Here is a 72089-nt window from a genome sequence, read left to right on the forward strand (position 1 = left end):
CCGTTTTCGATATTTTAAAAGGTTTGTAGGCCAAAACATGATTCACGTCTCTTTGACAGAGTGGGCGAGTCCAAAAAGTCGCAACCCTACCTGAATCTCCCACAACTCCCCTCGTAAGCTTGCAGGTCACCCGCGGTTATGAGTCATAAACCAAATATTTTAATGATATTCGGGTCATTTGCGGGCGGGTCAGTTAAAATTAAATATATATTTTCTACAAATAGGCCTACTTAAAATATCACGAAAAGGCTAGCATCAATACAGTAAAGCATCAATACAGTAAGTCAACAGTAAAGAAGCTGAAGACGCGAGTTAAAATAATAGACACCCCTTCAGGAAAAGCGATATAGGCTATGGGAAATATTGGGAAAAGTTCTTAAAGAAGATGACAGTAGTACAAGCAGGCCCGGGGTGGGGAATCGGGAGAATCGGGAGAATTCCCGGTGGGCCGCTTCACTTTTGGGCCGGTCGAGGAAAAAAGTATTGACATTTGTCACGTTAGTCTAACTTCTCAAAAAGTAGGCTACACATTCCGCATTGATTGCATGGCACCGTTGCCTCTGCATGGGTTGTAGCCTACCGTGTGAGGGAGTTCTCCCCTCCCAAAAAGAGTTGGTTGGGTCCATATAGCCCGTCTTTTCCAAAAACTTTTCTCAGATACGGATAGCCGGGCCGGCCCTACAGTAGCCATAAGCGTCAGGAAGGATGGATGGTAGAAAGAGGACAGGAGGGACTGAAACGGCCAGGTAGATGCTGCTAAATGTGCCAAGCTTCTAGATTAGGCCTACAGACAAAAGTGGCAACTGGTAAAGAGAGATAGCCTATAGGCAATGATTATTAGCAGTTATTGGCCTAATATTGGACGTTTGTAGCGTTGTCAAGCTATTTGCAAGCAACATATTACATTTCTTAAAATATTAGCCTTTTGTATCCGATTCATAGACTTTGCAGTATGCAAATATTAATAACAAAACTGAAGTTTGATCAAATTGTAGCCTCTGAGCAGCAGATCAACCAGTCGACCACTGAAAATGATGAGCCCGAAATTAGTGAAAGAGCAAAATAGTTATGCTACATGATGAACCTATATGCCTTGTTTGCTTAGAAGAGGGTGTAGTAAAGAAGTAGGCTAAATCACCAAACAACAATATAGCCTACCCATGCAAAAACATGTAGCCTAAACATTAGTTCAATATGCCTCTTTGTGGAAGCGTGGGATAGGCTACATTTCAAAGGCTTTCTTTCTTTCTGTCTGTTTTAACTTGTGGAATAGTGGAATATTTGTTGTAAACTTCTCAGTTGAAGTGAATTATTATATAACCTTTACACATTTGTTGAACCATGGTACTAATAAAAACTACAGGATAGTAAGAGCTGAAATGTTGCTTCATTTATCCAATTTCCACCACTATGGAAAACGTGGGCCGGTCTTGGGCCTGAAACTCCCGGGCTTATCCTAGTGTCCAAATCTTATCCTAGTGTTCTAATCCTTGGTGGTTGCGTGCGTGCTTGCGCTCTTATTCTCATTCTCTCTCCTGCGCAAACATTATGTCCTGCATGCCTACTGCGTGTAGTTCTACTGCATAAAGTTTCGCAAATAAATTAGTTTGTTTTACAGAAATGGACTACTGCATGCAGGCTATAACCAAAAGCACACATTTTGTAAATAAGCGGGTCGGATCGCGGGTCGGGTATAATTTTGTCCTAATTAATATTCGCGGTCCGAGTTGCGGTCGGGTTTATTAAAATATCGGGCGACCGCGGGCCGCTTGTGACCAACCCGCGCAACACTGGTTTGTAGCCCTGTGTGTGTGTATGTGTGCTTATGACATTTGCTGGCCGTTTTAACCTTGTAAACGTCATTTTTCGACCAGTTTTATTTGATTCACGTAGGGGGGAGGGCCTAGGAGAATTTTTTTGAGCCGGGGGGAGGCCCCTGGAAAAAAAAATTTGACCAGGGGGGAGGGCCAGGCAGAACATTTTTAACCCGATCGTCTGGCGACCGGCCCTCCCCCCCCGCTAAATATCGTACAGTCCCTTAGGGGGTAGTGGTGTGAGCGCTCATTCTTGTATGTGCGCATCTGTGTAAGTTAAACAGTCACCACTGGAGAACGTAGCAGCAACAAACAACGTAGCCTTTTTAAAACAACGAACGAAGCGGACTCTTGCTGTCCATGAAAAGATACTGGCTAGATCTTGTTCGGCATGTTTATGTTAGGCTAATGAACATATTGCATTCTATACAGCTTGATTATAGTCTGTCTCCAGTTTTCCTCAATTTGACTAATTAAGAAGCGATAATATATTTGACCGGCATATCATCAAAATGTCCGGAAAACGAAACCTCTGCCGGTCACTTTGACCGGCACCATTTTTTTCTAGCGGAAACTCTGGGCTGCAATCAGGCACATGGTCAGACAAGTTTAAGGAGCGCTTGATTTGTTTTGTAGCAGAGCGTTCTATGGGTTGCCAGGTTGGTTCTATGGATAGAGCACGCATTTTTAATATCGCTCGATCACGCAAATTTGATCGTGGGAAGCCAAAATCGTAATCGTGATTAAAATTCGATTAATTGTGCAGCCCTAGTTATTAGGTTGGCATTGTCTGTAGGCTAGGCCTACTTCCTTTTTTAAATTTATACAGGCAACTATTGGAGTGCTATGATACCCAGATATATGTCCTTGCATTATGCTTGAAATTTCCATCCACACAAAGCTGTTTTTATACTGCACTTAAATATCTATAGTTCCTTACACATTTATTGAAAGTGCCTGGTTTGTGGTTGATTGGCTTGTTGTATTGCATTAGGTACTAGCGCTATCCAGTTCCTTTCTCCAAATGTAACCATACGTAGCCTATTAGTATTTTAAATTGACATATATTTTGTTTGTGCTATTGATGTGTGTGCGTGTTTGGGGTGGGGGGGGGTGTGGATTTTAGTGCCCTACTCCGCCCCTGCTGCAAACATCACCTCATCATCCGCTAGCTGCCTGTTCCCTAAATACATTGTATAAAACGTGGTCTCTGTGTACAGCCCAGGGTCCAGAAACTGTAACAAAATGACCTTGGTCCAGCCTGGACTGTAAAAACATAACAAACTGTTCCAGCCAATCACCTACGAGATCGATGTTTAAGAAAGTTTCAATTGCACGGAAGGGAGGGGGAGGGAGTAGCGAGCTAGCGCTCTGTTTTGTTTGAACGTCATCAGAAGTGACGTTATCCAACATCGCTTAGAGCACATTTAAACATGTATCTTTAAAACAGCTGCATCATCGTGGGTAAATTTAGCCTAATATTTTGAATATAATTTTGTAGAGTTGATTCATAGGGCTATATTTTGGCGACCTAAAACATAGGGTCCAATGAGTAACGGTAGTGTGGAACTGTTGGCTTCAAGTTCAATAGTATGGTAGTATGACTATACAGTAGCTAGTAGGCTAATACTATATCGCTAAGTGCTTTGTAGGCCTAAATTAAAATAAATATCGAAGATAATTCACCACTGCAACCTGAAATTTAATTCATCTGATCTGAAGGTATAAAAAGCTCAGCCTCTAACACTATGTTACGGACTGTGATACAAATAATATAACAAAACAAACCCTGTTCTGTAAGAATTGCCAGATAAACAATAAAAAAGTCAAATGTGAAATGAGAAACCAACCTCACTGACCCATTCTCTCTTGGGAGAAGAGCAGCATGATGAAGGCTATATGAACATGATCATTCAACATCATCAATTAGGATAGAGCAGGAGTTTTGTAGATTTATCTCTGAATTGGATATTCGATAAGACCAGGTATTTCACACCATAATTTAAATAACTATAGATGAAAACTTTGTATTTATTATTTCTCAAAGGAAAACAAAAAATGTAAAAATATGCTTTAAAATGTGAAAGTATGAATACATATGTTAATAACCAGTTTTGTATTTCTCTGACAGGTCTATATTGTACGCTTGCATTGGATATTTGAACAATGTTGAATGTAACTTTCACATTAGAAGCATACAAGAGAATACATAACCAAAGATTAATTTTTGCTGCTATTTTGACTTTATTGTACCCTGTCATTATATTTGCTAACCTTTTAATAATTTATGTAATAAGTATGGAGAGATCTTTACATAAACCTATGTATATACTTATTTGTAATTTAGCCTGTATTAACCTGTATGGTGGTTCTAGTCTAGCACCTTTTGTTGTAGCAAATATTATCACAGGAACATTTCAGATATCCTGGATTGGCTGTTTAGTCCAAATATTTTCTTTTAATACCTATGGAGGATGTGAAATCATGAATTTAATGATGATGGCTTATGATCGATACATTTCCATATGCTTCCCTCTAACCTATGAGAAATTAATGTCCCCTTTAAATGTCATGATATGCATAATTTTAATTTGGTTAATTCCATTTAGTCGAGCTGCCATTACCCTCTCAATCACTGCAAGTCTACAAATATGTGGGAATGTAATTGAAAAGATTTATTGTGACAACTACTCTGTTGTGAAACTGGCATGTTCAGACACTACAAGCAACAACATATATAGTACAATTGTGACATTTTATTCTGTGTTACTGCCATTTTTTATCATCATTTATTCGTATATACGAATCATTTTCATATGTCTTCAGCTGACAAGAAAAGGGCGAACTAAATTAATGAATACATGCATGCCACACATTGTATCAATAACCAGCTTTTTTATTGGATGTGCATTTGAACTGTTTCAGAGTAGATTTGACTTGACTCACGTTCCATACACAGTCAGAGTCATACTGTCTCTCTATTTCTTAATACTTTCTCCCATATTAAATCCAGTGATTTATGGAGCCAAGACAGAAAAGATAAACGAAACAATAAAGACAAAAATATCAAATGTCAGATTATTTTTTATCAAGCATAGTACATGATCAGGGTACATTTTATATAGTCTGTCCTTATCACATACATTTTTATTATTATTATTGAAGAGATACACATCAACATCTACAGTATGATTAAGGTATCAGATTAGGTCAGTTTGAACAAATATGTTGTCTTAATTCAAACAATCACTAAACAGTAACCACAAATATAAGAGCTCAGAGTGCATGGTTATTATACATGAATCGTACTAAAGAAAAAGTGATTTTAAAAATCCTGATTGTTTCCAATTATGTTCTGCTTTCAGCAAATGAGTGAATGGGGCACTGAATACATATTGTAAACTGTACACTTGCTTTCGTTATTCGCTTCATCTTGCTGTATTGCTATGATCATTTGGAAAAGATTGCTGCTTTGGTATGGGACATGGAAAGTATGCACACTAGAGGTATTTTCAAAGGTGGGCCTTGCCTTTCCCACTATAGGCAGAATGTCTGAAAATTTGATTTTTTTAAAGTGCTGAAGGCAAATTGCGTTAATTTAATCATAGTACAATATGAAGGGTATTGAGGGGTGCTGATTTAAAATCTGTCAGAAGCTTGAATTTGTGTTCCGTAAATCATTTGTTTTTGTTTTAGATGTTTGTTTAGGTTCATTGGCCTGAATTAATGATCCAATCATGACCCACTTTTAGTCTCTTGGCAGAGATTGACAGATTTTCATTGAAAATGTTCAGGTTTTTCTTGGAGTTCATGACAGCATGCACATTAAAGGAAAATTCCGGTTTTTAGCACTTTAAGGCCCTTTTCTGGTTTGTTTTGGATGAACACCGACATTTTGACGATTGGTCCTGTCTCGACTTTTCTGACTCGTTTTGAATCGCCTTTGACTTCTCAGGGTGGCTGGCAATGGGCATACTGTAGTAGGCTACTCAAACATGTCCTAAAACAACCCTTAACGTTCGTTTTCAAAATTGTGCAACTCACCGAGTGGTTAGTGGTGTTCGTTGATTATTAAAAGCAAATATATCGGCGCAATGTATGATTTCCAGCCGTCTTATTTGCTATTGTGGAACTATTCACAACCGCGCTCAATATTTGAACCTGAAGCATAGACGGTGGCGCAGCTATCAACGTGCAATGAGTCTTCCAACAGAAATCAATGGGATTTTACAAAATGCCAAATAAAACACGACAGAAACTGTATTTCGCTACGCTACTTGTTTTGGAACATCAACGAACACCACTAACCACTCGGTGAGTCTGAAAAGTCAAGACAGGACCAAACGTCAAAATTTCGGTGTCCACCACTCTAGTTCATCCAAAACAAACCAGAAAAGGGCCTTAAAGTGCTAAAAACCGGAATTTTCCTTTAACCACTAAATTGTATGCTATGCAGACTCACCATTTGTACGTGACATGAGCCTCGTCCACGACAACGGCTACAAGGTTTTGTTGATAAATCGGTGTTTTTAGCATGTGATCCAAGTTTCCCGGCCTCTCTAACCTGGTCTTCCATAAGGGCGACAAGGGGGCACACAACAACAGCCACACCATTCGTTGTTTTCAATTGTTTTTTGCTTAAAAAATACGTCAATGAATTTAAGGATTTCTCTGTAGTCACGAATTTGATCGTGTTGGTATGAATATATGTTGTAGTATGTGATTCCTACGTAAAATTATTGAGATAGATTAAAGCTGCAGTTGGCAAGATTTTTTTTTATCATATTCACTATGATCCGACAGAACAACATAAATCAGCCGGTTTTAGGAAAAAACCTGCACTTCTACCTCGACCTAGAGCCTGTTATTTGTTTTGCAAAATTCCACAGCTCCCGGTTCTTCTGGTCCAATCAGAGCAGGGCTGTGTGAGATCTGACTGCACTGATCACAGTCTAGTGCAGTCTGTGGGGTATACTACGAAGCACGTTAGACATATCTAGGCTATGTAGACATATCGAGGCTTGACAAAGCCTTGACTCAGGGGTATACGTTAAGTGATACTACGATTGCAGTTATGTGATATATTTGTCAAACTAGGCTTTCAGCTGAGATCTGTGCGCGTTCTCGGTGTTGGGATGACTTTGGCCAATCGTGTAACGTGGAGACGCACAAGACCGCCTCTATTTAAAAACAATTACTTCCGCATTCATGAGCGATAGCTTAGTCTACACTGCGGTCATTTTTTGTGTCTAACCTTTAAAGGAGAAGTTCGGTGTGAAATTGACCTTAGCTGTACTGAAAGATGTTGCCGAGTACTTACATGTGTCCAATAGGCACCTTCGCTCACCCCCTAGCATTCCGAATTACGCCGTTTTTAGCCAAGTAGCTGTGGGGGGCATAGCGTAGCCTATGCAGCTAAATCACTATTTTTACACAATTAAAAGGGTTCCAAGACCCTCAGAAGTCTACCAATGCAGTGTGGAGTTACTTGGAACCTTTTTAATGGTGTAAAAATAGCGATTTAGTTGCATAGGCTACGCTATGCCCCCACAGCTACTCGGCTAAAAACGGCGTAATTTGGAATGCTAGGGGGTGAGCGAAGGTGCCTATTGGACACATGTGAGTACTCGGCAACATCTTTCAGTACAGCTAAGGTCAATTTCACACCGAACTTCTCCTTTAACATCAAATAAATCAATTGTCATCAGTTGTGGTATGGTATGCACGTCCATAGTGGGATATTTGCACGCACAGCACTATTAAAGTGCATTCGAGATCCAAAATGTTAGTAGAGGCGGAGCTCCACCTGTAAGATATATGACAGAATCCTACACGTGAGCTAACTTCGTTTTTAAGACAATTGATTGGTCAGTGTGCGGTAGATTACACGATTTGAGCTATAACTTAGCACAGTGGTCCCCAAACTTTTTCTTCCGAGGGCCAGGTCACTATGCCTGGCTCTAAGAGAGGGCCAGAGACTCGGAGTATATCAGTAATCATAAATAGCGTAGTGCTGTGAAAAACAACAGTCTACCTTAGTTGAATATTCCATTACATTTAATGCATCTACTGCAATTTAAACAACCTGGTCTCACAGGAATCCGTGAAATAGCCACGGACGCTTAACTCAAAATCCGTGGTGGATCCACGAAATCACTGAAATTTCCGTGAAACTCACACGGTTTTCGCTCCAATGCAAGTTAATGACACTCATACCGTGGTTATTTCACGGATCCCCGTTTCAACAACTGAGTGCAGATTTCGCTCAACGGACGTTGTTATCTCATTGGGAAACACACTTTTGATACATTAAGTTAGTTTTTTTTTTTATGTCTATGTAATGTTAGCCTGTCAGGCTATATATAGAAGTTAGTTAGTTATTAACAATTCATTGATAAACTTTTAGAATACTTTGAACACTGATGCAGTCAGTATAGGCCTCTTACATTGTTTGCAGGTAGGCCTACATTTAATTCCGTTTTCGATGGTAAACGTGAAACAGCGCCAAAACAACCACCAGTGGACAAAACGAGTATTACACGTGTACTGTTAAGACTCGCCATAGAGAATGAATGGGGGAAATTACGGAGGTTATAGTTTGACGATGTCGTACTCCGGTGCGAGCCAGATGCTATACACAGACATGTTTTGGGGGGCCACCCAAAATGAGGTGGCGGGCCGTAGTTTGGGGACCACTGACTTAGCACATAACCTCCTCCCGACCAGGTTTGGTTGACAGCATAAGATGCCATGGTGATATAGCGACACTAAAACAGATCCACTTTTGTGTCACAGCATAGCCTGGCTTTGAGCGCAACATACTTCACTAAACCACTAATCGAGATTCATAGTACACCCCACTGGTGCAGGATGTGGGTTGGGCCAGACTACGTGCAAGACCGAAATCAAATTTTGAGCGGAAGTACGTAGGATGGTAAAGACCAGGCTAAATAATGCCACAAATTGGCATGAAATTGCTTGTTAAAGTCACAAAAAGAAATGTTCAACTTGACAACCACCCTAGAACTTTACCTACAGTGGGCATCGCTTTCAAATGGGCACTTCAGTCGCGCATTACGAGGCGTGAAGCTGCGTGAAGCTTTAGTACCACTTTCAGCCACTGTGCGTCGCTCTGCCACTGTACATCGCTCTGCCTGCCTCCCCTTCTGAAAAAGCTCGATTTACCTCGATTTAGGCTACTTGGGTATGGCTTAAGGCCTGACTACACGGTGGTAACAAAAATCAAAATCTGCTGTCTACATTATTGTCAGTGTTGGGTTAACGCCACTACGCAAATCAAAACAGTGGTGTGATAATTGAGCCATTAGAGAAATAACTGTTCAGAATTAATCTGTAGCCTTGGGTAGGCTTCTGTGACGTTTTTAACAGGCTACGCTATAGAGGCTTAGACAACTATGACCCACGTTTTGGTTTCGTAAATTAATTTGCCCTACTTCTTGACTGCAATGTAGTCAATTGACTGCTTGACATGTCATTTTTATTTTTCTGTACAATAAACAAATACATCTGCTTTATGCCGCAGAATTACATTCATATTTGGAACTTACATAGTTCAATGCATCGTTAGGGACCGTTCGTTATTTATAAACGGGGTCACCGGAGGAAAATAGGGGAGGGTCATGTCTTTTTATTCTTTGTTGAGGGGAGGGTCACCTAACTTTTTTTTGTCTAGGAGGGAGGGTCACCCATCTTTTGTATTAATGAAAACAGCAAAAAATCAAAGTGGCTTGTTTGATTGTTGATTTCTGTCGCCATATAACGTTCTCTTTCGTCCCATAGCTCTGTCAACATTGAACAATGAAAATGAGGGAGATTTCCCGGGTTTCTCACGCAAAATACGGAAAATGTCAACATTCGTCCCCATTAACGTTGGAAGGGTTGGAGCAACAAAGTAGCCTACTTTATTCACGCCTAACAGCCTATATCCATTTGGTCAACTTTATCCAGCCCTAAAAAAGCTAAATTTAACTTTGGTTTACTTGTAGTTTACCATGTAGCCTAACTTTAAACAGTGTGCATGCTTAACACAAAGCATACTTGTGCTTCATTCATCCACACATCCAGCTCCTAACGTTTTGACAAGCATTTCTACCAATTGACCTTGTTCCTGCCCATCTCTAGCTTTGCTGTCTCCATCCTTTCTGTTTTTGTTGTTTGCAAAAAAATATATAGTATTTATTGGTAACCAGCAACAAGTGCAATTTGTTAATCGCTGTCATTCTCTCTCCTGCCAACAAAAATGTGTTAGGCCTACGTTCCAAGTAGCAGTGCGTAATTCTGCTTCATAAAGTTGAACAAATACATTTGGTCATATAAATAGCCAGTTTATGGTCTACAGTGTAGTTGGTAAGTTATGGTAGGCCAACTTGGAGTGAATATACAGGGGGAATTCTTTGTCTAGCTGAGTAGCCTGGCAGGTGCGCATAGGCATAGCCTACGGCCGAACACCGCAAGCGCTAATGAATCTTGCTCTCACGACAACCACGTCGTTAACTTAAATAGGCCTAGGTTAACATCACTCTGAGTTCGCATTCAAGCAAGCAAAACGATGATTTGAATACATCTGTTTCACTGGAAGGGCAAGGGGTAACAACAGGACAACACAGAGACAGGCCAGAATGCAGGACTAATGTTATGAGTATTACAGTAATATGGGATATTCTACGGGAAAATATTAAAACGGCAAGACAGCAGGGAAACGTTAAAATGATAAGCTCCCAAATTGACGCTCGTCTGAGAAATTGAGTTTTGGATAATGTTCAGCTTCGGCAGCTTTACAATGACTGAGGAAGCCTAGAGACGAGTCCATAGCAACAAGTTCATGTGTTGAATTTGTTATTACCCAGTGTGCTTTGTTGAATGGTCTCAATGCTTTATTGTTTTATTTCATGTGAATACTTACTAGAGGAGTAACTTTTCAAGTAGGCTAATGCAGTTGCAGGAAGTGTGCATTTAGTTTCCATGCTTATTGTGTTTCCACAACAATGTTAGGGAGTAAATCTACTGAAATGGCCACCATCTTGGTGAAGTGTGATGTGTAAGATCAGAAAGCAGAGGTTGATTTTAGGACGGTAGCATATGTTGATGTGTTCTCATAGCGCGTAAGAGCGTGGGTGGAAGACATCGACGATTGGCCGGGGAGGGTCATGTCATTTTTGAAAATGCTGCTGAAGGGTCGTTGAAAATTATATTGCAGGCAGGGGAGGGTCATGCAACTTTTGATCGAAGCACTCAAAATTCCTCCGGTGATCCCGTTTATAAATAACGAACGGTCCCTAACCGTTTTACGGGGCGAATTCTCCGTTTGCGTCTAAATGAAAGGCTCAAACGTAGGGAAATGTCTTAGTTTATAAAAATACACATGCTCGTGTAAACGGGGTCTAAATCTTTTGAAGTTCTAGTCCTCAATTTTTTACTGCCAGACTGGAAAACTGATCAGCCTGTAACTGTGGTCACATTGTACAGACCCCCTGGCCCCTACACTGAATTCTTAGAGGAATTTTCTGATTTCCTTTCCACTTTAACTATCCAAAGAGAAAAAAATACTTATATTGGGTGATTTTAATATTCATATGGATAATGTGAACGATTCTCACAATTGCATTTCAATCCCTAATTGACCATGTTGGGTTCTGCCAAAATGTGAATTCATAAACATAGAGCAGTTAACAATCTTGCCACAACACCCGACCTTAACTGACCACCATCTAATTACTTTTACAATGACATTACAACATGCCGTACCTAATTTAGCTGAATACTACAGCCGCGGCTTATCTGAAAAAACTAATGCAGACTTTCTAGAAAAAATTTCGCTTACGCTTGCCCCATTCCGGACTCCTGTGGTAGGCCTATCAGAAGGCCCATTCCTTAATCCAGCCGAGGTCGACTTGTTAACTGATAATGTGATGAACTCATTATGCTCAACCCTTGATTCAGTAGCACCACTCAAAAAGAGAATGAGAAAACAAGTAAGGCGTGCTCCATGGTATACCACACAGACAAAAACACTCAAACAAACAGCGCATAAACTTGAACAAAAATGGCGTACCACTAAATTGGAAGTTTTTCGCCAAGCATGGAAAGATAGCCTTATCACCTACAAAAAAGCACTCAACGAAGCCAAGTCAACCTACTATTCCTCGCTGATCGAAGAAAACAAAAACAATACAAAATTTCTCTTTACCACAATCTCCCGCCTGACGAAGAGCCACACCGAAGTAACCGAATCTATCCCTATTTGCCTAAACAGTAATGACTTCATGAACTTTTTCAATGACAAAATTGAAACAATTAGAGATAAGATTAATATCCAATCAGTCTCACCAAATATTCATACTCCATTGCTGAACGGTAGCGAAAACATCATTGAATCACAGATGAGACGAACAACGTTGAATTCATTTACACCTATTGACATATTAGACCTCACTTCCACAATCTCTTAATCAAAATCTACAACTAGTCTACTAGATCCTATTCCTACCTATCTTCTGAAGACTGCTCTCCCTTTCTTGGATAATGCTTTGCTCCAGATTATAAATAACTCACTGCTATCAGGGCATGTACCACAGTCGTTTAAGTTATCTGTCATTAAGCCATCCCTCAAAAAACCTACCCTTGACCCTAACAACCTGGTCAACTATAGGCCTATATCTAATCTCCCTTTTTTGTCAAAAATACTAGAAAAAATAGTGTTGAAACAAATTGGTACCTTCTTGCATATGAATAAAATCCAAGAATTATATCAGTCTGGTTTCAGAGCTCACCACAGTACTGAATCAGCCTTAGTTAAAGTTTTTAATGACCTCCTCATCGCTGCCGATAATGGACATATATCAATATTGGTCCTCCTGGACCTCAGTGCTGCCTTTGACACCATAGACCATAACATACTACTTCACAGGCTTGAACATTCGATAGGCATTAAAGACTCAGCACTCGCTTGGTTTAGATCATACCTTTCTAACCGCAGACAATTTGTACAGGTTCACAATAAACTGTCTACCCAGACTATGGTAAAATATGGGGTGCCTCAAGGCTCAGTACTAGGGCCCCTGTTATTCTCTCTCTATATGCTTCCTCTAGGCTCAGAAATTAGGAAACATGGCATTAAATTTCATTCTTATGCAGACGATACACAACTATACCTTTCCATAAAACCTGACGAATTGACTCCGTTAGCCAAAATTGACACATGTATACGAGACATAAAGACATGGATGACAAATAATTTCCTGCTTTTGAACTCCGATAAATCAGAAGTCATGGTTTTAGGTCCTAAAAAGATGAAGGATATCCTATCCTCATCACAGGCTACATTTACTGATCTTCGACTATCCTCATCCACATGTGTTAAAAATCTAGGAGTTACAATTGACCAAGACCTATCACTAAGTAATCACATAAAACAGATTACCAAAGCTTCATTTTATCATTTAAGGAACATTTCAAAGATTTATCCTTACCAGACGCTGAGAAATTAATCCATGCTTTTGTCACCTCAAGGATTGATTATTGCAATGCTCTATACGCTGGCTGCAATAACGCCTGTCTAAAGAGCTTACAGCTTATACAAAATGCAGCTGCTTGCACACTCACTAGAACTAAAAAATATGAACATATTTCCCCTATCCTGGCATCTCTACACTGGCTGCCTGTTAGAAGTCACATTGACTTCAAAATATTACTTCTAACATACAAAGCCATTAATGGCCAGGCACCAGAATATATTAAAGATCTCCTAGTCCCATATAACCCACCCAGACCGCTATGATCACAGAATACTGGCCTTCTTGTAATTCCAAGAATCTCAAAAACTACAGTAGGAGGCAGAGCTTTCAGCTATCACGCACCCCTCCTCTGGAATAATCTCCCTACCTCAATTCGACTAGCAGACACCCTCCCTATTTTTAAGTCTAGACTTAAAATATACCTCTTTACTGCCTCCCATAGTTAGGTATGGTGCGTGGAAATTCACCCACCTCAGGGTGTTTTGGAATGGACCACCTTGCTGAGTCGCGCGTGCGATGGGGGTCACTGACCATACCTGCGCTGGTGTCGACTACCCCTCACCATGCCTTAGTTATGCTGCTATAGCATAGTGCGGTCATGGACTTTTCATGTGTCACGCCGTACAACCCCCCCCCCCTCTCTCTCTCAACTCTCCCTCTCTTGCCTATTCTCACCATGGTATACTGTAACAATATATAGTACTACTGATTACTTATTGACATTAACCATCTTGATTTTCAGTAATACTAAACTACTGTTTTACCGCCGACCACAAATGTCAGTGTCCCTTTGCCTTTCATGGGTGACAATTCCCCCGTCACCGTCCGCAGGTGGACCGCACTAATGTCACTGTAGAGCCGGTGTCAACCAGCGCCACACACGTTACTCCCTCCACAGTGACTGGAATGTGGCAGAAGTCCCCAATTGAAGTCCGGCCCACTACCGCAACCGCCCTCGGGCCAGCCGCGCCTGAGGGTGTATGTGGGGGCTTGTGGTTCGTGGTCCGCGTTGCCCCCTCTATGCGGACCCGGGGTCGTTTCCCTGGTGCCTGGGTGCTTTTGGGCATGAGCGTACCAGGTGACCGGGTTTTCCACAGCCCCAGCACAGTCTAATAGTGCGGTCCGGGCGCTGCTGAGTACCCAGGGAGGCTGCCCGCACTAGCTCTGTCAGTTCCGCTGCCCATGTTAGTGTTTGCGGAACTTCTGCTGCTGCTCTAACCTGGGGGCTGTTGTGTTCCTGTGTGGGCATTGTGATGTAGGCGCGGGCCGTCTCTCTCTCCGACGCCCTCTCTAACGCCTCCTGCAGGGACTGTGGGTGTGACAGCTGCACCTCCACACGCAGTTCGGGTGGTGAGAGGGCTTGCATGAACCGGTCGCGGGCTAGCTCGCTTTGTACCGCCGGGGGCATGCTGCTATATGCTCTGCGGGTAAGGCTCTCAATGTCATTGGCTAATTGCCCTGTCTTCTGTATCTGTTATTTAGTTCATTGCGGAGGAGCCCCGCTCCTGTAAAGTTCCCGAACCGTCGCTGGAGAGCCCCCACCAGTGCGCCGTAGCTCCCCCTGTCACCCACGTCTAACAGCAGCAAGCATGCTAAAGCCTCATCCATAAGGCACATCGCCAATTGTAACGCTTTAGTCTCTTGCGACCAGTTCTGTGATTTAGCAAGCAGTTCGAATTGCGTATGAAAAGCTTCCCAGCTCACCTTCCCGCTGTATTTTGGAGTTTTCACAGAGCTAGCCGCTACCGCTGTTATTGTCAGTAGGAGTTAAGTCTTATAGAGACGAATGACCCATTAGACCAGCCTCAGACGAGTCCAGGAAGTGACGTCAATTCCAGAAATAAGTACATAATTTACTTTACTCTTTATGGAGAATGCAGTGGGAAAAAACGTGTTTTCTTTTACAGTTCATGGAAAAAATAGTCACATTAGGTAGAATCTTTTTATTATTATTCGTAATTCACATGTATTTATTAAATAATCGATCGCGACTGACTGTCCACGTGATCTGCCAGTCAGCTGGGAGGAGCTCGTGACTCACGCATAGGGACTCACGGCAGCGCGAAATGTTGGTTTATTTAAATGTTGGTATCGTTTAGATGTCCTTCCTATTCATTAACATGAACATGATGACTGGCTAAATAAATGACTACGATGTTTAATAAACCATTGTAGGCATACAAGTTATCATTATATCACATCAATTAGTTTTCTGTAGGCTAGGCTAATGTGACATGCTTTACACTAGGCTACAGCATAAAAATAGGCTCAATAGGCTATCAACACGTTTGCAGTATCACTGTTGCAGAAATCACATACAAGAAAGCATCCTCTTGATTGTTTGTACATTTTTACATATTCTAACATAAGGAAGCAGCATGAGGAAACTTGTCGTTTTTCTGCCTTATTTTCTAACTACTTTTACGAGTCTGCAGTATCACCGAGTACAGCTGTTACAAGAGGGTCTGGCGTCCCTTTGTTATGACGCAACTTCCTGCGACGGTCATTCGTCGGAAAATGACTTAACTCCCTCTCGTTATTGTGGACTGGGCGCCGCCATTGTTGTTTACATCTGAGCTTCCCGCGCCGGAGGTGACGTTAGTGTCTGCGTCCCCCTCCAGCTTTGGCTTGCAGGTCGCAAAGCGTGCACGCCCTCGTCCATCGAAGCCAGTCTCAATTGTCGACACTTGAAGCAGTTTTAATTATTAGCTGCCTACAGGCCTACAGGCTACAGAATTATCCTTTGGCTTGCACCAGATATAATATAGCCCTGGCAAAGCATAGTTTACCGTCACTGAACAGCCTACCAAATGTGCATGACCCTTTATCAATAGGACATGTCTTTCATTAAAGAGTATAACTAAAAATGCCATTTTTAAGGTGATAAGCTATGTAGACTAAATACTTTGCATGGGAAGCGAACCTGTGAACACGCAAGAATATCCTTTCCCATGCTGTCTCGCTAAGCGTTACACCATCACAGAATGTAAATGACACAGAGTAGCGAGATTTCTAGAACCACACGCATATCAAGTGAAGATATTTTAAGTCGCATAATCTTCATAAATTCTTTGGAGCTAGTGAATGTGTAAATCCATGATTGGTGACACTGTCGGAAAAAAAACATTTCTACTTCTATTTTTGAAGTTGAAAGTTAACCTTCTACGGACCAGGTTAGTTCTGTGGCATAAATTCCCATAGTTACCAAGCTGGGATTCACGTTAACCTCACTAATGGAACGGAACTCACTAAAATTAGCGAGACTTATCGAAATAAGCCAGGTTTGGCCTTTAGCGAGGTTGATGGAATACCCCCCTGGTTATCCTTTGTGAAAAAATAAACAAAGGTGGAATACCGAGCAATATCCTTTGTACACTGGGTTGCCCTTTCCGCGGGGAGACCACGGAACAGTTACTAAGCAATGTAACATACCACTTTTTTTTAAATATTCCCTTGGAACCTGACAAGCTCAGATAATATAAGAATAGCTGCATAGCTTCTTTGGTTAAGAAAAATCATGGGGATGCTAAGCATCTCAAGGTAAAAGTGTTTTACTTATATTCCTTTATCTGTTTTCCTTAAGTAGTGAGCAATGTCAAACATATCAATCATTTTGATTGCTTACAAGGGAATATATGGCCATCGATTCATATTTGTTGGACTGTTGACCTTACTGTATCCTATTATGATTGTTTCTAATGCCGTTTTGATATATACAATATATAGTGAGAGGAGTTTACATAAACCTTTGTACATATTAATTTGTAATTTAGCATGCATAAATTTATATGGGGGCTCTGGATTAACACCTTTTGTACTTGTTAACATTGTTTCTGGCAATTTTCATATATCAAAAAGTGCATGTCTTATTCAGACATTTTCTGTTATGACATTTGGGGGCTGTGAGATCATGAACTTGATGGTTATGGCTTATGACAGGTATATTTCCATATGTTTTCCTTTGCATTATGAAAAAATAATGTCCTCCTCAAAAGTCATGAAACTGATTGCTTTGATTTGGCTGTTGCCATTTATAAGAACTGGAATTTCTATTATGATAAATGCAAATTTGAAGATGTGTGGAAGGATAATTGAAAAAGTTTATTGTGATAACTATTCTATGGTTAAATTAGCATGTTCTGGTATCAGAGAAGTGAATATATATGGTTCAACAGTTACATTCTTTTCCGTGGTCCCACCACTATTAATCATACTGTATTCTTATATAAAGATTCTAATGATCTGTTCAAAGTTAACACAAAGTGGGCAAGCTAAAGCAGTGAATACTTGCATTCCACACCTTGTTGCAATTGCAAACTTCTTTATTGGCTGTTCCTTTGAAGTTTACCAAAGTAGATTTGATATGAACCACATCCCATATACTCTTCGTGTAGTCTTATCATTATATTTTCTGATTCTTTCACCTGTTTTCAATCCCATTCTCTATGGAGTAAGAACACAAAAGATAAAAGTAATTTTGACTCAAAAATTAATGTGTAGACTCAAGGTATAACCCAGAATAAAATACAACAATGTAATTCATGGGAATTGTGGCTGCAACTATTCAGTTTCCCTTTTTGGATCATCTCCTCTTTCTCTCTATTCTCTCTCTCTCTCTCTCTCTCAATATCTGTATATGACAATACACCAAATTCAATAAAACAATGTGTACACAACAAATTGAAAATAAATTACCTAAATTTGGCATGCAGAAAGAGACTAAATTATCACATTTTGCATGTTCAAATCACATGATCAGGTTGGACCTGACATTCCAAAAGCATTCTCAGACTTCCACGAAAGAAACACTTGACTAGAACAGTGTTTTTCAACCACTGTGCCGGGGCACACTAGTGTGCCGTGAGAGATCATCAGGTGTGCCGCAGAAAATTACCCAAATATCACTCACTGGTCCAGAAAAGCAACTGTTGCATCAAAGAATTTATAACCACATGCTCTCATTGATTGTATGATTGCACTATTTGTGGTATGCAGGCATTGTACAACGGGGGCCCCATATCCAGTATTCACAGAATCATCACATATCCCGTTCATAACAACAATTAAATTAGATATAGTCACCTACAAATGAAACAGAGGGCGCTTGTTTTATTGAGCAGGTCTTGCATAGAAGCCATAATAAGGCCATATCTGTGTATTATTTGAAATTTTAGGCTATGGTATGTTTATTTTTTTCTTCACACAGGATGTTAGTGTGCCGTGGGACATTTTAAGTGTCAAAAGTGTGCCGTGGCACAAAAAAGGTTGAAAAACACTGGACCAGAAGGCCTAAACGTGATAAACAATGTATCTGGGAAATATTATGGGAAACTACAAATTAAGTAGATTCCATAAAATGTTTTAAAGACGATTAATGTTTTAAATATGTTATCTGGCAATTACGCCGCTCCGTCCGGCATCTTTGGTCTTGTGTGTCATTTGTTATTTTGTAAATTTGTTTGTCTATGTCTTGGTGTCGCGGGTACGCTGGTGACTATGCCACTCTGTCCGGCATCTTTTGTCTTATGTATCAATGTCTGTGCGTGTGAAATGCGCTATAAAAATAAAACTGACTTGACTTGACTAAAGATGGCCGCCCACAACAGTGGCAGAGCACACACAGTGACATATATGAAAGCACAGTTCACACAATAAAAGGTAAACTTGTCACAATTGCAATGTAAAAACAAGTGCACTGTAACAAATTAGATCCAGGTTAAACAGTGAGGGCGCTTGTGTGCAGTAATGGAGTAGACATACTTTTTTGGGATGAATTGAACAATGTGAACTAATTCTGTTAAAAAATGTTTAAACTGTTTGGAACTCTGTCTTTCACCGCCTCAGTCTTTATTAATGTCATCTAATCAGAACAAGTGTGCACAATCTGCACCATAAAACTGGCTTAAAGAGGCGATCTAGCAGGATATTAAATACAACCTGAAACTAAAACACAGACCAGGCCTTTATTTGAGACCGGCCCTTATTTATCTAAACCTTTAGCAACACCGGGTGTGTAAAAGAGACAGACGTCTATTTGGGACTAGGCTTTTATTTTAAGTTTTGTGGTAGTGTGGTGAGGGTCCCTACAGACAAAGCGAAGTAGTAGTAGTAGTAGTATTAAGTAGTAGTAGTAGTAGTATTAAGTAGTAGTAGTAGTATTATCTTTGAAAGTGTAGAGAGGTTATAACAAGACCTGTTTCGGAAGGAAGCAAATTGGCTGACTTTGTGGAGGGTTTGTGATATTGTGGGGGTCACTGGTAGCCTAAGTAATGGGTTAACTTACTGAGTATTTTAAGGTCAACATCTCAAGAGTAGCCTACAATAAAAATGTCAGGCACATTAAGTCACTTTTTTACTGAAAATTGCGAACTGCAACAAATTCTTTGAGAGTTAAATACCATAAGGAATGAGCATGTATAGGCTATGCAACTCCTGTGTCTACTAGTTGCAAAGAAATCGTTTTGGCTTTGTCTAGCTTTCATTTGGTGATTGCTGATAAAAAAGACACTTTCAACAAGTTGTTTTGCTCTGCTTTTAACCCTCTGACAGCAATTTGAATTGCACTTGAACCGCACAGCATTGTGGGGCGATTTCTAACGTTCATCCCCTGCCTCCCACCCCTGACAAAGTTTTCAAATCCAGTAACTTCAACTATTACTTTTCTGCTTGTGTGAGCTGTCCAAACTCTGCCATCATCATATCCAAGGTAAGAATTACAGTACTTCTGCATATGCCAATTGAAAACGCGAATTTATTATAAATATATTGGTTACAAGTTTAATGTTAACCAAAACCGAACTAAGTCATGTTAGAACTAGCTAGCAATTAGCTAACGTTAGCGAGCTAAGAATCGCTAACGTTGACGGAGTTAATGTTAACTTTTCCAATTGCTAACTTCACCATTATGTTGGATATCTGGAATGGTAGTTAATATCATATCCAAAAATACATCTGTGTAAGATGTCATTGTGAATGTAGTTTTAGTTTGAATGAAATATCAGGCGCAAGTAAGTTAACTGTTATTTAAAGTGTCTCCATGCAGGCTAATATCAACTTAGCTTCTACAGACACAGATGAGAGTTGTTAACGTTAGATAATTTCCATGAGACATAGGCCTAGGTCAGGGGTGGGCAACTAATTTCCCCAAGGGGCCACATGACAAACTGGGACTGTTGAGGAGGACTCAAGTCTGAACTCAATTCTGTTCAATTCTATTCTGTTCTTGTATAACATTAAGTAAATCATATGGTTTTGTTTACTAGTCGTAAGAACAGATGAAAATGTGAGGGAGACAAAGGAAAAACAGCAATATTTAATCTATGTCCAGTATTTAATCCTCATTCTCCAAAATGATTTTTTGACATTGACATTTTTTTTTCAGTTTTCAAAGACTGATATAAAAAAGTACTACAATATCTATATAATTAGGCTAGGTCATGAAAATGTGAAGGAGTCAGTACAACCGATAGGCCTGTGCCACCATTTCATCAACACTTAGCAATATTTCATCATTAAATCATTACCATCATTAAATTAACTCTATGCAGAATTAGACTACGAAAATGTGGAGCAGACAATAGTAGGCTGTCATTAGTTAATCAACATGCACAAAGAAAACTATTTTAAAAATGTAGGCTATTTTTTTGCTTTAACTTTATGCACATAACTGTGATTGGTCAACTCTGCAACCTGTGGGTAGTAGCATCATACTAGTTCGCTAACATAAGCTTTGCAAATAAACTCAGACATATTTTGGTTACAATTACGGGGTTATCCGATTGTAAACTGTATATCTGCCAGTAACGTTTTGAAATGAACACTTCGTATCGCCAACGAGCAGCAGTAGGAGTTCCAGTTGTTCTAACAACCTTTGCGGTGGTGAGCGACGCAGACATAAGAGACACAAAACTTTGAAAGGTTTACGCAGACGTAAAGGCAACTCCATTGTGTCGAAGCATAAATTCTGTTCACCAGCACATCAGTGAGGGTGTTTACGTCGTATGCATCCACGCACAAATGTATGGGCGTACAAATAGCAGTCGCTTTCAAAATAAAAACAAGGATATTGATTTGCATGCATTATCTCTATTCTACACTCTAAAAAATGCTGGGTTATTTTCTCAACCCAAACACTGAGTTGAAACTGTTGGGTCATTGTGTGGGGTTGTTTTTACTCATGTTGGGTTATTTTCTGTAACCCAGGTTGTTGGGTTGATAGTTTAGGACAGCGCCCCTCCTCCCCCCCACCTGATGTGAGCACACTACCCAACACCAGGGTAACTTTAACACAGCTGCATAGTTATTTGAGAGTTCGGGGGAAATCGTTATTCTTTCAACCGTCCATGCAGTCCAGCAGCTGTCAACATGCAGTGGAAATCAGGCGATTTTGGAAGGTATGTATCTGCTTTTTTATTATTATTATTCAGACTATTATTCATTTTAAAAGTACACCCAGAGATACCCTTCGTCAGGGCCTGAAGTTAAATTTTTTGGCCACCAGCCACTGTGGCAGGTGAATTTTGAAATCCACCTGCCACAGTGGTTTTTTACCAGCCAAAATTATTTTGTGCCCAAAATAAAGGTGAACGACTCAGAAAATGCATAAGAAAGGTTCTTGATCTTGTACAGAATACACATTACAGTATTCAAGTAAAAGTAAAAAAGTACTTTGTTAATAAATTACTCAAGTAGGCCTAACAAGTTACTTTTTTGTAGGCCTACATTTTTATATTTTTGATGGACTTTTAAAGGGATACAAAAGTATCCTTTATGCCTATTTGCTTTTCTCCTCCTCTGTAGGCTAATCATATAGTCAAACATATTTTAAAAGCCCAATTCAAATATATTTTATTTAATATACTTTGTCATAGCCAGAATAAACATTACGTGGCTATGTATATGAAAAGCAGTCTTCCAATACATTGCAGCTGATTCTTCTGCTTTGCATTGCTAGAAGTCTGGTTATAACTTCACCATACAGACAATGTAACCTAAAAACAATGGCTATATTATGGGTAGACCTAATATTTAGGCTATAATCCACTCGGGTAGAGCGACAGAGCAGGCTTTCTGTTTTCTCAGCCGACCGTCTCATGTCATGTCCTGCAACATTGAGGCTACATAAATTAATGCTAGGCTTTTTCTAACTTGTATGCTCGATTTCCAGTGCATTTGCTTTGCTTGTAAATTAAGTTGTAGGCCTACTTTCCTTGTCCAATGTGATTGTTGAACGATGTTGGCCAGAAATTAATATACGGTATGTGGAAGTTTCCGTGTCATGCCATACCTCTAGTCTCGTTGGCACTCTGGCAGCCTCACCAGAAGATGCAGCAACTGGCAGGACGTCATTCGTTAACTGTAAGCTATGCGTTAGCTATAACGTTATAGAACATCTACTTCTGTGTAGTAGGCTACATAGGCCAGCCATCACTATTATAATCGCGGGGAAACGTAGCAATGCTTTCTGAAGATCCCACGCCATTGTGTACCGGGGGAGAGGTGCTCTTTTCTTTCTTGAGATACTTTCTCCAATAATAAACTTGTTCTCGTAACGAAAGGCAATAGACCTCTCCAGAATAAGTCCCGCCTCCGTAACTTCCGTATCCATCCAACTTCCGGGCGTGGATTGTCTATGGGGAATAACATGGCGTTTCGAAATATCATACCGGTAAAACATCTGTAGGTAGCGAAGTTGAAAAAGCCGGTGGGCAGATTGGCCTACACACTTCTGCCATATAGTTTCCACTGGATTTTTTGATTGTCGGTGCCGTTTAAGTAGTATACTATAGACTATACAACTCAAACGGCACCGAAAATCAAAAAATCCAGTGGAAACTAGATGGCAGAAGTGTGTAGGCCAATCTGCCCAGCAGCTTTTTCTACTTTGTCACCTACAGAGTTTGACAGGTACGATCTTTCAAAACGCCATGTTATTTCCCATAGACAATCCACGCCCGGAAGTTGGATGGATACGGAAGTTAGGAGGCGGGATATATTCTGGAGAGGTCTATTGAAAATGTAGCGGAGTAAAGAGTACATTTCCTACGGCAATCCCGACAGTGCATCTCCTTGCTCAGTGTTGTGTTGTCTTATTGGCTACCCGCCAACGTGGCAGGTAGATTGACAGTTTCACCCGCCAATCACAAAAGTTACCCGCATTTGGCGTGTGGGCGGGTGCCAATTTCATGCCCTGCCCTTCGTGATATGAATGGATATTCTACCTGCCAATTTCGTTCAGCCTAAGCAGGTTAAGAAATGTGTCATTCAAGCCAGCTAACGTTAGCTAACATTAACTTACAATTACTGCTCCTGTTAATGTTAAATCTACACAAAGAAAGACTCAAACATAGTTCTGTGTTCACTGGGTATGAACTGCTGAACAGAAACAAAACAAACTTTTACAACGAACTAAAATTAGCATACCAACGGCTGGCTAGGTTAACGTTAGCAGACGGTTGGTATGCTAACGTTAATTAAATGCTTCGTGGTAGTGCAGCATGTGTGTCAGCTAATGTATACAGTTGAAGTAGTCTCTTCACACGTATGGTAATCATCATGCCAAACAACATATTAATTCATTCAGGGTAGCTTCATATTATAGTCATGTAACTTACTGGGTGGTTTTTGGTGGTAACAATAACGTTACAGACAACTTGAATTTAACTAACTGAATGTGTTAACATGAGCTAGCTAACGGTAGAACTATCACTGCCACTAACGTTAATATTACTGAACGTATGTTTGTCAGTCTGCTGTTAAACAACTCCATGAGGTGGTCATGGTTTCCGAGTGTGTTGCGCTAATATTGTGTCTCCAGATTTTTAATGTTTGTCAACATCATTCACTGATCATGGTTCGTGAAAGTCTTGATATAAAGTTCAGTCAATAGCAGTGATTAATTTACTCTTTTTCTTTCTTTGATTGACAGGGCTGACCCCCAAATGGACCGTGGAATCTTGCTGTCTTCATGGATGTAACTTATCACATGCTGATGCTGCTTTTAGAGTAGGCTATCCATTCAAAAATAAAGTAAACTGTCAAATAAATAATTATGTCGAACTGTTTTATTTCATTGCATGGCTATTTGTTGCCCATTTTCTCTCAATGCAACCCAAATACTGGGTTTAGAAAACCCGACAACTGGTTATTTTAACTAGCAGTTCTGTTGATATAACCCAGTGGTTTGGGTTGAATCTATACCCAATATACTGTGTGAATTTTACTCAACATTTATATCGTTATAACCCAGCACATTGCTTACCTTTACCCAGTCTATTGTGCCAATTTAACTAACGTTGTGTTGATATAACCCAGCGTTTTGGGTTAGAATCATACCCAATCTGCTGGGTTTAATAATGTACCCAGACCATTGGGTTAGGATAACTCAATGTGGTGTTGGTCCAATAGTTAACCAGCGGCTGGGTTATATTTGGGTTATTTTTAACCCAACATTTTTTAGAGTGTAGGCTCTTGACTATTGTTCTTTCACGGACCTTACGCGGGCCGGTCAGGGAAAGCCCACGGGCCGGATGTGGCCCGCGCGCCGTATGTTGCCCATGTATGGCCTAGGTCAGGGGTCGGGAACCTATGGCTCGCGAGCCACATGTGGCTCTTTTGGGAACTGCATCTGGCTCTCGGACAAACCTGCCATTTGTTTACTCAATAAGTCATGAATAATTTTGGTACTGTATTAAATTAAAAATGGACCTACTGAAATCAAAATGTTAAAATAGTGTTCGAAATATAATATATGTTCACGTAGTTTAATCCATCCCATGTCTGTTCTCTACCGCTGAAATTCACGGTTACGTTGATGTAGCCTACTGTACAGATATGAAAAACATGTTTTTTTATTGGACAATGCTGTTCCGAGATAACATTCCACCCGCTGATGCTTTACTTAAAAATCAGCTAGCTAACGGTTGTATCCAAAACAAAGAAAATGGCGAAGAGAAAAAAAGATGAACGAGAACACTTTAATTGTTATTGTTGATGTGTGCGCTTGCTGTAGGCTAGATAAGGAAAATGTCAAAAAGGAAACGTCAGTGACCACAGCTTGCGAGCGCGAACACAAGCGGGCTGAAATGGGAAAGTTTCCATCCGAAGACTGATTCTGAAAACGCGAAATGAACTGCCCGTTATATATTGCACACTGCAACGAGTTAGTATTGCTGTGTTAAACCTGTTCGGTTCCACTTGCATATGAGAAATCTTTCTCACATAGGAAAAATATAAAGACAAACCTGCGCTCACGTTTAAGGGCAATTCCGCGCAAAACTGTCACATCCATAACGCCAACACAATGCCATGTTGGCGTTATGGATATATGACAGTTTTGCGTGGAGTTGCCCTTAAATGATGACAGCCTCAATTCTTGCATGAAACTTCACCTCACTGAATATGAGCCAGCCAGACTCCAAGGCCATCACCAAATCTAATCTCTGGTACAGTAGGCACAATGTTCAATTTCGCCAATGACATGTCATGTCATGAAAATTGAGTGTTGTGTTGTTAACTATGAGGTTACTTTGCATACCAAAAGAACACTGGGAAAATAGGGGGTGGTGTTTAGCCTACATGGGAAGCCTAAGGCCTATACTTCTGTCATTCCACTTTACATTTCAAGTTACTTGCACATTACTTTTAAAACTAGTAGAACATGTATTTAAAAATCCTCTGTTGAATGAAAGTAAATGTACGTTAAATATCTAAACTTTTTCTTGTAACCGTCTTTATGTGGCTCTTCTGAGATTAAAAAAAAAAAAAAATTGGTAAAAGTGGCTCTCCAGGCAAAAAAGGTTCCCGACCCCTGGCCTAGGTAGACAACATTATTTACATTTAATATGCATGTAGTGTTGATATTTAAATACAAAAGAGGACCAGTAAAACAAATGAATGTAGTAGTGGATGCGAATGGGGGCAATTATACATTTGGGGAATTGGGGGTATGATACACTTTAGGTTGTGAAGTAGTGTTTGGCTTCATGTTCTTCATTTCATAGCCCTTATTTGCCCCTTGTTTGATGTACCTGACTTGCGCCTCAGTAGTATTGCTTCAGTGATGGTCTTTTTGTGTTCTGTGTGTTTTGCAACTTATTGCATTGCATGTAAATGCAATGGACTATTATCGCTGTTCTTCTTAATATTATTCTTCTTCTTCCGACCGAATTTGACGTCTAAAGGCTCTGAAACCACTGAACCGTTTGACGTCATTCAAACACTCCTACAAAGGTCTTGTAACGGAGATTTGTCCTATGTCTTTTCACATTTGTGAACTTTATACTTTTTGAGATATTTACGATAAAAGAGCTAAAAATTCTCATAGAGTTAACATTGACCGCTGTGGCGGCAAAATTGCACTAGAAAATGCAATTCCAGGGAATTACCATTGCATGTAAATGCAAAAAAGCTGCTGTGTATAACATTATATTACTTACAGTATGATTATTCAGATTACATAGTCTTACCGTATTCTTGAAAACAACTTACTTGGTTAGATGTTAGCTTAGAGTATACGTTAGACCGGCACATCCGGGAACTTGACTCGTGACAAACGTTCCCGCCCCTTTCGGGGGGAAAACAAACAACCCCTCTCATTAACTCCAACGCAAATTAGGGTCAATAAACGTAATTCGTACAGAAATCGCAGGAGTAGATAATAACAAAAAATACCACAAATCAATTTGACCACTCAATACATAACCACTTTGCCGGTCGTTGACCGTGAAAGATACCTACAAAAGCGTAATTCAATTAATATAAAAAACATGTCCCTTCAGTCTCCCGAGTACGAAATGGTGCAACAACCCCGCTCAGTCAGTCATACCCGGACATTTACTCGTAGCCTCTCTCATCGAGTCTCCAGGTAAGTAACTAAATTGTTTTCCTGTATTTTTGCCTTCATATTTGAATTTTAATGTAGTGTAGTTGACTCACAGGCTCAGATGTAAAGTATGTTAGTTAGATAATTCCGAGATATGATAATTTCTGTCATAGCCGTTAAGTGTTAGCCTAGATTTCTGTTTTCTTTGGTCTGATTCATTTTTGGTGTAACGTTAGTTGTTTGTCTTTTGAAGACTAATGAACGATATTATAATTTCATAAAGATTTAATAACTAGGCAAATATTTATTTGCCAGCAAAGCTGTAGCCTAACCCACCTGCAACTTTTCGGCATGTCTACCGGTTCACTTTGGCTTGTTCTGAGGGAATGTTTTCCCCTCAAAAGGGGCATGGCGCAAACAACCTGCTCTGTGTGACGCGGGTCCGGTTGTAAGTATATGACAAGTCAGTAAAAATAAATTGTCAATTCAATATTGATCAACATTCTTTGTTTTAATACTGCAGAATGATACTCAGAATACACTAATGAACACTTACCAATGTAAGCTTGAAGTAAAAATCACAGTTGTGTATATATATAAAGAACTTGATAATGCCAATCATATTATCCTAAGACAGATCTATTTATCAGTGGTAAAACTGAACTGGCAGCAACAGCTAGAGGCCTCAGTTAATGGTATTAGGTCAAATTTGATGGTGATATATACACTGAAGAATAAAAGTCAGCCCTTCAGATGATCAGTTTTAGACAGAACTTAGGTTAAAATCTTGTTTTTCACACAGCACAGCTCAGGTCTAAAAAGAGAGATCTAACAGCACAGCTATGTTTTACAGTTGTTACAGCACAGGTATGATTCAGAGGTATGAATGATTCACAAGTATACAAGTTACAATGTCTCAGTAGATCTCGGATAAGTTTCAGTATGGTTAAATGGTATGTGCACAGATATGTTGAGATATGGTCACATGTTTGTAAGAATGTATGTTAGTAGGTATGTTGCTAGCAACATTGTCAGAGATGTATGGTTGACAGGTGTGCACACAGACAGGGACATACGTAATGTCATACACGGTCATCACCACTGGTCTGGTCTGGAACCTAAAAGACAAAAGCAAACAAGTTTAACAGTTATACAAAAACAATACAAGGAATGTCTGCAATTGTACAACTGTTCAATACAACTCATTTATTTAAGTGAAGTTGTTACATTACATTAGGCTGACACATTTTTAACCTAACGACTAACATCGTAAACAGTTTAAGCTTTAAACAATTCTCTCAACAATTCTAGGACAATAAAATAGGTAGAATATAATCCAATTGTTGTACCATCAAGCTACTGGTAGTTAAGCTTAAATACTAGCCTATAGTATTAAATTGCAAACAAAGCAGAATTCTGTGTTTTATTGTTTTCAGTTTAAGGATAGTTGATAGCTAATCATATTTTTTTACATATAAAACGTTAACAGCTTAGAAAACTTTGCAGGCAATGGGTTTGTTGTTGCTGTTGATAATCATATGAGTAAGGACGGATCATTCTGATACTAAGCATCTTGATAACCAACTGCTATAACTTGAACAGCATGCTAGGTCTGTCAGCCACATTTTTTCCTACAGATTACAATGTACTACAACTGGAAAGCTTGATTCTCGGGCCAGGCTACACTTTAATTTATAGACCAGAAATGAGTAGGCCAAGTAAACATTGTAGCCTATGTTGACAACACAAACATTATAGCTCAACTTATGTAGTGTGTTTTAACAAGACTTTAGTCGTATGGTCCATTTCCTAACAGTAGCCTATTCATGGCTTTCATAAGGTCCCTTTCCACAGGAGTATTAATAAAGCACCAATGCATTCATAATCTAGGTGCTTGATTGTGTACACCTGTGGAAAGGGACCTGATGAAACCCATCAATAGACGAACTATAGCATACCGTGATAGTGTTTACTTAGGCTACGTAAGAATAAGGAGCGTAGAATGAAAACGTAGCCTGGCCTATTTGATACACAAACAAGCGGTGTACAACGTTAAACATTTGTTAAAATAAAAACAGGAGCATATTTGCTAGCTTTAACTAAAATGTGAAAGGTAGAAGCTATAACGTTATGACCATCAACAAGTAGCTAACGTTATTCATGCCATGAATGAAACCCATGATGGGTTTCATCAGGTCCCTTCACACAGTAGGCTAGCCTAGCTACAATCAAGCACCATTCTGCCGAAAGTGACCTGATAGAACCAGAGCCTAGTATCTATATGCCTAACGTTACTTCTCTAGTTTACGTTAACGTTGTAGTTAAAACGCTGATGGTTAGTAGGCCTATGAACTAATGCACTAATTAGTGCATTACGTTTGCTTGTCGTTCGCTATCGAAACCTACAGCTAATCGGTCACTGTAAAGTTGACGACATATTAACGTTGATTAACAGTGGGTTTCTTTACATAATACATATCAACGTAGCAAGGTTCTAACGTCAACTATTTCACTAACGTTACCTAACGTTATAACGTTAGTTTAGTTATTTGTGACCCATCATTTCATACATATAACGATAACGTTACATAATGTTTGACGACATAAATGACTCAAATACCAAAAAACCGGAACACTTACCTTGTCTCTAATTAGAGAAATGTGCCTCTGAAGGTTTACGAGCCAATAAAGTGACCACGGCAGGCGAAGACGTCCAGAAGATTCACAGCTCCAGCGGTAGCTCGCGTTCAGCTGTTAATTATTTTCAGCTGCAGATCACGTCATAATGCTTAAAGTTGCCGCCATGGAGGTCAATGTTAAGTCAATGGGAATTTATTGCTCTTTTATCGTAAATATCTCAAAAAGTATAAAGTTTACAAATGTAAAAATGACATTGTACAATTGTCCGTTACAAGACCTTTGTATGAGTGTTTGAATGACGTCAAACGGTTCAGTGGTTTTAGTGTCATTAAACGTCGAATTTGGTCGGAAGAAGAATAATAACTAGAAAAGCATTTCCTGAAGGAAATACAATGCATGAAAATGCAAAAATATGATGTAAAATATCATACAGAGTAAAAACAAACTATATTGGTTGCTAAGTAGATGAGGTTTAATATAGTTGGAATGACTGAACAGTTCAATAGGTGGATAGTTTAAATGGTTAAATTATTTAGGTAGATAGTTGACGATAACTAACAGTTGGAATGGCTCTAATGTTTGCTAGTAGTTATGCTAACTATGTTAACAAAGATAATAATGTTAACCAAGTTACTATGCTAACTAGCATGCTAACAATGTTAAAATGCTAACTATGCTAACCATGTGACTTAGCTAACTTAGCTAATCATTTTTAGTAGTTTTGCTAAAAATGCTAACTAGCATGTTAGCTTTTTAACATGCTAGCATGTTAACTATGCTAACCATGTTACTTAGCTAACTTAGCTAATCATTTTTAGTGGTTTTGCTAAAAATGCTAACTAGCATGCTAACTATGCTAACCATGTTACTTAGCTAACTTAGCTAATCATTTTTAGTAGTTTTGCTAAAAATGCTAACTAGCATGTTAACATGCTAGCATGCTAACTATGCTAACCGTGTGACTTAGCGAACTTAGCTGATCATTTTTAGCAGTTTTGCTAAAAATGTTAACTAGCATGTTAACATGCTAGCATGCTAACTATGCTAACCATGTGACTTAGCTAATCATTTTTAGCAGTTTTGCTAAAAATGCTAACTAGCATGCTAACATGCTAGCATGCTAACTATGCTAACCATGTGACTTAGCTAACTTAACTAATCGTTTTTAAAAGTTTTATTAAAAATGCTAACTAACATGCTAACATGCTAGCATGCTAACTATGCTACCCATGTGACTTAGCTAACTTAGCTAATCATTTTTAGCAGTTTTGCTAAAATGCTAACTAGCATGCTAACTAGCATGCTAGCATGCTAACTATGCTAACCAAGTTACTTAGCTAACTTAACTAATCGTTTTTAGAAGTTTTATTAAAAATGCTAACTAGCATGCTAACTATGCTAACCAAGTTACTTAGCTAACTTAGCTAACTAGCTACAGTGGGTAGGAGTCATAGTTGATGGCAAGTAACAGTTACAATGGCTGAACAGTTAAAAAGTTCAGTAGTTTAAAGGGTTAAATTGTTTAACAGTGAAATATTGTAGTGAGGACTTTTATTTTGAAACAGTTTTTGGCAGAGGAAGCAGTTGAACAGGATGTGTAGTCTTAATAGGGCCAGTTTGTATGCTTTAAGCCTGAGACTGGCGGTTGATGCAGGTGGCCCGAACACCTGCCATAGGATTCTAATTGCTTAACGGCCGTATTGTGATGTCATAATCATAATGTTAAGTCAATGGGGAATTTTTTATTAGTTTTTAATTAATAGTTTAAAAAGTATAAAAGTTACAATGATGAAAAATACATTGCCCGGGAGTCCTAAGTAAGATCTATGCGACAAACTTTGAATGAAGTTTCTACGTTAAACGGTTGAAGCTGCATTAAGTGCGTTAGAAGAAGAAGAAGAAAAAGAACTAGAAAAGCATTTCCTGAAGGAAATACAGTGCATGAAAATGCAAAACATATGATGTAAAATATCATACAGAGTAAAAACAAACTATATTGGTTGCTAGGTAGATGAGGTTTAATATAGTTGGAATGACTGAACAGTTAAATAGGTGGATAGTTTATATAGTTAAATGATTTGCTTGGTAGATAAGGTTTAAAGTAGTTGGAATAATTGAACGGTTAAATAGGTGGATAATTTAAATGGTTAAATTATATAGGTAGATAATTGACGATAACTGACAGTTGGAATGGCTATAATGTTTGCTAGCAGTTATGCTTACTATGTTATCAAAGATAATAATGTTAACCAAGTTACTTAAGTTAGTTAACTTAGCTAATGTTTTCATTTTTAGTAGTCATGCTAACTAGCATGTTAGCAATGCTAACATGCTAACTATATTAACCATGTGACTTAGTTAACCTAGCTAATCATTTTTAGTAGGTATGCTAACTATGCTAACTAGCATGCTAGCATGCTAACTATGTTAACCATGTTACTTAGCTAACTTAGCTAATCATTTTTAGCAGTTATGGTAACTATGCTAGCTAGCATGCTAGCATGCTAACTATGCTAACTATGCTAACCATGTTACTTAGCTAACTTAGCTAAACAATTTTAGCAGTTATGCTAACTATGCTAGCTAGCATGCTAACATGTTAGCATGCTAACTATGCTAACCATCTGACTTAGCTAACTTAGCTAATCATTTTTAGCAGTTTTGCTAAAAATGCTAACTAGCATGATAACATGCTAGCATGCTAACTATATTAACCATGCTAACTAGCTACAGTGGGTAGAAGTCATAGTTGATGACAAGTAACAGTTACAATGGCTGAACAGTTAAAAAGTTCAGTAGTTTAAAGGGTTAAATTGTTTAACAGTGAAATATTGTAGTGAGGACTTTTATTTTGAAACAGTTTTTGGCAGAGGAAGCAGTTGAACAGGATGTGTAGTCTTAATAGGGCCAGTTTGTATGCTTAAAGCCTGAGACTGGCAGTTGATCCAGGTGGCCCGAACACCTGCCATAGGATTCTAATTGCTATGATGTCATAAAGGGCAATGTTAAGTCAATGGGGAAATTTTGATAGTTTTTAATTAATAGTTTAAAAAGTATAAAAGTTACAAAGATGAAAAATACATAGCACTCTTATCCTAAGTAAGACCTACGTAACAAAGTTTGAAAGAAGTTTCTACGTTAAACGGTTGAAGCTGCATTAAATGCGTTAGAAGAAGAAGAATAAGAAGAAGAAGCCTAGGAAGAACAGTACAGTGCATTTTCATGCACTGTAATAAGAAGCCTAGGAAGAACAGTACAGTGCATTTACATGCAATGCAATAAGAAGATGACTTGGAAGAACAGTACAGTGCATTTTCATGCACTGTAAAAAGCCTAGGAAGAACAGTACAGTGCATTTTCATGCACTGTAATAATACTAGAAAATGTAATTCCAGGGAATTACCATTGCATGTACAGTGGGCATCGCTTTCAAATGGCCACTTCAGTCGCGCATTACGAGGCGTGAAGCTGCGTGAAGCTTTAGTACCACTTTCAGCCACTGTGCGTCGCTCTGCCACTGTACATCGCTCTGTCAGTAGCCTGACTGCCGCCCCTTCTGAAAAAGCAGGAGGCTACCAAACATAATTGTTACCGAGAGGAATCCCAGCCTACGAATTCAATAACAAAATAAATCATGCATAATTAAACATTACCTCGATTAAGGCTACTTCGGTATGGCTTAAGGCTTGACTACACGGTGGTAGCGAAAATCGAAATCTGCTATGTTATTGTCAGTGTTGGGGGCAATGCAACTATGCAAATCAAAACAGTGTCTTAATTTGCCCTACTTCTTGACTGCAATGTAGTCAATTGACTGCTTGACATGTCATTTTTATTTTTCTGTTTCTGTACAATAAACAAATACATCTGCTTTATGCCGCAGAATTACATTCATATTTGGCTGACTGCAGACGCGCCACTTCCCTCCCGATATTCCAAGATTAAGATAGTAGCCTATACAAAAAGCATACTATCATAAAAATTCGTTAAAACGAATAGCTATTTGCAATTTGACAAAACACTGGTCCTCATTTTGCGAATGCGAGGACGATATGAGCCTGTTGCATTTAGTTAGATGTCCGAGTCACGCATGTTTGAAAACCACTGGCTCGTAAACACAATAATTTAACACACGACAGTTGGATAGCCTACTTCATCATGTCCCCATGCCTACATTTTTGTGAGTAGCATAGAGATCGTTAAAAACAATAAAGTAGCCTATGTCTCTCCGTTTGGGACATCGAAAACTTATTGCCTATTTTTAATAGGGTAGACTACCGTCGGAGATGCTGACTGGCAAAGGCCTCGGGATAACACGTTATCTCCACTATCATCAGTCATGCCCCTTGATCAAAGTGGGGAATTAAATAAAAGTTTGAGAACCACTGGGTTAACAAGTTACCTGCAGTCCAGAGCAATATTCTGATGATCGGCGATGATATCGGCAAATGTTTGTTTTCCAAAGTAAGAATTTCACTTGACCATGCACCTTCGACAATGAATAGCTCATTACACTTGTTACTGTTAAACGTAGGCCTAACTGGTATCATTACAAACATTATTCTGTGTCCTAAAACTGGCATATTGTATGGCATTGTGTCATGTAAATTCGTTGCAAAATCTAGAGAAATGTGTGAGGTGGTCAGCGGGGTACAATTGAGACACACATTGGATTGTGTTATTACTTGAACATTTTACACATATCCACAGCTGTGGTAGGCCTATCAGGGGCAGGAGGATTACTGTTAGCGCAGGCTTTATATAAAATTCTTCAACAGAAGGCCTCGAATGCAGGCTTGCCCTGTGGTTTACGCAGCCTACAGTAAATAACAGACCGCCACAATGTGCGGTATGATGCTTTTTTACGAGCAAGATGTTTTTGGTGCCCTACGCACACTGCATGTTCTTAAATAACAATGATCATCAGTCATATTCGACCATTAATTTGTGTAAATGGGCAAGCGTGACCACCTTGATTGGCTGATGATTGTAACGCGGGCATGATTCCAAACACCTCCCTTACGATAATGAGTGACAGGTGACAGGTCTCAGAATGCGTGCGCTACACAAGGACGGGAGATGATGAATAACTGGGGCCGTAGGCTATTCACAAAGGCTTTTATCTTACCACTAGGAGTAGGCTACTCCTAAATCGCACTAAAAGATTTTAGCTTGGAGTTTTCTCTTAAAAGTTATTCACAAAGCCTTTCAGACAACTCCTAAACTAGGAGTGATGGTGCATTCAGAGCACCTCGGAATGACAAGGACCGACCCCATGGCTACTTTGTTTTTCCGACAGCAAGTGTTCAAGTGCTTTGCCATCGAATGTGTGACAAACACGGATGCCACAACAAAGGTTAAAACATACACTCACTAATCCTAAACAAACAACTGTATTTGCTTAAAATATAGTGTAAGATGCTCGTGAAAGAAAGATATGCAGCTTTTCAAGTGATAAAAAGGGCAAATTCCCAAGTTCACATTAAAACTGTTGGACATGAAAGGCCACATGGACTACAAACGAACTACAACGTAATGACAAAAGTGATGACGAGCCCCTAACTGGGCAACTCTGTTAGCAAAATCTAGCCCCAGTTTCCGACCTCTGACTCACACATTACGTGACGTAAATGACGCGGAATGATGATGTTTTCACTCGGAGAAAGGTTTTTACGAAGCCCATGAACGCATTAGTCTTCCTTGCTATAGATGACGTCATTACTCATGCACGAGCTTGACTGAAGTGACCACCTTGATTGGCTGACGATTGTAACGCGGGAATGATTCCAAACACCTCCCTTCCGATGATGAGTGACAGGTGACAGGTCGGAGAATGCTTGCGCTATACAAGTAGTGAGAAGGACGGAAGATGATTAATAACTGAATAAAAATGCCTAGCCTAAATTAATAAAGAGTAAGGCAAAACAAATAGCCTAGTAGCCTAATGAAACATAGGCCTATGGATTGATGCAGTACCTTTGCAACATTATTAAATTAATCTGTCACCGTATGCCTAGGCTACATTTGCAAAGAGAACATTTTAATTTGATTCTCAATGAAATGTTACATTTAATTTACATGTTAACAATGAGTAGTTTTGGTTGTTGTTGGTGGCGTTATTGCATTCCTTTTATGAATTCAAAATTGTTCCCTCGCGATTGGAAGCTCCTGTTGCCGCATAGCGCATTTCAAAACATCGCAGTGTAAAATGCCACAAAAAGCTGTTTATGAATAGATCTTAGTGAGTTAGGAGTCCTCTCGACTTCTTTTAAGCTGTCCCAGACTTTTAGGTGCTACTTTTAGGTCTAAAATGCTTCGTGAATTACTTTTTGTGAAAAAAATTAGGAGTCCTAAAGTTAGGAGTGACACGCCCATTATTCGCCAGTTAGGAGCTACTTTTAGCCTTAAAATTCTTTGTGAATACGGCCCCTGAATAAAAAGGCCTAGCCTAAATGAATCAAGAATAAGGCAAAACAAATAGCCTAGTAGCCTAATGAAACATACGGATTGATGTAGTATCTTTGTAACATTATTAAATTATTCTGTTACTATGCCTACGTTTGCAAAAGATAACATTTTAATTTGATGCACAATAATGTTACATTTAATTTACATTTTGACAATGATTAGCCTAGTTTTGGTTGTTGTTGGTGGCGTTATTGCATGTTAGTTATGCCTACAATGCAAAATTGCTTCCTCACTATTGAAAGCTGCATTAGGATTTCAAAACACAGCAAAATGCCGCAGGTTTGTGAATAGCTCTGTGAGTTCTTTTAAGCTGTCAGAGGTGGGAAGGTGTGATTTGTTGGGGGCAGGGCCGAATTAACTGGTCACAAATGTCTGATGGCTCCCCTTCCCCCCCAGCCAACGTGAATCGGGTGGTCAGTTAATAGGCTGAAGATTTTTCCTGCCATCTAAGGCAGCGGTCCCCAAACACCGGGCCGCGGCTGTTACATTCCTAACCGGGCTGTAGCCTACGACATGAGTTTAAAAAAATGCATGCAAACTAAACTCAATTTAATTCGCAATAATGTCACGTTTTTACATGGCATAGGCCTATATGCAGTTGTTTGATTGCACACATGTCTGTCCCGCCTTCAACACTTTACATATTGCCTTCAGCGCTGCGCAGCCTCAGGTCAGCTCACTTCACTTGATCAGTTCTTGGCGAACGGTAGTGTCACACGAAGTTAGCTAAACTGCTAGAATGAGCATCAAAAAACAAGCATCTTTAGCAGACACTGGCCAGGGTGTTTAAGTTGCGAGAGCCGCTGCAGAGATTTCTTACAGAAAAAAAGTCACCGTTAGCTGCACATTTTAGTGATGAGGACTGGGTGTCAAAACTCGCTTACCTATGTGGCATATTCGGGTTGCTTAAAGACCTCAACCTGTCACTCCAGGGGAGAATGACGACTGTCTTTAAACTGGCAGATAAAGTCGCTGCATTTAAAACCAAGCTTGATTTGTGGGGGCGAATGGGGACGGGGTGTATTTAATATGTTCCAAACAGTAGCCTAGTGGGGGTTTTGGGAGAGACTGAGGCAGGGCCCTTTCTCTTGCAGCTGGTGCGCGATTACCTTGTTGCGCTTTCAAATGAGTTTGAGCGTTAGGCTACTTCCCATCCTCCAAAGATCCACGGCAAACCAATGAGTGGGTCCGCAACCCATTTGTCAATATCCCGAATAGTCCTAAAATGTCAGCGCAGGAGGAAGAGCAGTTGATCGAAATTGCAAATGACGGTGGTCTTAAGAGTGTGTATGAGGAAACCTCTCTGGCGGGTTTTTGGATCAAAACCAAAGCAGAATATCCCGAGATAGCCGTAAAAGCGCTGGAAACGTTGCTACCATTTCCCACCACGTATCTATGCGAGGCCGGGTTTTCTGCAATGACTGCAACTAAAACCAAATTGCGCAATCGACTGGACATTTCAAACACACTGAGGGTGTCACTGTCTTGTTGCAGGGAAACAAGCACAGGGCTCCCACTGATTATATTCATAATGCACGTTTAGTTCCCATGTTTTGTTCCCATATTTTGTTAAGCATGTTCACACTTGATAGATGTAGCTTCAAGTTGTTCAATTTTCATAGTTCATATTGTTAAATTTTCACTTCTTCAAGTTCACGTTTTTCATGTTTTTAAGAGTTCGTTACCTTCACTGTTCATACATAACTGGAGCTAGTTCTTTCAAGTAATGCATGCACAACACATATGGAACATATGTCTCACGGCAGTCACTGACAGTAGCCTAGAATAAATGCATGGGGAAAAACACTTCCCCATGACAGACATCGTAAAACACTGAAAGTTAATATTTTGTCACTAGCAACATATCGGAACTCCCCCTATTACCGTCGGTCCCGTATTTCCACCGTCTTGCGTGTATGTGTCACTTATATCCATTTCTATACAAACCAAGACAGCGGACTCCTAAAGAGACGCAACCACCCACACCATAGGTGTATCTAAATTAGCTATGTACCAAAAATGACATTTTACCGTGACTCAAAGAGCTGTAGGCTAAACAGTGTTGTAAGGCTGCGTGTACACAACCGCTTGGAGCTCCAGTGGAATTTTAATTTCACGACAAGAATTCTCGGTCTAACCGTCCATGTGCCGTTACCAAACCAGATTTTGTTCAAATCTACACACCTATGGCTACTGAAAAATGTAAGGTTAATTTAGCAAATGTTATTTTGAAGTGTTAAAAAACATCGTTGTTTTAGAATTTCTGAACAAAAGTGGTGATAATTGGGGGTGTTACGATACATCTGTCCTTTGTCAAATGTGTTATGTTCCAAGTAGCCTATGCGTAATTCTGCTGCATAAAGTTGTATGTTTATGACATTCAAGCAAGGAAAACGATGATTTGAAGACATCTGTTTCGTTGGAAGGGCAAGGGGTAGCAACAGGGCAACACAGAGACAGGCCCGATGGCAGGGTTGTTATGAGAGTATTAAAATCTGGGATAGCCTATTCTACGGCAAGACAGCGGGGGAAAGTTAAAATACGTGATAAACATGGAAAAAGTTGGCATGCATTGTTTCGGTCCCCATGCACAGGGATTATTTGTCATATTATTAATCACATTAATTGATTATTTGTGAAATTGCAAACAGGCGCAACACATTTGAAAAGGAAGGACTGGTAGCATGCAAGCTCACGAAAGATTGATTTAAGAACGTTATCACAGTGTGTGGCTGTGGCGCAAAGCAGCGCGGGCGGAAGACATGCGACAATGAGGGTCATGTCTTTTTTAACAATTCTGTCGGAGGGTCATTGAACAATTTCTAGCAGGCAAGGGAGGGTCATGCAACTTTTGACTGAAGCACTCAAAATTCATCCGGTGGCCCCTTCAATAACTAACGAACAGTCCCTAGATTGCTGCTGGGCTATGTCTTGGTTCATGTCCGTTCACAACTCATTGCCGTCAAACGCGTAGCCTATCTCGCGGTTGCATCCATTACAAACAAACATGCAATGTGAACGTCTGGGATTGGGAAGAGCACTAAAAAATGCTCTACTGAATAAGCACGAAGTCAAACCTTTAAATGAAAAACACTCTTTAATAATCAAAAAAATAAACCGCTAATGAAGTAAACTTGTGACCTTAAAAAATCGTTTATCGCCTGTAACTCAGTGATAACAGGACGTAACAGGAAGGCATTTGGCTGAGCAACAGAGGTTAATATGCTCTATATTTTGTCCAAATGATGTCTGTCTATAATCGTTGCACTCGGAGAAAACCAGAATGTTTAATTTGTCCTGCGTTTTTTCTACGGCTGCAAATGGGCTGCAAACGGGATTCACTCGCAGTTAGGCTAGGGCAGGGCAGGCATATTTCTGGCTATTAAATTATTTCTAAACCAGTCTGCTAAAGTCTGTAGTGAAGTCTGTGTAGGGTTTTCCAGGCTCCATTTCTTTTTACGAGACACCCTACTCACTTGAGCCATCTACCGGTTGTTTGGGTTGTTGCAGCGTCTCACTGGGAAAATACAAATTAAAGTCGCGTGATACCGCGTGATCCCACGCGCGGACCGCGAGTGAAGCTGGCCAAGTCGAAGCACTGCCCACTGTAAATGCAAAAAAACTGCTGTGTATAACATTACTTACAGTATGATTTAGATTACATAGACTTACAGTATTCTTGAAAACCACTTACTTGGTTAGATGTTAGAGTATATGACAGTCAGTACAAATAAATTGTCAATTCAATATTGATCAACATTCTTTGTTTTAATACAGTACTGCAGAAACAGCAGAATGATACTCAGAACTCACTAATGAGCACTTAACAAGCAATGCAAGCTTGAAGGCAAAAAATCAAAGTTGTTGAAACCCATTTTAAAGTTAACCAATAATGATAAGGGAGAAACCAGATGTCTACTGAATTTGCATTCTTACAGAACTTGATGATGCCAATATTATCCTAAGACAGATCTATTTATCAATTTTAATTCTGAACTGGCAGCAACAGCTAAAGGCCTCAGTTAATGATAGGTCAAATTTGATGGTGATATATACTGAAGAATAAAAGAGTCAGCCCTTCAGATGATCAGTTTTAGACAGAACTTAGGTTAGAATCTTAATTTTCACACTGCTCAGGTCTTAAAGAGGTCTAACAGCACAGCTAAGTTTCACAGATGTTACAGCACAGGTATGATTCAAAGGTATGAATGGTTGACAAATATGATTCACAAGTATACAAGTTCCGTATAGTTAGTATAGTCCTCACACAACAATATAGTTTTCAGAATGTCTCAGTGTAGATCTCCGATAAGTCTCAGTATGGTTAAATGGTATGTGCACAGATATGTTGAGATAGTCACGTTTGTAAGAATGTATGTTAGTAGGTATGTTGCTAGCAACATTGTCAGAGATTGGTTGACAGGTGTGCACACAGACAGGCACACACGTAATGTCATACACGGTCATCACCACTGGTCTGGTCTGGAACCTAAAAGACAAAAGCAAACAAGTTTAACAGTTATACCAAAACAATACAAGGAATGTCTGCAATTGTACAATTGTTCAATACAACTCATTTATTTAAGTGAAGTTGTTACATTACATTAGGCTGACACATTTTTAACCTAACGACTAACATGTAAACCGTTTAAGCTTTTTAAACAATTCTCTCAACAATTCTAGGACAATTTAAAAAAAAGGTAGAGTAGCCTATAATAGAATTGTTGCACCATCAAGCTACTGGTAGTTAAATACTAGCCTATAGCCTAATATTAAATTGCAAACAAAGCAGAATTCTGTGTTTTATTGTTATTATCAGTTTAAGGATAGTTGATAGCTAATCATATTTTTTTTAAGTTATAAAACATAAACAGCTTAGAAAACTTTGCAGGCAAAGGGTTTGTTGTTGCTGTTGATAATCATAAGGACGGATCATTCTGATACTAAGTATCTTGAAAACCAACTGCTAACTTGAACTGCTTGCTAGGTCTGTCAGCCACACTTTTTCCTACATTACGAAGTAGGCTACTACAACTGGAAAGCTTGATTCACGTGCCAGGCTACACTTTAATTTAGATCAGAACAATGCAGAAATGAGTAGGCCAAGTAATGTAAAGTTGACAACATACTGTATTAACGTTGATTAACAGTGGGTTTCCTTACATAATAAATATCAACGTAGCAAGGTGCTAACGTTAACAATTTCTATTATCTAATTCTATTATCTACCTTTTTTTTTAATTGTCCTAGAATTGTTGAGAGAATTGTTTAAAAAGCTTAAACGGTTTACATGTTAGTCGTTAGGTTAAAAATGTGTCAGCCTAACGTAATGTAACAACTTCACTTAAATAAATGAGTTGTATTGAACAATTGTACAATTGCAGACATTTCTTGTATTGTTTTGGTATAACTGTTAAACTTGTTTGCTTTTGTCTTTTAGGTTCTAGACCAGACCAGTGGTGATGACCGTCCATGTATGACATTACGTGTGTGCCTGTCTGTGTGCACACCTGTCAACCAATCTCTGACAATGTTGCTAGCAACATACCTACTAACATACATTCTTACAAACGTGACTATCTCAACATATCTGTGCACATACCATTTAACCATACTGAGACTTATCGGAGATCTACACTGAGACATTCTGAGAACTATATTGTTGTGTGAGGACTATACTAACTATACGGAACTTGTATACTTGTGAATCATATTTGTCAACCATTCATACCTTTGAATCATACCTGTGCTGTAACATCTGTGAAACTTAGCTGTGCTGTTAGACCTCTTTAAGACCTGAGCAGTGTGAAAATTAAGATTCTAACCTAAGTTCTGTCTAAAACTGATCATCTGAAGGGCTGACTCTACTTACTTCTATATACTTTTATTCTTCAGTATATATCACCATCAAATTTGACCTATCATTAACTGAGGCCTTTAGCTGTTGCTGCCAGTTCAGAATTAAAACTGATAAATAGATCTGTCTTAGGATAATATGATTGGCATCATCAAGTTCTGTAAGAATGCAAATTCAGTAGACATCTGGGTTCTCCCTTATCATTATTGGTTAACTTTAAAATGGGTTTCAACAACTTTGATTTTTTGCCTTCAAGCTTGCATTGCTTGTTAAGTGCTCATTAGTGAGTTCTGAGTATCATTCTGCTGTTTCTGCAGTACTGTATTAAAACAAAGAATGTTGATCAATATTGAATTGACAATTTATTTGTACTGACTGTCATATACTCTAACATCTAACCAAGTAAGTGGTTTTCAAGAATACTGTAAGTCTATGTAATCTAAATCATACTGTAAGTAATGTTATACACAGCAGTTTTTTTGCATTTACATGCAATGGTAATTCCCTGGAATTACATTTTCTAGTTAATTTTAGTCTCCCTCTGTTCCCTCTGTTTGCAGGCGTTATGATGTGAGGACTGCTGCCCTGAGAACGCTGAGTGCATATGTGTAAAAAAAAAAAAGAGCCCAGAATTTTTATTTTCATTAGGTGAATCTGGTCATGTTTGCAGTAAAGATGGGGGAAACAACAGTCGGGATTGGATTGTGATTTATTGTTAATCTGACTGTAAGGTGTCCAGAAGGTAAGAACCTGTTCCAGTTAATTTTACTGAAGCTTCATTTGGCTCGGCAGCAGATTTGAAGTGGAAATGTATGTCTTGGTATGCATTTCCAGTTACCATCTGCTGGTGAGAAAGTCAAAGCTATAGCTATAGGAAAATTAACTGGAACAGCATGCCACCTTCTGAAATGGGACTGTCGTGTATGCATGGTGTATGTGCAGCTTATTGCTATGCATGTTACACTGTTTTTGCTGTTACCTGCTGTGTATTTTAACATTTGGGTTAATGGACTCCTTGAGTGGCTGTGTATTGGACTGACTAGGGACACCTGGAGAGGACTGATGGGGATGTAATAGACTGATTTTGTGCACCTGTGAAGGGGGAGGGGTTCATTCACATTGGTTGATTAACCACTTGCTTTCACCTGGCCTGGTGCTTTATATGAGCTTGCAAGGTGACCGGCAGGAGGGGGCCTTGAGAGAGAGATGCGACAGCAACTGGCACAACGGCAGAGAGCCCACCACCGTTAAGGGAAGTTATATTTCTGTAGCCCTACTTGCTATGCGTTAGTAAGTTGGTAGACAAAGTGGCTGGTGGCTCATAAATGTTTGTTGTCCGTTGCAGCTCAGGTTTACATCAGCCGAGCAACAACGCGATCTGAGGGAATGCTGGAAGTGCCAATGAACACCGCCGGATGTAACGTTGACTGTCTGCTGAACAACCGAAGTACATTCAGGGAAGGATCCGCCCTGATTTGGACTTGTGGATGACCTGGCGCCGACAGTGCAGTACCGGCTACATAAGAGCGCGTCCTGTGGACTATTCTTTTAAAACTCTGGCCGACCAGCGGACATTCCTTTATGTGTTGTGTCTGTTGTCTACGTGACTCGTCAGCCCAGCTGTAAACGCAGAGTGGACAGAAGACGTTGGGTGAGCGGAACTGAATTCAAGGTGTAGCGTAATCTGATCATTGTGTGTGGGTTTAATTATGAATTGCTGTGCCCTCTCAGTATTTTGAATGTATAGTCACCTAGATAACTTATTTACCTGCATTATTAATCTGTTTCTGCTTGCCAGTTGGGGGTGCTTGCGACGGGACTGCAATGTTTATAGCTGTAGTAAAGCAGTAGTGGGCAGTCAGTACTCAAACATGGAGAGGGTGGAGAGGCAGACAGACTAAGCAGAGAAGTCTATCTCTCCTCTTCCCTTTAGTGAAGCATTGAACAGTTCAATGGTCCTGGGGACAAATGACTTCCTCAGCCTTTCAGTTGTGCATAGCAGTGAGCGAAGTCTCCAGCTAATCAAGCTCTTTTGCTTTATAATAGTGCTGTAGAGTGGATGGCATTCATTGTCCAAGATGTTGATCAGTTTGTTCAGGGTCCTTTTGTCAGATATTGAAGTGATGCACTCCAGTTCAGCTCCCACTACAGAGCCAGCCTTACCAGCCTGTCAAGTCGCCCAGCATCCTTCTTCTTTGTGCTTCCTCCTCAGCATACCACTGCATAGAAGAGGATGCTGGCCACAACAGACTGGTAGAACATCCTGAGGAGCTTGCTGCACACATTGAAGGACCGCAGCCTCCTCAGGAAGTACAGCCTGCTCTGCCCTTTCTTGTAGAGTGCGTCAGTGTTGGCTGACCAGTCCAGTTTATTGTTCAGGTGGAGACCCAGATACTTGTAGGTGCTTACCACCTCCACATTGACCCCATCAATGAAGACTGGTAGCAGAGTGGGCTTAGACCTGCGGAAATCCACCACCATCTCCTTGGTCTTTGAAGTGTTGAGTTGAAGGTGATTGAGTTTGCACCAATGCACAAAGTCCTCCACCAGGCTCCTGTACTCCTCCTCTTGTTCGTCCCTGATACACCCCACAATTGCAGTATCGTCAGAAAACTTCTGCATGTGGCATGACTCGGTGTTATAGCAGAAGTCAGATGTGTACAGGGTGAACAGGACTGGAGAGAGCACAGTTCCCTGTGGCGTTCCGGTGCTGCTGATCACAGTGTCAGAGAGACAGTTCTTCAGTCTGACTAACTGTGGTCGCTTGGTCAGGTAGTCTGTAATCCAGGTTACCAGGTGAGCGTCCACACCCATCTGCAAGAGCTTGTCTCCCAGTCTGAGGGGTTGGATGGTGTTAAAAGCACTTGAGAAATCAAAGAACATGATTCTCACAGCACTTTTCCCCTTGTCTAGGTGAGAATGTGTCCTGTGTAGAAGATAAGTGATGGCATCGTCCACGCCCACATTCTCCTGGTATGCAAACTGTAACGGGTCTAGTGCATGGCGTACCTGGGGTCTGAGCCAGTCGCTCCAGTGTCTTCATCACATGTGATATTAGAGCGACAGGCCTGAAGTCATTAAGCTCACTGGGGTGTGGCTTCTTAGGGACGGGGTTGAGACATGATGTCTTCCACAGTGTTGGAACTTACGTAGACTCCAGTGGTAGTTTATTTACAAGACGATTTATACAGACAGTACCTTAAGGAATTTTACCGCTCGACGCCATCTTGAATTTAGTCACGATAAGTCGAGTGACGAGTACGAATGAACAGGTATGATAAGGGATCAGATTCAAAAAATAATTCTGTGGAAATGCAGGGATTCCAGTTGCTGCTACTGGAAGCAACTGAATCCATGCATTTCACCATCTCTTTAAATTTAACTTGTCATGAATATTAAGAAAAGTTAATAAAATTATATATGGAGTATAACTGAACAAATTAAAAAGATTTTAGACCAATAGTGGCAATAGATCCTGTTCATTTAAAAACATAGCCAGAGGACGTATAATATATGCTTACACATTAAGGCTTATTCTCAAATTTAGATTGCATTAGGGGACGGGATTATTAGCCAATTTCAAAAAAGACAATTTAACCGGAGAGATTTAATTTTGTCGGACATTTCATTTTTTTTTTCGGCCAATGTCCGGTAATTACCGGACAACGGAAACCCTGGTCTAAAGACATTCCTGTTCAACATGTACTAAGTTGTTTAAGCGCTTATGTGTTATGGTTTGTATAATGTTTTATTTTCATTAGGCTGTTGATTAATTTGACATTATTGTTTATTATTGATATTCTCCTTAATGTAGTCTTACCATGTCATTGTTTTTATATTATTGATTAAATGGACATTATTGTTTTATTATTGCTTTTCCCCTCATTTTCATTGCTTATTTTATTAGGCTATTGATTGAATTGATATTGTTGTTTATCATTACTATTCTCCTTATTATATTTGACCAACATTCTAATCTGTTCCCTGTTCAATTTTAAATATTATATTGTTTTGTATTTGTGTGTCGCTTTGGACAAAGGCGTCTGCCAAATCCATAATCATAACCATAAATGAGCTTCACATGCCTGGAAACATGGGGAAGCATAGTTTACATTTCCATCACATTTAGATCCAAAGATGCACCCCCTTTTTTGTGCATGGCAATTTTATATCACAGAGCTCAATGACCTCTAGCTGACCTCAGAGGTCAAACTGAGAAATGCTCCACATCTTAAAACAAAGCTTATGTCATCAAACCCTGACAGTTTCATGTTTTTTTCATTCTCTGTACAATTCTTCTGATAATAGGATCGTAATAGCCCCACTGTTTGGTCTCTTGTGAATGTTGTGTTGCTAAGCAATAACATAACGTTGACTTTTCATGAATATTCCCTTGTAACCTGAAGAGCTCAGATACAGTATAAGAAGAGCTGCATAGGTCCTTTTCTTAAAAAGAAGCAGGGGGACACTAAGGATCACAAGGTAAAAGTGTTTTTCCCTTGGTTGCCATCCATTTTTCTACTCACCACATCTGGTACATATTCTAACATGAAATAACAAAATTATATACTTTTACACTACTTACTCTGCCTGGTATTTTGTCATCAATTTCTCTACTCATCACACTGATGGGTACATCTGATCATTCTAACATGAAATAACAGAATGATTTACTTTTGTGTGTTTATTTTGTCACTTCTATTCCACTGTTTGTTCACCCGGCCTAAGCAGTGAACAATGTCAAATATATCCATCATTTTGATTGCTTACAAGGGAATATATGGCCACAGATTCCTATTTGTTGTACTGTTGACTTTATTGTATCCTATTATGGTTATTTCTAATGCTGTGTTGATATATATAATATATAGCGAGAGGAGTTTACATAAGCCTTTGTACATACTGATCTGTAATTTAGCATGCATTAATTTATATGGGGGCACTGGATTAACACCTTTTGTGGTATTTAACATTGTTTCTGGTAATTCTGAAATATCAAAAAGTGCATGTCTTGTTCAGATATTTTCTGTGGTGACATATGGAGGCTGTGAGATCATGAACTTGGTGGTTATGGCATATGATAGATATGTTTCCATATGCTTCCCTCTTCATTATGAAAAAATAATAACCTCTTTAAAACTCAAGAAATTAATTGCCTTAATATGGCTGCTGCCGTTCACAAGAACTGGCATTACTATCATTATAAATGCACATTTGAAAATGTGTGGAAAGATAATTGAAAAGGTGTATTGTGATAACTATTCTATGGTTAAATTAGCATGTTCAGGTATCAGAGAAATGCATATATATGGTTCGACAGTTACATTCTTTTCTGTGGTCCCACCACTAATAATAATAATCTATTCTTATATAAAGATTCTAATGATCTGTTCAAAGTTAACACAAAGTGGACAAGCTAAAGCAGTGAATACTTGCATTCCACACCTTGTAGCGATTGCAAACTTTTTTATTGGCTCTTCCTTTGAAATTTATCAAAGTAGATTTGACATGAGCCACATCCCTTATACACTTCGTGTAGTTTTGTCATTATATTTTCTGATTCTTTCACCTGTCTTAAATCCAATTCTTTATGGAGTGAGAACAGAAAAGATAAAAGTAGTCTTGACTCAAAAATTAATGTGTATATTGACCATGGTACAATCTAGAAAAAATACATTGATGTGATTTATGAGAATTTCTGCTGCAACAATACAATTTCCCTTTGTGGATCAATAAAGTTCTTTCTTTCTCTCTTTCTATATATGGACATATATGACAGCAAACTAAACAAAACAATGCAAGTAAGCAAAACATATTAAAAATGAATTCCACATATATAATTACCATGTAATTGTTCTCTCTAGACTCTGTGGGTCAATAATGTACAGTGGGGAGAATAAGTATTTGAAGTGAACCCATGCTAAAGTTGACTAAAAGAGGAATATAAAATCATCTGTTAGAAATTTATCTTAATGCCTTAATTTAAAAATTTGTAAAAATCCAACCTTTAAGGACACCAATTTTCTTAGTGAATGAAGAATGTATCGTAAATAAATAAATGTTCTTCCTTAAATTACAGTATTTGACCCCTATGTTAAATTCCCATAGAGCAGTGTTTCTCAAAGTCAAGTCAGTTTTATTTAGTATAGCGCATTTAACATGCACAAAGTGCAACCCAAAGCGCTCCATATACAATACATTGACAAAAAACAAAAGACAATAAGACAAAAAATGCCAGACGGAGCGGCGTAGTCGCCGGCGTTGACACCAGATGACAAATACATTTAAAAAATAACAAACACAAAAGATGCCGGACGGAGCGGTGTAGTCGCCAGCGTTCCCGTGACACTAAGACATACAAGACAGACAACACAGAAAATTGAAAATAAATAAATAAAATAATAATAATCATGTTAAAATTAGTCCAATTTCCAACCGGCTGAAAAAGTCCAAGGGCAATGATGACCCGCGTGAAACTGCCAATGCAAGACCAACAAAGATCTTTCACTGACCAACTCAGAGAATTTAGCACTACTGGCAGTCTGGAGAGCAGAGCACCGGAAGAACAACAGTCTGAAGTCATGATGGGCGATCTTCCTGCTGATCAGCAGCTCGGTGGCTTTAGCAAGACGTTTGTTGCTTCATGGCTCCCGACGTCGCCATCAGAGCTCCCCACGTCAGTACTCAATCCAGACTGCAGGCACCCAGCGTCAGAGGCTATACGTTAATGTTAACGTTATGGCAGCTCGCTGGTCAGCCGCAGCTCGGTGGTCGTGGCTGCTGCAGATCTCTCGCAGAGTAGGCCCATTGCCCTGAGCAATCTTTCCGTCCAGATGAGTCCAGACAGAGGATGTGCAGCGTCAGATGGAAGAGGGACGGCTAGCTTCTAGTCAAGGCAAGCTCATCAGCCCAGTTGAATAGAAACTAACGTTACCGTTAGTTATCAGCCAGAAAAAAGGACCAAGAATAACACAAAAACTATCGAAAGTAACGTTAATAAAAGGTGAAAACATTTAACTTGACAAATAAATACAAAAAAATAACAGAACATTACATAAAATTATGAACATTACATAAAAACAAACAAAAACATGATGCCAGACGGAGCGGCGTGTCTCGCCAATGTCCCCGTAACCTAGCGGGTTAAAGTGTGGTCCAGGGACCACTGGTGGTCCGCAAGCTATCCCAAGTGGCTTGCAAGCAGACGTGGTAAAATATAAGGTTACACTTTACTTGACATTGTCGACATCTCCGCTCCGTCTGGCATCATGTTTTTGTTTGTTTTTATGTAATGTTCGTAATTTTATGTAATGTTTTGTTATTTATTTTTGTATTTATTTGTCAAGTTTAATGTTTTCACCTTTTATTTACGTTATTTTCGATCGTTTTGTGTTATTCTTGGTCCTTTTTTCTGGCTGATAACTAACGGTAACGTTAGTTTCTATTCGACTGGGCTGATGAGCTTGCCTTGACTAGCCGTCCCTCTTCCATCTGACGCTGCACATATCCTCTGTCTGGACTTGTCTGGACGGAAAGATTGCTCAGGGCAATGGGCCTACTTTGCGAGAGATCTGCAGCTCCCACGACCACCGAGCTGCGGCTGACCTGCGAGCTGCCTTAACGTTAACGTAACGGTAGCCTCTGACGCTGGGTGCCTGCAGTCTGGATTGAGTGCTGAGGTGGGGAGCTCTGATGGCGACGTCGGGAGCCATGAAGCAACAAACGGTCCTTGCTAAAGCCACCGAGCTGCTGATCAGCAGGAAGATCGCCCATCATGACTTCAGACTGTTGTTTTTCCAGTGCTCTGCTCTCCAGACTGCCAGTAAATTCTCTGAGTTGGTCAGTGAACTTTGTTGGTCTTGCATTGGCAGTTTCACGCGGGTCATCATTGCCCTTGGACTTTTTCAGCCGGTTGGAAATTGGACTAATTTTTAACATGATTTTTATTATTTTATTTATCTATTTTCAATTTGCTGTGTTGTCTGTCTTATATGTCTTAGTGTCACGGGAACGCTGGCGACTACGCCGCTCCGTCCGGCATCTTTTGTGTTTGTTATTTCTTAAATGTAGTTCTGTCTTGGTGTCACGGGTACGCCGCTCCGTCCGCTATTGTCTTTGTTAGTCTATGTGTCATTGACAATTTATATGTGGAGCGCTTTGGGTTGCACTCTGTGCACGTTAAATGCGCTATACAAATAAAACTGACTTGACTTGACTTGACATAAGAGTGACATGACACGGTCATGAAAGTGTCATAAACAATTCATAAACGTTTATGACATAATGCTTCTGTTATTAAGTGACATTCGGTTTTTGTCATAAAAAGTTAGGGTTAGGGTTAGGTTTAGAGTTATGATTAGGGTTAGAGGTTAGGATTAGGGTTAGGTTTCATGTGTCATGACAGTGTCATGTGTTCATGACAGTGTCATGTCACTCTTATGTCGATACTGTCAAGTAAAGTGTTACCAAATATAATATAGATGAGTTGTTTGCAATATTGAACCAACTTGTATGTAAATCCAAACAGTTCTGCAACACTGTCTATGTAGTGTAAATCATATGAATCCTCTGACACCATAAGCAAAGTGCAAAGACAATAAGCAAGGTGGTTCAGTGAGTAGGCCTATTGTGTAGGCTATTATACTGTTGAAGTAGGTGTAATCTTTTTTTTTAGCTAGGTGCTCCGTGCGTTTCTTTTTTTTTGGTTAAGTGGTCCTTCGTCTGAAAAGGTTTGAGAAACACTGCCATAGACAGATTTTTTATTTTTAAAGGCCACTTATTTCATGGATCCAGGATACTATGAATCCTAATAAAGTTCCCATGGCTTTTGGAATTAAAATAGCCCCACATCATCAAATACCCTTCACCATATTTAGAAATTGGCATGGTGTGTTTTTCAGTTTTCAACCTATTAGCTGGTTTGATGTTCATTGAGTTCTTTGCAAATCAAACCAGCTAATAGGCTAACTGAAAAACACTTCATTTTTTTAATTAAGGCATTAAGATCCATTTCTAACAGATGATTTTATATTCCTCTTTTTAGTCAACTTTAGCATGGATTCAAATACTTATTCTCCCCACTGTAGGTCAGAATATATAACTTAATATTTCAGACAAAAGTGATGAAGTGGTTTTGGATAAATGAATGTGTTTCATTAATATAGTGTTGCCAGTATTATACTGACTAGAGCAGTGCCCGTTCAAGCATGCCATTGCTGTAGAAAACCAGTAGCCCATTTACATGCCTGCAGGGATGCCTGCTTTAAAAATAGGATGATAGGGAAAAACATCAGTCCAGCTAAGCATTCAATAATGAATACTGAATATTATATTATAATATATTAGCCTATAATTAATGTAAGCAGAATTTAGGCATGGCTGCATGTGACATTTTTACAGATCAAAATGACAAGCCTAACTAAGGCTATATGTTTATTGTTAAGCTTATTGAATAACTTCCTGATAGAGAAGACAAACCATTTTGTGGAATGATGCATCATCGTATGAAATTTGCAACGGTGTGACTCAACAATCTCTGGTAGCCTGTAAGCAGTGTTGGGCAAATTACTTCAAAATCGTAATGTACTATGCATTACTTATTACTGTCATTTCAAAGTAATTTGTTACATTATAATATTACTGTCTCTGAATTGTAAGGCATTACACTACTATTGCATTACTTTTAAGTTACTTTCACCAAAATATCTAGAAATATGGATTTGCCATTCTAAATGCAGTTTATTACGCTCAATGCAGCTTGCTCTTCCAATGGAGGGAGATGTGGTATAGCATAATGACTAGGGCTTAAGGCAACAGTAGAATGCAACAGGCACAGTGCTCATAATGCAATACAAGGAACAATCATAGTCAGAATTTTGTTAAAAACCGACAAAAGGTCAAAGTCTGGTAAATTGTGATAGAAATACTGTAACTTTAAGGCCTAGGCCTACTCTTTAAAATCAATAGAGAGCCTACTATATTGTAAATCAAAGCTTAAAGGAACCGTATGTAAGATTGTGGCCAAAACGGGTACTACAATCACTTTCAAATTACTGTACAGCGGTGTATCCCCTTCCCCTCCCCTCTGGCAGAGTTGGCAACCGGATGACGAAACACTACTGACTCTGTGATTAGTAGATAGGTGGAGGGTGGCGCATTAGGCCAAAACACAACATGACAACATCAACATCAGTTGAGGGCTGCAACTTCACTTTTTAAATGACAATATCCTGGCCAGACTACTGTTGTCAATGATATAAGTATTTGAAATGAACATGATTTCTTAATGTCTAGTGACATATCAGGGCAATTTTATGATTAATTGAAATACAATTTTTACATACGGTTCCTTTAATAAAGACATGTCAAGATGGTGGCCTGCTGGCCATTTCGGTGCCCTAAGTGAGTGGCTTTGAGTGAGTGACATTTACATGATAACTCAAACACCTAAAGTAAAATAAAAGGCCTATTATTTACAGACCATTACTGTGTATTTTTAAACATTAATTTCTGAAGAAATGCTGTTTTACTTATAAATGGTGCACTGTCACTTTAAGAGCATTGATCTTTACGTTGTCATAATGCCCTTTTGCCAGCTCTTGTTTACAAGCCTTACATTGATAGCACAATATTAACAATAATATGCACAATGTTAAGTTGTTTTAAGCAACCTTCATTGCTTTGGAAATGGAAGTATGCAATGACATGTTGCTTCACATTTCGTTTTGCGAATACAAGTGAATTATGAGCATGGTATCCACCTAGCTATCTGAATGGAATGCGTTTCAGTCAACTCAGCATATCATGTACTTCGTGTAGCCTAAATGCTTGGAAAACGAATGATTGAAGACCCACCAATTCTAGTACTACGTGGTGATTGAGAGAACCCAAAAGGTATCAAACTTGCATGTAACATCGTGTTAGTGCATTTTGACATTGTAAACGTTATTGATGAAGAGTGAAACGCAGTTTGTAGTAAAGCTACTATTCATTGGTTACATTTGGGTGCCCCCTCTGTCCTTTGGTGCCCAACGCAAAGTGCGTGATGCGCGTGGTGGGAGCGGTGGCACTGCCAGGCTACACAATCTTTTTCTGCATTCTAACATGCTAACTATGCTAACCATGTTACTTAGCTAATCATTTTTAGCAGTTTTGCTAAAAATGCTAACAATGCTAGTGTTAGGATGGACGGCAGTGGAGGCAGCAAGGATGGTAGCAGACCAGGAGTAGGAGGGCCCAAAATGGGAGATTTATTATTCCCAAAATTCCAGAGGTGCAAAAAGTATTTACAGTGACTAAATAATAACAAAAATAAAGGAAAACTTTTCAAAAATAAGAAAATAAACCTAAGTGCAGCGATGCACTAATATGTGCAGGTAAATTGGCAATACCAAAATTCACTGGCCCAACACACAGCACAGAGAATGTTCTCTCTCTCATAGCCCAGAACATACTCAACACAAGTTCCATTCTGCCCCTATAAATAGGCCAAACCCCACCCCTAGGCTATACCAACACATAATTCAATCAATTAACAATATAACACATGAGAAGTGACAAAAATATACAAAATACATTGCAACACATTCCCCGTGACAATTTCATACTATCATAAGCTTTAAATGCATCAAGGAAATGTACTACTTAATAACATTCCCGTAGCACATTATTTCCCCCCTGTGGCTCTCTTATGCAATGGTAGCCAACCGTACCCCACTACCTGAAATAGGGGAGCAGTTGCACCACTTCCTGTTTGCCAGTGGGACAGCGTGAACCCCTTCTACAGGTTGGCTACCTTTCTATTGAAATTACTGTCCACCACAAACATTCCACCAATACAATAAACACATACTTTTAGATGTAGCATGTTATGCGTGTCGTGATGTTAATTACACTGTTACGTTGCCGGTAGGCCTTTCCCGACAAACATTAACAAACATCTTAGCGAACGAACGAACGACAAACAGCACAACTACGCACATAACAAACAGAACAAACAACATATCAACTCAGACAGCTTTTTCCATATCATGTTGTAATTATGCCGGCATATGTGTGGAACAATGATGAATGAAAGTTGTGAATGTTGCGGGTTACGTATGTCAGTTTATGGATGTGCATGCGTAACGTTCGTGATATCAAAGGTGTCCACCGGCACGGACTCGCACCGTGACAGCTAGCAATGTTAACATACTAGCAGTTTTGCTAAAAATGCTAACAATGTTAGCAATGCTAACTAGCTACAGTGGGTAGGAGTCATGGTTGATGACAAGTAACAGTTACAATGGCTGAACAGTTAAAAAGTTCAGTAGTTTAAAGGGTTAAATTGTTTAACAGTGAAATATTTTTATTTTGAAACAGTTATTGGCAGAGGAAGCAGTTAAACAGGGTGTGTAGTCTTAATAGAGCCAGTTTGTATGCTTAAAGGGGCCCTATTATGGTATTATTTACTGTTTATTATTTAATTTGTTGGGTCTAATAGAAGTGTCGTCGGCAATATTATTTTTCATCATACGTCTATCAGTATTACAACCCCTATGTGAAACGCCCGGTTGCTGAGAATTTTGAGGCTGTTAGAATCTTGGCGCTGACAGAAACGTCTCGTCAGACATTTGTAAGTTAGGCGATTATGGCGTCACTGCTGCCTTACCAATTTGAACCAGAATCCGACCACGAAAGCGATAATGGAGCTGATGGAGCTGATGATGAGCGCGATGTTAGTCGTAGATTGGACCAAGACGTTTCACTGTGGTAAGTTTTTGTTTATTCTATTATCCACACCTGATTTACGAAATGTATCTCTATAGCCTAGCGTCTAATTTAGTAGGCTAGTAGGCTACTCGTACTAACAAGCTTTATTTGCCTGCCTGACATGGAATATAAGTGAACTGCTTTTGTCTGCCAAAAATAGTTATAACTTATAATATCTTTGTTACTTAGGTGAACTTGTGGGAATTGTGCCACTATGCCCAGTGAAGTGGAGAACGTCTGCTGCAGAGAAATCACAAAGGTAAAACTGATGTAACTTTAGGCTAGGCTACTACACGGTTTGGTGTTTATTTCTATGGAATGATTTAATGTCCTAGCATAACATCCCCTTTAGATGAGTAGCTTAGGCCTACTAGTGAACTAGGCTACGCATGTTTATGACATCTCTAGCATAAAGCATCAGCATTACACTTGTAATGGTAAACGAGTAATCTCATCAGTTCATTGTAGTCTCAGCCAGGTGCATACTGTATTATAATCATTGTTATGTAAAAAAACGAATCAATGATACATTTTTATAATTAATATGTAATGGTAAACGAGTGATCTCACCAGTTCATTGTAGTCTCAGCCAGGTGCATACTGTATTATAATCATTGTTATGTAAAAAAACTAATCAATGATACATTTTTATAATTAATATGTAATGGTAAACGAGTAATCTCACCAGTTCACTGTAGTCTCAGCCAGCTGCATACTGTAATATAAATCATTTTTATGTAAAAAAAAACTAAATCAGTGATAACATTTTGTTGTAAATAAGTCTGACAAGAAAACATGTTGCTTCCTGAATCAATATTGTCCATGCAGTCATGTAGCACTCTGAACAATGATGATGCCAAGGTCACTTGTTACACAGTAGTAGTTCTTGTCTTATTTTCTTTATTAGGTAGTAAGACGAATGAGCCAAGTTCCAGTACCCATAATGTGCATGACAGAACATCCAGGCCTAGAACCTGTGTGTCTAAACCCATACAGTCTGCAAAATATCTACAACATTTACAAATATGATTACGGACCTGTTAGGCACAGAACAGAAGAAGAGTAAGTTACTTTGGCTGTAATAAGCTCTTACTAAACAAAACAAAAGCATTATTCTTATGTAATTTGTATGCATGTAAACATTGATGGCAATAGTGCATAGCTTCCATAGAGTATGAACCTGTGAGGTAATATTTGAAGAGTTTGGTTTCAAAACGCTATATCTCCATTTTTAAAAACATTAAAAAGTCATGTTATTCAATTGTGTATTTCAGATCATATCAATCAACTTGCTGTTTTGTTGTTTTGATTGAGTAAAGGTAAATCAATTAACAATGCCCAATTACAGTTCTACTGAAATTACTTGCAAAACAAAATGTAAACAATAATAATAATTTATCAAAGTTCTTTAAAATGGTCGATGTAGCGTTTTGGAACCAAACTCTTCATTTGAAAACAGTTGAACAGAGAACTCTGTGCCTTGTCCCTTCAGGCGTTTCAGGCATCTTGCCTATCGCAGCTTTGTAAGCTGGTGCTGGGGTTACTTAAGACCTAGTCGTCGGGTCATCATCCCATCATGTGTGGTGCAGCGGATATGGCAGCAGTTCCCGTCTGGTGATTACATAGGCTTCAGACCACCTATTGATTGAAGCGGGAGACGTGACGGGCAACCAGCTCAGCCTTTGGAGTTTTCGGGAATTCTGCTGAGAGGGATGGGGATGGTCTTCAATTCCACTGCAAAAGATGTAGGGTCCTCAAAAACTTCCTGCATGAGCAGCCTAAGATATAGCATTCAAATCCAATAAATGTATCCATAACAATCTGTAAACTGTTGTGGCTGTATTTAAAGAAAATCTTTAACAAACTTACTGAAGGTTGGATTTGTTTTCACGGGCTTCACAATGCCTTCCCCCCTCTTCGCCTTTGGAAAAACAACCTTGAAAACGGCCTGTCCTGTAGATGTTGTGGCTTGCTCCCGCATAGCATTTTCATTGTGGTGCATTGCTGCTAGATACAACCTATGGTAACAACACAGCAACATTATTAAATACATAGAATGACTGACAGTCATCTCAATCAGTCACTTTTAAAATAATGACATTGTGTATTACCTGCACAACATTCCCATGAAGGGGAAAACTACATTCTTTGGTGCAAAACGTAGTATCAGGCTGTGGAAGGACTGGTGATGGTGGCTGAGCTTTGTGAAGTGCAACTGATCCTTCAGTAAAATAAGAACACATGGTCAAATATCAACCCCTTGCATCACAACAAAAAGACTGGAAAAATGTAATACTTGATTTTCTGAGTAAAGATAATTTGGCACATACCAGGTTGTAGCCATTTGCTAGGGTCCCTTGAGACGTGGTCGGGATGCAGACATTTGGGGAAAAGGGGGTCTTCATGAACATGAACATTTTGTAGGTGGTTTAGCAGTGATGTCCACTTTGCCACCTTTTCTGGTCCAGTGCTTAATGACGTGGCACACCAGTAGACATGGTTTTGGATGCTCTGTAGCCACTTCTTCAGAACATCACAGTCTTCATTGTGCAAAGCTTTCTCAAGTTTCTTGGACAAACCTGTTTACCACACACACTGATTATACGATCTGTTAATTGCTAACTTCAAAGTTTAGGATATGGATTAGGAAAACACTTTACCTTTCTCAAAGTGCCAAACGTCATAGAACTGAGTTACGCTGCGTTCCCTCAGACATTTCTGGATCTGTGGATGACGGTCTGTCACAATGTAATCACCTTCAATCCATTCGACTCCAGATGATCTAGGCATCTTTTCAGTCCTTCCTTCTCCATATGATAGCTGCCACCTACTTCATTGCTCTGGTAGTGAATGGTCATTACAAACAAAAAACATTAGACAAAATCACACACTTTTAAGATTCAAATTCAAACAAATCCAAAGAGAGAAACATACCTGAACAAGTTGGATGTCCATAATGGTGTTGATCTCCAGATTCATTAGAGTGTAGCTGCCAAACTTTGCGGAGTGCCCTAAAAAAATGTATTACAGAGTGTGTAAAACTTTTCAGCACACCATCAAGGGATGTCATATGATTCAGAATGCAAACTAATAATTTAGTTGCCAGACTATTTCAAATTTCTACAAACCTGGAGAATCAGCCCTCATGTCTCCTCCCACTGCAACCACCCCACCAAGGTGCAATTGATGCTGGAAATGACTGCTGATCCATCTTCCACTTGTGAACAATAGCCGGTTCCATGTAATTCCTTGCATGCCTTCTGAAGTTGTCATACTAAAATATCTGGAGTTGCATGGCCTTGCATAGCTTTAAAGAAAAGACAAATAAGAGGCGTTTTAGACCAGTTTAGTTCATCACTAGAAAGATTCACATGTTTGAAATGGTAAAATGCTTACCTTTTCCAGTTGGATGAAGGAGGTCCCTGTAAAGTAGGTAGCCGCCGAAAGTTGTAGGTTGCCGACAGGGGTACTTCCAACCATGGGCTGACTCTCCCACTCTGAAGTAACTGCAGTGTGGACATCGCTGAGTGAAAGCCACATAGGTTCCCATCCTTCGTCGTTGGAGATTACAGCCCTTCTTACACACTGGACAGTTTTCAAACAGCTGTTTGAGGCAGCTTTCAAAAACAATATACTTTTCCTCATCATGTGTGGACTGTGTCTCAAACCTAACAGATTAGAAACAAAACATAATATTAGCTTTCACATATGTTTTCTAGAATAATAGCAATGTTGTATAGCTGGTAACCTGAAAACAGTAGCCAATACTGCTTTTAGTACAGCCAGTACTATACAGCAGTGTTGTAGTACTCGAGTCCGAGACTCGAACTCGAGTCCGAGTCATTAGCTAAATTTAGAGACTCGTGACTTGACTTGGACTTGAGCACTGATGACTCGAACTTGGACTCGTGCATTCGCACTCGCGATGACTCGTGGAGGACTCGACTTTTTTTTGTAATATATCATAAGGCTATAATTGTAGTATGTCATTAGACTATAATTTGCTATATGATTTTAATATCTAAATTATTCGTAATACTAATTTTAGTTCAAGGGAATGTTAGGCTACTGCTTTGTGTTGTAGGCTAGGCTACATCGCAAGTCACATCATGTTCACATGCAAAGCAAACTAACGTTAACTTTAACACCAAAATGCCTGGAGATATGGCCGCCGCTATTTCAATGTATTAGGCTATTGCCAGGCAATATTAGTTCTCATACATGATATAACATTACCTAAGATTACACTCAGCCTAGGCTAAACAACACACACTGCTGCTGGATAGCTGATCATCGTGACTTGGTGAACAGTGTTTTTCCTGACTGACGCGAGAAGCGAGGTTCCATTCATTCATTTTCATACGGGGCGTTCTGTCTGTTAATTTGCAGCAGGCTATTATCGGATGAAAGAAAAATAAACTAAACGTTTTCCCGATCAAGATATAGCATACTTCTTAATTTTGGTGTCATAACATATAGAAGCATAACATTAAATTGCCTAGTAGAGTGTCCATGTAGTGTCAATGTAGGCCTACATGTCTGCGCAAGTGAAACTGACAAACCTCTCGTGGGTAGGCCAGAAACAACTATATTTAAAACCACGAATGAAATGGATTACTGTTACTGTTCAAACGAGCGATTTAATAGCCTAATCCACTGCACGAAAAAAAGGAAATAGCAACGTGTTATATTTCTAACAGGTGAATATCGTAGCAAATAGTATGGCGATGGCAGCTTAAAAAACATTTATTTCACTCATCTCGCTGAAATGAACGTGGCCTGTTGCACAAATAAATTAATTAGGCAGATGATCTACATCTTCGTTAACCTAAAGCTAGTTTTCATCTCTATTGTTGACGTGAAATATGTCTCCATAGTGTCAGTGAAGTGATAACATAATTATGCAGTTGCCGGTAGCCAGTGTTCACGTCACGGGAGTCAGAAAGAAGCTACCAAGACGGGCCCTGCTCTGTTTCTGTCCCTCCCAAACTGCGCTAAAATTGTGTAGGCTATTTAACAGCCAGAATTTAAAAAATGCCCTTTTATGATCCAAACTACCTCTTACAAAATAGGCCTACTCCAACGTTCATCTAGCTCTTGTGAAGTATGAACTTCTACAACACTGCCTATACAATTGTCAGCAGTCAGTAACAGCATAAGGGACCGTTCGTTATTTATAAACGGGGTCACCGGAGGAAAATAGGGGAGGGTCATGTCTTTTTATTCTTTGTTGAGGGGAGGGTCACCTAACTTTTTTTTGTCTAGGAGGGAGGGTCACCCATCTTTTGTATGAAAACAGCAAAAAATCAAAGTGGCTTGTTTGATTGTTGATTTCTGTCGCCATATAACGTTCTCTTTCGTTCCATAGCTATGTCAACATTGAACAATGAAAATAAGGGAGATTTCCCGGGTTTCTCACGCAAAATACGGAAAATTACGGAAAACATTCGTCCCCATTAACGTTGGAAGGGTTGGAGCAACAAAGTAGCCTACTTTATTCACGCCTTACAGCCTATATCCATTTGGTCAACTTTATCCAGCCCTAAAAAAGCTCAATTTAACTTTGGTTTACTTGTAGTTTGCCGTGTAGCCGAACTTTAAACAGTGTGCATGCTTAACACAAAGCATACTTGTGCTTCATTCATCCACACATCCAGCTCCTAACGTTTTGACAAGCATTTCTACCAATTGACCTTGTTCCTGCCCATCTCTAGCTTTGCTGTCTCCATCCTTTCTGTTTTTGTTGTTTGCAAAAAATATATAGTATTTATTGATAACCAGCAACAAGTGCAATTTGTTAATCGCTGTCATCCTCTCTCCTGCCAACAAAAATGTGTTAGGCCTACGTTCCAAGTAGCAGTGCGTAATTCTGCTTCATAAAGTTGAACAAATACATTTGGTCATATAAATAGCCAGTTTATGGTCTACAGTGTAGTTGGTAAGTTATGGTAGGCCAACTTGGAGTGAATATACAGGGAGAATTCTTTGTCTAGCTGAGTAGCTGGCAGGTGCGCACGTAGACAGCCTACGGCCGAACACCGCAAGCGCTAATGAATCTTGCTATCACAACAACCACGTCGTTAACTTAAATAGGCCTAGGTTAACATCACCATGAGTTCGCATTCAAGCAAGCAAAACGATGATTTGAATACTGTACATCTGTTTCACTGGAAGGGCAAGGGGTAACAACAGGACAACAGAGACAGGCCAGAATGCAGGACTAATGTTATGTATTACAGTAATATGGGATATTCTACGGGAAAATATTAAAACGGCAAGACAGCAGGGAAACGTTAAAATGATAAACCCAGAAAAAGTTGGCATGTTAGGTATTTTTCGGTCCCTGTGATTATTTGTGAAATTGTGCAAACGGCCTTTTCAAGTAATTTGAGAAGGAAGGAGTGTAGCAAGCTCCCAAATTGACGCTCGTCTGAGAAATTAAGTTTTGGATAATGTTCAGCTTCGGCAGCTTTACAATGACTGAGGAAGCCTAGAGACGAGTCCATAGCAACAAGTTCATGTGTTGAATTAGTTATTACCCAGTGTGCTTTGTTGAATGGTCTCAATGCGTTATTGTTTTATTTCATGTGAATACTTACTAGAGGAGTAACTTTTCAAGTAGGCTAATGCAGTTGCAGGAAGTGTGCATTTAGTTTCCATGCTTATTGTGTTTCCACAACAATGTTAGGGAGTAAATCTACTGAAATGGCCACCATCTTGGTGAAGTGTGATGTGTAAGATCAGAAAGCAGAGGTTGATTTTAGGACGGTATGTTGATGTGTTATCATAGCATAGCATAGCGTTCAAGAGCATGGGCGGAACACGTCGACAATTGACCGGGGAGGGTCATGTCATTTTTGAAAATGCTGCTGGAGGGTCGTTGAAAATTATATTGCAGGCAGGGGAGGGTCATGCAACTTTAGATCGAAGCACTCAAAATCCCTCCGGTGATCCCATTTATATATAACGAACAGTCCCTAATGCAGCGTTTCTCAAACTGTGGGTCGCGGAGACATGCCAGGTGGGGCGCGAACTGACGTGAAAAACAGGAGTTTATTTTTTTTTTTGTAATCTGGGCCCAGGTAGCACCCGATGCGCAATGGACGCACTGTGTTATTCACAGGGAAGCGCTCGTGTCAAGGCAGCTTAGTTAGTCCCGACTAGAGGTCTGCACTCCCGCGGTAGACCCGCGGGTCCCGACGCAAAAGAGTGCGGTGCGGGACAACTTTTGAAAGCTCTTTGCGGGAGCGGGCGGGATGAGAGAGGTGCGTTCGCGGGTGCGGGACAAACCGATGATTCACTGCACTCCCGCAAATTAAATATGTGCGTAAAATTAAATATGGAAATGATTAAAGTACTGTTCATAACTATAGATCAGCTGGATGTTCTGTTAGGCATCATTAAAAAACGGGGTTTAAGCATAACTGACGGATAGCAGGCCTATAGCCTATATTGCCGTTTACGTGGGTTCAATTTGTTCCTGCTGCTCATTGTCAAAACTCAAAAATCGAAAGCATGACAGAGGAAGAGGGCACCAGACTAGGCCTTCAGTTGTTAGCCTACATTCGGAACCAAGAAACTGACATCTGGGGCCTGTACTACGAAGGGAGCTTAACCTACCCAGATGTAACCCAGGGTTACTTTGTTAAACCGCGGTTGACAAAACCTGGTTATCTTTAGTGGTGCATGGTTTCTAAACCACAAGGCCTACAATAAAGTATTCTGGTTAAATGAGTTCCTATCGCGGGTAATCGGAGTACCCAGAAGTTCGCATCATATTGCGGGTGACTTTGTAGTTTAGAGCCCTATTTCTACTAGCCCTGCTGTCTGTACCACGTCCATTACGGACACTATCATCACGATTACCACTGCAACCTCCAAGTTATGTTGGGCAGAGGGTCTAAATAAGCATGGTATGCTTAGTGGACACCGTCGTATACACGCAGACGCGCCTCCATTCAATAGATTATCGATCATAATCTCCAAAAGGATATTCTCCTTCAGATTTAGAATAGGTGAATAACATAGCCTATCTATCACACGTAAACGTTTTTCAACATTTGGTGTAGGCATATTTCTGCGTAATTTCTGCTTCAACTTATGCATCACTATGGCCTGCATCGCTTCCGCGTCATTACAAATGCACGTCTTTGTGTTTCTCGCGTGTAATACAAGTATTTCCTGAAAACTTTGCGCAGCGATTTTGGGTTTGAATGAAGCTCTGGATGTCTAGCACAAAGTGGAGCAGAGTACAAATGAGATTTGTCACCGTACTTGGAAATATCGTCTATTTTAATCAGTATCGTTGTTTGTCACAATAAAAAGTCTCAAGGGCCGGATTACATTATTATTATGACCGCCGCTAGCGAAGCTAGCGAAGCTAGCGAAGCTAGCGAAGCGGTCATATAGGGATTGTCAAAGTTTTTTTTTTTTCCCGTCATCCTTCCTGAATTTTTGGTCAACGATACCCGGGACACCGAACCACCGGGGCACATGAAATTTGGTGGGTATGTAGCCCCACTAGACTTTTACGGAAAAATTTCGTTTCGTCCCCGGGGTCCACTCCCCCCCCGTGCTGGGCCCCCCGAACCGCAAAAAAAGCAGTTTTTCCTAAATAACTACCTGAACCGTGGCACCGAGGATGAAGAATCTTTTATGGTATGTTGGTCTCAAGGTCCCACATCAATCTGGCCCATAATCACTCATTTGTGATTTGCACCCCCCCGGTAAAAAATGAAATGCAATATTATTCTGCTTTAATCGTCCCTATCTTCAGTTAAGATGTTCAGAACTGCACCAAATTGTATGTGTATGATTGACCTGGCATTCTCTGGGGGTATGCCAAGTTTCGTAGAATTTCATCCATGGGGGGGTCTTTAAAAAAATAGATTATGTGTACATTTAGTGACTGTACACTCATTGGCCTGTAGATGGCGGTGCACACATATACACATGCACACACACACAGGCACCCACATACTATCGGTATTAGAACGGCTGATACATAATTACAAATTCAGTAGGATTAAAAGAAAGCCAAAATAAATATTCATCATCATCATCATCATGGCTGCATTTCCAGTATTGGCGATAAGTAGTCGTTTGTCCACTAGATGGCGCATCGTTGCAGTGAGACGTAATTTTGTTGGAAGTTAAACGTGGGTTGGAATACAATGGCCGCTTCCTACAAGGACTATAGTTTACCGCAGAGAACGTCTAATAAGGATAGGATGATGTTCACATGAAATGTAATTCCCATTTCTTCTTGAAGCCGAAATAAATCTGAGGATGTTTATCGGACATGCTTGGTTTTTACTGCAGGTACGTTAATCTTATAATATCAATAAGGACCTAGGCAATGTTACCATTAGCGTTGGTTGAGTGATGGAGGCCAATTTGATTGATTGCATTTGTAGAAAACTATAAATGCGGTTATACCAAGCAAATTGATAACAGCACTGTAATTGTATCTTTCGACTGTCATTTGTTGCACGTGCTACAAAAATCATTCTGTGCAATGGAAGATTTACCAACGTTACACCGATCTGATACAGTTTTGCCTACATGCGTGAGACTGAGACGCCTGTTTATTTAGTTTTAAGTGCGTGCAGGGTGTGAGAGGGGAATCGATGTGCTTTGATTCCAGCTTGGTAGTTGTAGTCTGTGAAATTAAAAAGCACGTGTGTGTGAAGTATCCAAACAATGACACCTTCATTTCATTATGGCTGCTTTAGCAACACACCATAAGCTACTGTGTAGGCTAGTGGGTCCCATTTAGAGGTGGCTACTTCATTCGCGCTTTCCTTGACTCATGGAGCTGCGTGAATTTTATTACAACTTTTCGCCACGATATGGCAATTTAAGTCCGCTTGATACTGTAAGGCTTAAGCCATTGGTTTCCAAAGGAGATTTTATTTGTGTCGCCAGCATAGCTTATTGACAATTTATGTTGTAAATAGGCCTACCTTATAAGCCTACCTGTAGCTTAAGGAAGCTAACAGCTTTCTATTAGGATCTAGTTTGTTAGTTACAGTTTTGTCATAACTCCCTGATGCATTTTTGCATTTAGAATAGCCAGAGCGTGAACAATATCGGGTGCCTATGGACTAGGCTCGCTTGGTGAACCCAGCCTGATCTGCCCGCTATTTATTTTTTGATTTCTTAAAAGATTGAGCTTGGTCTGGTGAAAGCCAGACTAGCCATGGACCTCAGTTACACAATGCAAGGGAACATGAATCAGCCTATATTTGCACGAACAATAACGGACAACAGCTCTTCAACTTTGGCCCGTTAAAATGTGTATGAACAGTCTAGCGACGCATTTCATCAAGGCCCATTTGGACATGTCAGTTATTTGCACCACTAGTAAAACAGCATTTCGTTTCAGACTACTGTTACTTAATTTGTGCATTAACAATAACGTTTCAGACTACTGTTACTTAATTTGTGCATTGACAATAAAGTATTACATGAACTAAAGATGACTAAAATCTTATGTAGAAGAAGAAACATTCACAAAAAAATCCATCCATCCAAAAATGACCTTTGTTTTTGATAGCTGTTGAAAAACGCTGAGATGTTTTTGTAAATAAATAAATAAATAAACAAATAAATAAATAACATTATGCTGATACCTTTTGCTTTTCCCAAATACAATGTAGCCTACAGGTGTAAGTGACCTTTCATCAATCCAGTTGCAATGGATGAACTGTGATGAACTGCCCTACTTGTGATTGTTTAGAGATTTTAAAGGTTTTATAACAATGCTACATCTTCTTTGGCTATTCTACAATCTATTCACCTTTTCAGCACCAGTAGGCTACTTTCTGTGCAGCCGCACACACACACTCAGGCATGCCAAACAAGCATACACAAAAGTTTCAAGAGTGGGGGATGGAGTAAAATATGGAGACAAATTGAAGTGTGCTTTATTTTCGCGGAACGGATGTACAGGACTGAGCGGCGGTCATATTTTGTACCGCTATGCGGTACATCTAGTTTTGACATGCGTCGCGGGCCGGAATTGGGCCGGACGCGGGCCGGGTGTTTGAGACCCCTGTTATAAAGGGTGTGGTTAACGGAAACCTCGGGTTAACCAAGAACATAACCTGGTCGGAGCAGGTTTGAGATGCAGGGTAAATTGCCATGGCAGCATACCTCGGTTAAAACCTATCCACCTTTCGTAGTACGAGTTAATCGGGAAGTTATGCCACACGTGATCAAGTTACTCTCGAAGTTACCCAGATAAGCCAGTAACCCCGCTTCGTAGTACAGGCCCCTGGAGTCTTTCTTAGGTGTTTGTGCTCCTTTCGTGAGACAGAAAGAAAAACTGAATAGGCTATCCCTCCTGCATGCGGGCTTTAGAGGGCGGGAGCAGGACATCATGTTACAGATGCGGGCGGGAGCGGGACTAAAAATGAAACATTATTGCGGGAGCGGGACAGAATATTGCGGGAGCGGGACTGAAGAATCAGTCCCGCGCAGACCTCTAGTCCCGACCTACATGAGATTTTGAACGTTGTTGTGAGAGTGGTGAGTTTCACAGCGAGGCAAGGTGGCTTTCCCGAGGTAAAGTGCTGTCGCGCGTGTTTGAGCTCCGAGTCGCCTCTTCTTGGAAGAAGGGCGCATGTTTGAATCTGCAAGCACGTTCACTAATGAACATTTCTTGACGAAGCTGGCCTATCTTAGCAATATATTTGATATAGGCCTATCTTAGCGATACATTTGAGTTAAATGTCCAGTTACAAGGCAAAGACCTACCTCACCTAGCAAATAAGATTACTGCATTCACCAAAAAAACTTGAGTATGGGACAGGCGCCTCGATCGCGACAGTAGCCTATGCCTTTGAGATTTCTGAGCGAAATCGCTGAAACGTCTGATTGGGAGGCACTCTTGTGATCCCATGTATTAAATAGTAGGCCTACATCACATCCCTGCAAAGTTTATTTCAAAAATATTTCCCAACCAGCAGTGCAGTATGACTGGATTATAGATCCATTTAATGCAGCATGTTGGTATTTCATTGAATATATTGTACAATGCTGTAAAATGGCTTATGCTTCCTAATATGTTGCTGGAAAACAGAAATATGTGTGTTTAATTTAAAATGGCACATTATGTATTTATTTATTATTATATCTGCAGCACCAGCTGATTTTAACTCTGTTGAAGAGGATATATTTAGAACTTGTCATTATTTCAATAAATGTGACAATTTTAAGCTTGACCTACCACTTTCTTAGAGTGATGAGGGATAGGTGGGGCTCGAGAATGCCCCCTTGATCAAAGTGGGGAATGAAAAAAAAAGTTTGAGAACCACTGATCTAGTTTGTTAACTACCACAGTCACGAGTTGGGTCGCGATAGTCTATCATTTTTAAAAAGTGGGTCCCCAGAAAAAAAGTTTGAGAAACACTGGCATAATGTGACTTAATGGCCTGTGTGATTGGGATGTGGAATGCTCATTTATTATGAGTAGGCCTATAGGCTATGGTATAGCTATGGTATGGTATTCTCTCCGATATAATAATACAACACATTGGGTTTGGCAAGAAATTTGGCAATACTACTTTCACACAAGTGATGGCACCCCTGCTTGGAGACAGAAGATTGTCCGTTTTGCTTTTAAGGATTTCATCTGCAATGGAAAAAAATGGAACGACATGTAGGCTATGCTTACTTTAGTGTTGGACTTGGACTCGACTTGATCAATAGGGACTCGACTCGGACTCGACGTGGATCAATAGTGACTCGACTCGGACTTGACTCGGATGAGTAGTGGACTCGACTCGGACTTGACTTGGAATTTTTTCTTAATGACTTGGACTTGACTCGGACTTGAACACCATGGGCGTAGATTTAGGGTGGGACGCTCATGACTAGTCCTAACCAATATTTTAAGATTACAAAATTGTCCCCACCAATATTTTAGCGAACTCATTTGTGCTGCTGATCATTCCGACAGCCAGCACGACAGTACAAGAAACGTCGTCATTTGATTGGCTGAAAACCCGAGGGGGAAGGGTTATCTGACACGCATGCTGCAAACACGAGCGGGTGTGTCAACGACAACGGTAAGTTAACAGGGCTGTCTGTCAAAACATAGGCTAGTAGGCCATAGTGGAACATTTTGATATTCCCTTTTCCCTTCAGCATACATACAAACCCCTGGTGATAGCATATGTTACCCATGATATTGTTAAAGATAAACCTAGCTTCTGTAATCTTTCAACCAAGGTCAGGAGTATTGATTAGGGGTGTGCAGCACGGTCACATAGAAGTCGCGCTATCATAATATTACCAAGTCACTGAATGTTAATTAGCCTACCTTAAGTTAGAATCTTGAAAGTCACAATAAACATTGGATCTGGACATTTTTCGTTTCTATTCTGTTTATGTTATGTATTTCTGAGTGTAGCCTACACAATGCAGAGAAATAAAAGGGAGACCCAAATTCGTTTGAAGGACTGTCATTGTTACATGCTGTAAAAACGTGTTGGCAATGTGAATAAGTTAACACTGTTGGTTATTCAAATATAATTAATCATTATTTGATGAATAATATCCAAATAACACTATCATATACAATATAGGAGTGTAGTAGGAGGGTTAAACTCGCTAGCCAAAGGATAGGCTACAAAATGAATGAACCACTTTGTATGCAGGAAAGACAGCATCAAACCACTACAGATGGATGGCAGGTTGAGGAAACAGCATCAGGGCTTCAGGTGAGGTTCTAATTATTAGCCTATGTCAAATTGTCAATTCAGTTGGAGTCAGCAGCATTGCTGTACAATATAATGAGATGGCGTAGATTCACTTCTGTATTGTGATATTCTGTATTGCCAACAGTCTGAAATAACAAAGGAAATCGCCATTAAGGCACTGGTATCTTACAGCAAAAGAATTCCAATTACAGTTTAGCATTAATAAAGAAATACAAATATAATTTAGAGTCGCATAAATTCATAGACATATTCAATCCTAAACTATGGTGCATTTCCATACTCAGTAACATAAATAAAATAGTATATGACTATAACTATATATATATAGTTGAACTCCCAATTGGCATCTATTGGTCAAACATTTATTTACGTTTAAACAATTGTTTTCGTCTGCACATATTTCTCTCCAGTCGGAGATGCTAGTTTAACTTTAGAGTACTATAAATAATGAAAGAGGCTATTGTCTATTGACAGTCTGACTCTTGTCAGTAAAAGTTTACTTTTCAGCCGGGGGGGGGGATTGGATGTCCCCACCAAAGCTGAGACCAAACCTACGCCCTTGCATTGAGGCCAAAAATATTGAGAATTCTACAGGGAATGTTGAAGACGAAGGAGTGAATAGTGGCAAGAGTCAAGCCGAAGGCTGCTGACAAGGGCCCGACGCTATTGTAAAGCAATTTACAAAAGATTCACTGAACAAAAACGCTGATATGGTACATGAAAATTTAGCTAAAAATGTGGAGAATGCAATGCAATCAAGCATTTTGGACGATAGGCTATATTGGCACACAGAATAGGCTAGGCAACAGGCCGATGTGCGTTTTATTTGGAGACTGTTTTGCAAGACGGAGACTGAGTTTGCTGCTGATATTCTGGGGATATAGGCTACAACATAGCCAATGTAGGACTTTAGCCTTTTAATATATTTGCTGCATTGGATCAGTCTTTCTAGAAAGAACAGGCAAGAGCTTTCTAGCCTCACGTCAGCAGCGCCGCATCCCATATAGGCTACATTAAAAACATCCCATATTATAAACACAGCAATGTTATAATATAGCCCATCAGCGCATCTCTAGTGTGTGTGCCTCTCTCTCGCTCAGAGGGGAGGGGGAGGCTGAGGGGTCGATCAAGCATGGATTCTAAACTCTGTGGTGGATAGGATCTACAATTAGGTGTTAATTAATATTAGGTCGAAGTACTCCCAAGTGCTATTGCGCCAGACATTGTAGTTCTGTTCTGTACATCCTGTTTATTCGCTTGGAAAATCGTCACGTTTCATGTTGTGTGCCCTAACATTTTTAATCAACTACTTGTGCAACTGTATTTAAGTAGGGAAAATGTGGATGTGTTTGATTAATGCCATCTTACTCTCTCTACGGCCACGGCAGAGCCCGCTAGCATAGCAACATGCTAACACATTCGCGCCGCGCGCCAGAGCGTTTGAGTGCACATACCGTCGCGGGAGAGGTACGACTCAACTCGTGAAAGTTAAGGTAAGAACATATATTACTACTGATTTTGGGTGGCGTGTTCCTTTAACGGGGAGTTTTACATAGCTAGTGTAAACCTATAGTTTATTATTTATTTCGTATTATTTATTTAGCGTGCCTATAAGGCTTTTTTTCCTTATCAAAAGTGAGGGGGACGACGGCCGTCTCTTCAGCATTGCGGGGGACATATCCCCTACATCCCCCGTGCCGCCGGCGTGCCTGCCCATGATTAGTGATTGTGTTTGCGTGCCCGTGTTTTAGGGAGATTGGAAATGGGCTTCAAAGGCTTCTTGGTTCATATGGGTATATACAGTACCCTTATGAAAATGAACCATGGTTTTACTATGACAAAATAACCATTGTTTTTCTAAATAACTATGTTTTTGTGGTTTCATGTTTTTTTGGGTAACCATGATAACCAAGATTTATCACAATAGTTGAAAAAAAAGCACCGTGCACCATGTGAGGAACTCACGACCTTTAGATTATGAGACTGACGCGCTACCTGTGCATTCTCCAGGACCCACCTGAATATCTGCCCCCTGAAAACACCAACCTGCAGCTTATGCAAACCCATAATTCTTCTGGGTCGAGGCCTTGCTCAGCTGCAGCTCGCTTGGCTGACTCCAACACCTTGTCTGGTGGAAGAGGACGCGACCATGGCTGGGCCCTGCTCTTCACCCAGCCAGTATCATGGGAGTCATTTAAATTGACTGTTCCTATCAGAAGATTATTCATAATAATACAATTTAGAGACTATTAAAAAGAATGACACTGTAGTGAGACTCACACACATACCTCTAGCTTGATGCTTTTATATAATAAAGGCTTTGGTAATAAAAGTCCACCAAAAGTGACGATGACTAAAGATAAAAATAGCGCAAGCTTCAAGCGACGACTCTGATTAGCCTACGTCACGTTAAGATAGCCGCCGCAGGGTAATTTAACACTCATTTCTACCTGGCTTGTCCTAGCAGTGATTTATCATCAATGGTACGCTAATGCCAAATAAATAGTTTTGCCAAATAAACAATAACAAAAAAGAAATAACTTTCAGTCAGTCAAGCTTTATGAGTGAAGCAGAGTTCAGTCGGTGAGTGATCAATCATTTTCAAGTGGGGGACCCGTCGGTAACGTTGAACTTAACCTGCAGGCAATGGTACTCCATGGCAATGGTTCTCTGATTGGCTCATGCTTGACCTGGGTCTTTGATATGCGGACCGCTCAGGGACTGGCTGTTGCCAGGCTGTCACCAGGGTAACTTTCCAGGGGGAAACAGGCCTCCTCATTTGCTCCTTTTCAAGGTAGACACTCGAGCTGTCATTGGCTGCTCTTGGCCGTTTTGTGGTGGCAACGAGCCCTCTCATTGGCCATTTCCAGGGAGTTATTCGAGCTGTCATTCGCTGGCCGTTGCTCGACACACAGCGGCCGCACATGCTAGCGCTAATGAGGCTTGAGCAGCAGATGTCAGTATTGAGTGCTCATGGTTAATCACTATAGTTTTATCGTGGTTTCACTGCAGTTAAACCCTAGCATTACCATGGTCATTAACCATGGTTTTCCTCAAAAGGTATAAACAGATAGTATAAACCATGGTTTTCTTCAGAAGGCATAAACCATGTTTTTTTCCTAACCCAACTTTGTATCATCATCGACTGTTTCAAGAACATGTATGAAGAAAACCATGGCTTATACCTTCTGAAGAAAACCAATTCTGCTGGCCTAGTCACACACTCCAAGGCCAGGTTTTTAGCTGACAAACACTGAAACACCGTAGAACTAGACAGGATAAATACAGGACAAACAATCATCAATCATTTCATGAAACTAAATAGTACACAGACGAATGAAGACGATAAATCATAATCAAACAGACAAGACATAACATATCACTTTTGCCCGCTTGTGGACTAAGAGAGGGTTGGTACAGCTTATGGTTCTTTCGTTGATAATTTAGAGAAGATGATAGGCCTACACCGCATAGCTC

At 39.8% G+C, this 72089-nt stretch overlaps 2 protein-coding genes across 2 annotated transcripts; both read left to right on the forward strand.

The window, feature by feature from the left end:
* Positions 1 to 3980: 3980 nt before the first annotated feature.
* LOC143122199 (olfactory receptor 1496-like) lies at positions 3981 to 14926 on the forward strand. The gene is made up of 4 exons (XM_076283058.1): positions 3981 to 4886; positions 14180 to 14419; positions 14608 to 14775; positions 14831 to 14926. The coding sequence occupies exons 1-4, from the start codon at positions 3981 to 3983 to the stop codon at positions 14924 to 14926; spliced, it is 1410 nt and encodes a 469-aa protein (XP_076139173.1).
* A 2014-nt stretch (positions 14927 to 16940) lies between these two features.
* On the forward strand, positions 16941 to 17861 carry LOC143122202 (olfactory receptor 4K17-like). Its single transcript, XM_076283059.1, has one exon. The coding sequence runs from the start codon at positions 16941 to 16943 to the stop codon at positions 17859 to 17861; it is 921 nt and encodes a 306-aa protein (XP_076139174.1).
* Positions 17862 to 72089: the final 54228 nt, after the last annotated feature.

This window comes from Alosa pseudoharengus, unplaced genomic scaffold (genome assembly GCF_046254945.1).
Source record: "Alosa pseudoharengus isolate Yale_2024_CS ecotype anadromous, Long Island Sound unplaced genomic scaffold, YU_APseudo_1.1 YU_APseudo_1.1_scf_13, whole genome shotgun sequence".
NCBI lineage: Eukaryota > Metazoa > Chordata > Actinopteri > Clupeiformes > Clupeidae > Alosa > Alosa pseudoharengus.

Coding starts and splice junctions, on each gene's coding strand:
- LOC143122202 (XM_076283059.1), top strand. CDS start 16,941: ATGTCAAACATATCAATCATTTTGATTGCTTACAAGGGAATATATGGC.
- LOC143122199 (XM_076283058.1), top strand. CDS start 3,981: ATGTTGAATGTAACTTTCACATTAGAAGCATACAAGAGAATACATAAC. Junction 4,887..14,179: donor TAAAGACAAAAATATCAAAT/GTCAGATTATTT, acceptor CACCGTCCGCAG/GTGGACCGCACTAATGTCAC. Junction 14,420..14,607: donor GGGTGCTTTTGGGCATGAGC/GTACCAGGTGAC, acceptor ATTGTGATGTAG/GCGCGGGCCGTCTCTCTCTC.